This window comes from Helianthus annuus, chromosome 3 (assembly GCF_002127325.2).
Source record: "Helianthus annuus cultivar XRQ/B chromosome 3, HanXRQr2.0-SUNRISE, whole genome shotgun sequence".
Taxonomy (NCBI): Eukaryota; Viridiplantae; Streptophyta; class Magnoliopsida; order Asterales; family Asteraceae; genus Helianthus; species Helianthus annuus.
In genome coordinates, this window is record NC_035435.2 from 117,211,538 (window position 1) to 117,283,626 (window position 72,089).

General features: G+C 37.3%; 1 protein-coding gene and 2 long non-coding RNA genes across 3 annotated transcripts; all 3 read right to left on the reverse strand.

The window, feature by feature from the left end:
• Nucleotides 1-19,867: 19,867 nt before the first annotated feature.
• Nucleotides 19,868-23,303, reverse strand: LOC110929554. The gene is made up of 6 exons (XR_002587243.2): nucleotides 23,191-23,303; nucleotides 23,033-23,057; nucleotides 22,596-22,682; nucleotides 22,064-22,117; nucleotides 21,101-21,969; nucleotides 19,868-20,354 (listed from the first exon to the last, which is right to left on the reverse strand). It is a non-coding gene; the product is annotated as an uncharacterized LOC110929554 (long non-coding RNA).
• Nucleotides 23,304-39,609: 16,306 nt separating this feature from the next.
• On the reverse strand, nucleotides 39,610-45,193 carry LOC110929553. The gene is made up of 8 exons (XM_035988134.1): nucleotides 45,117-45,193; nucleotides 44,935-45,024; nucleotides 44,774-44,863; nucleotides 44,528-44,620; nucleotides 43,717-43,800; nucleotides 43,443-43,587; nucleotides 39,908-43,337; nucleotides 39,610-39,627 (listed from the first exon to the last, which is right to left on the reverse strand). The coding sequence occupies exons 7-8, from the start codon at nucleotides 41,489-41,491 to the stop codon at nucleotides 39,610-39,612; spliced, it is 1,602 nt and encodes a 533-aa protein (XP_035844027.1). The 5' UTR covers nucleotides 41,492-43,337; nucleotides 43,443-43,587; nucleotides 43,717-43,800; nucleotides 44,528-44,620; nucleotides 44,774-44,863; nucleotides 44,935-45,024; nucleotides 45,117-45,193.
• Nucleotides 45,194-56,349: 11,156 nt separating this feature from the next.
• On the reverse strand, nucleotides 56,350-57,490 carry LOC110929555. The gene is made up of 3 exons (XR_002587245.2): nucleotides 57,246-57,490; nucleotides 57,081-57,154; nucleotides 56,350-56,927 (listed from the first exon to the last, which is right to left on the reverse strand). It is a non-coding gene; the product is annotated as an uncharacterized LOC110929555 (long non-coding RNA).
• Nucleotides 57,491-72,089: the final 14,599 nt, after the last annotated feature.

The window sequence follows — 72,089 nt, forward strand, 5'->3', positions numbered from 1 at the left end:
TATACAATGAACTACATTTAATGTTTTATAACGTTTACGTTACTAAATGCAAGTTTTATTTGAAATGTTATTATGAGTTCAATGTGATTGGTGGCTAGATCCTGGTACGTCACACGCCCCGCGGTGTTTCCGCAAGTGGTATTTTGGGGGTGTGACAGTTTGGTATCAGAGCCACTGGTTATAGTGAATTTGGTTTTAAAACGTTTTTATAAAACCAGACTATAACCGAACTGATCCGAAAACGACCATGACACTCAGCTCCAGACTGCAAGGTTCGTCTCTTGTTTACTACTGCACCTTGTTTCTAGTATTTGCTATTGGATAACATTACATGTGAATGCACACTTGGCACAACAATATGAACTTATATAATAATAACCCACATTACGTGTTCTAAGAGTGCAACTATTCTTGAACTTTCATAATCTGTGTTGTGGTGTCACCTACTGTATTGCTTGAATTCGGGGAACCTTTCTAACATGAATTGAGTGGAGCTGAGATGAACATGCAAATTGGATTATTATTGTGGGTGCACACATAATAATAATGTGGGGTGCATGTGAGTCCCAGTGAGCCTTAACAAGTGAAAAAGGGGTCCTGTCCTGTTAATTAATCAATGAGAGACGTAACAAACCTATAGGAGTCATAGCAGTGATTGTCTCCTATTCAAACGTGATCTTCTCACTCCTCTCTGAATCCTTACGAATCTTGATGCTATCGAGTATTACCTGAACACCCATCTGAACGCCTAGCGGACCGTGTAGAATGTTAGGTGCTTGCACGAACGTCCCTGAGCTGAATGTCGCAGCGTCGAACGATTGGTCGATACCTTTCTCACTCCACTTCATTGGCTGGAAACTCAATGTATTGACGTCGTAGCTCCCGAAGATCGATCACTTCTGCAACACTCTCGCAACATACCGTGTATTACTCAATCAACTTGCTAGATCGATGGGCAAGAGGATGAGCGTAGTACTCTACTGACCTCAGTAATGGGACGACCCTGATTACCGGCAACTAACACCAGCAAATCGACTTCAATCGAATCCTTAACCCTAGCCAGCGACTTATGGGAGTCAGCTCCTACGAATCAATCGGGAAATAAGCTATGACAATCGACGACAGTGTGGAATGTGTAGTTGCCAGCACAATGAGTAGCGTCTTAGGGCGTGACACGGAATGTGAAAAGATGGACCCTGTTAGTGAAAGATCGTAGGGCTCCGTTTCAAGCAACGGCACTGGAGGCAACAGTCACGGCAACATCAAGATACTCGTAATCGTAGCCTACCATATGGAAAAAAAAGGTAATCTCGGCAAGGATTGACTGTTATTAAGTCAAAATGTCAACAACCAAGGGAACGATGACAGTATTGGGAAATCCACGTGATTGCAACAACACTGGTAGTGGTGCTTGTGGAAGGGTATTTAGGATTGGTGTAGGCGATGCCAGGCATAATAACAACATGGTAGCTTGCATGGGTAGCTAACCTCTTCGACCCTGATGCTTCTCGAAACCAAACCTGTTATGGAACCGGCTGATGGCAAGTTAATTGAAGCCTTGTATGTTCATTGGGATGCAAACTCGACCTGGTGGGACAAGTGTTCGACATCGACCTTCCTTTTTGCTATCCTTGATGGTCTCGATGCGGTAGTACTGTAGATTGGTTATCTGGATATCGCGTAAATATACCTTGTGGGAAGGAAATTTTGCGTCACCTTATACTTTGAAGTGTCAGACTGGTGTAAAGGTTAGCATCATATCAGCAATGAAGGCCCAGAAGTGTCTACGGAGGGATTATCCCGTAACATTAGCAACCGTTACTGATATTAAGGCTAAGGAAAAGAGGTTCGAAGATCCACCAATTGTTCGCGACTACACTCAGCGTGCTACCCGAGGAACTTTCAGGTTTACTTCCACCGCTGATAGGCAGAATCTCAGTTCGATCTAACGTCAGAGGCAGCCCTGATTATTCGTACTCCTTACCGTTTTGCACCAGGAGGGTTGCAAGAACTGTCTAGTTAGTTGTAGGAACTGTTGGACAAGAGTTTTGTCGAATCTAGTTTTCGCTTTAGGTTTATATCCGTGAAGATAAGCCTTTTCGTGTGTGTACTGACTATCGAGAACTAAGCGAGATGACAGTCAAGAACCGTTCGCCTCGACCATGTATTGACAACCTGTTGACCAGCTGCAGGGTCAAGCTCCTGTTCTGAGATTGATTAACGAACGAACTAACATCAGATGGAAGTCCAAGGGGTTCCTAAAACGACACATCAAACGCGATGCGGCCATTTCCACTTTGTATTCCATGACCTTTGGGTTAATCAACACACCAGCAGCTTTATGGACCACATGAACCGACCGTGTTTATTGATGACGTTTGGGATCATTTCCAGGAGAAAGGAACACCATGAATGGCACTGGTATTTTGTCCGAGAGCTCCTTTGGGAGGAGAAACTCCACACGAAGTCTACCTAAGTGTGACTTCAGGATTTAGGAGGTACGCTTTCTTGGTCACGTAGTCAACGAAGTGGGGATACAGGCAGATCTCGCTAAAGATCCATTTCATTAGATAGTGACCGGCACCAAACAGCCCATCGGAGATACAGTAACTTCTTGGTCCAGCTAGATACCATTGTAGACTTATCACAGGATTTTCGGGAATTTCGCAGCTTTAATCATTTTAGCACAGCAGGGTGCTGTGTATTCGTGGGAAACAAACGGGAGAACGTCTTTTCAGCTTTCGAAACCCAACACTACAATGCACTGAGCATTGTCTTTACCCGAGGGTACGGGTGATCTAGTGGTATATCATGACGAATCGAAGCAGAGACCCAGTTACACGCCAATGCGGCACGAGAAGGTGATGGTTTACGTAGTGGATTTACAGGAAGAATTTCCCGAGTCATAACTTGCGGTAGAAGCCATGGTCCTTGGAACTAAGATGGAGGCATTACTTGGACGGTACCAATTGCGCTATTTAGACCGATCACAAGGGCCTCCGTGTACCCTTGTTTTCAAAGAGCTAAACGTGTGATGGCAACGCTGGATGGAAATTTTGAATGATTTCGACTATGGAACCTAAACGCGTATGAGCCCATCAGCTCATCATCGACTCTAGCCTACACGATCAAATTTGCCCTGTCCAAATCGAAGCACTGAAGGAAGAGAATTTTCAGGTAGGGTTCATGCGGGGCATGGAGGAGCAACTTTTGGCAAGGCGGATGATATTCGTTACTTCATGAAACGAGTGTGAACACCACTATATGACAACCGCACGGAATTTGTATTGAGCAGAGCACACCAGCCTGGTTATTCTAGTCGTCCAGATTTTGATAGGAGATAGCACACCACTATAAACCTGGTACTGACATCCGGACATGAAGGTCCGTACGATGGAGTATGTGAACGATGTTTGACTTGTGCGAAAGTCAAGGTGGAATATCAGAAACTTTCTGGTTTGTGCCCGCAACCAGAAACCCTCATTTGGAAATGAGAACAGACTGCCACGGATTTTGTCACTGGTCTACCTAAAACTCAGAACGAAAACAGTATCACATGGATGATCGTTGATTTTCTCAGGCAACCACTACACTCTCTTGCACTCCAGGAAACTGACGAGTCTTCTCCGCTTGTGAATAATCCTCTGGGAGAGACGACTTTTAGACACGAGGTGCCGACTCCTGATACCTTGATTTTGAGCTATACTTGATGGATGACAGGCAATACACAACACCCTTGGCCCACATCTAGACTTGAGCATTACTTATCACTATAGGACGACCGGACAGAGTAACGAACCATCCTGACACAGGAAGACATGCTGCTAGCATGTGCGTGAATGACTTTAGTAAACATTTGTGAAGGACACTTATCTTTGGGTGAGCTCTACTGCAGCCGTTACCGTATTAGTATGCATAGAGCTCTGTTTGAGGCATTGCATAGATGATAATGCCAATCTCCTTGTGGACTGAGGTGGACAACAACCTTACCACGGGTCCAGGACTCGCACTTGAAACTCTTGGGAAGATTATTTAGATTGGAAATCGTGTGGCGACACCGTGAGATCGCCAGGAAACAAGATAACTTAGGAAGCACCGGGAGTTCGCTGCAGGCGAACAGGTCACAATCGAAAGTCTCACCCAGGGAGGGTGCGGTACACTATGGAAAACGTGGCAAGCTTAGTTTACGGCACATTGGGACATTTGGATTTCTGGAACGAATTGGTCACGTGGCCTACAAAATCGAGTTACCTGACGGATTGGGTAACGTGCACTATGACATTTATGTTTTAAATCTAAAGCAGTGCTTGTCTGATGAAAGATTTATGACACCTTTATTAGACAAGTTGCCATTCGCAAGGAGTCTATCAAAAAAAAACATGGACAAGGGAGTTAAGGTTCATTAACATAGTCGATTTTCAATCGTGAGAGTTCGTCGGAACTCAAGACGTGGACCAGAGTTCACGAGAGAATTCAATGATCGGAGGAAGCACTAGTATCCTCGGTTGCAAAAAAAAAAATTGTTGAATCAACATCCGTTATCGTTGGCGAATTTCGGGACGAAATTCCCTTTCAAGTTGGGGATGATGTGGTACCCGCGGAAAATCCACAGTCATTCTAAGTTAACATCTTGTCATTTTGGAATACTTATCAAATTTCGGGACGAAATTTCTTTCAAGTTGGGGATGATGTGACAAACCGAACTTTCAAGGTTAGCATCGAGTAATCTTGTATTTATGATTTTCACTGTTAAAAGTCCGTGTTCAAGACCGTGCTAAACTTGTTTTACGTAAACGTGCTTGTGTATGCTTGTGTTTGTAGTCTAGTCTATGTTGGGCCATAATTGTGCTGCAAGAGTGTTAGGCAACTCACACACGCACTTCATTCTTTTATCATTCCAATCCCAAATCAACTCGGCCCACTATGTTCTGGTTTAAATTGTTTGTAGCTGGCCCAGTATCCTAGGAGCCTAATCGAGAATTAAACAAAACACATTCCAAGTGGGTTCGGCCCACTATGTCCGATTATGTATGGGATTTGTCCCATACACTTGTTGAATATTAGTATTAGTTAAGCAAACCCTAATACCCTCACCCTCCGTTGTTCGCGAAGGCATCAGACGCACCCCCTCCCTTATTCGAAACCCTTTTCATTAAAGCTTATCTCTGTGCTTGATTTTATACACCACTCGGTTAGTTTTTTTTATTCATGCAAAGATATATATGTGTTGTTTATGTTTTGAGAACTATCTTGATTAATATTCGATTTGTTTTGAGTCACACATATGATAAGAATCTTGTGTGTATAAAACTGTTGGAAGTAAGGATGATGAGTTAATATTGATGTGATGTGTTTTGTGAACATACTTGCTCATAGATTTAGGAAGATGGCAAGTTAGAACAAATTAACTATCATGATGCTGTGACTGTGATAAATACACTGTTTCATTTGTAAGTGATTTTCAATAGTCATGTGTGAGAATAATGAATCAATAAAAAAAAACGAAAATAAAATAGAAAGGATGATGATGTCAAACTGAGGTTCACCACTATTTCTTTAAATCACCTGAATGATGTGTGTATAGGAAAGTAGAGTTTGTGAATAGAATCTGGGTTTTTCTTTTGAATGTTCTTGGTGGGTACAAGTTGTGTATGCACATGGTACAACTGATTAATGCAGAATACTTATTAGATATTGAAGTGTCATTTGTTTGATTGAATATTGGAGAATAGGATGATGATAAATACCTCTTATTTAGCAGCTGTAGTAAATAAAGAACCTGGGTTTTCTTATTTAAAAGCTTTGTTATGTGCTTTAATGGTGTGTACAAGTATGTAAGCCCAAGGTACATGTTAGCAATGCAAGACTAAATAATTGGAAATGATGAAATCTCACGTGATGGGTTTAAATGTTCACACACTTATAGCTTGGTCCCACCACTTGTTTTGCAATTTTGAACATGAATCACACAAGGTATAAGCCCAGTCGTACAGTATTAGAGAAGGGCTGACATTACTTGGGTCGTGTGTCTGAGCAGGGCCGCACACATACATATAGACAATAGTTGGGCCAAACCATGTAAAGAGAGCAGTTAGGTAGTCATATGCATGAAAGCTTGAGGCATGGATTAGATATGCTTAACCAAAAATCTATTTTGGCGTATTAGTAGAAATTAAATGATAACTAACTAGAGTTGATATGATATGATATAATATTAGGATTATTTTTATATGACAATTTAATCTCAAGTTGTTTGCAATTAGGATAATATAAACCCCTCGAATAAAAGTGACAGTATATCAATACGGACAAGGCTACTTACGTAAGGACCGCACACTCGAGCATGACCGCACACTTGTTAAGCAGGCCGCACGCTCCAAGTGTGGGCCGCACACTCACTTTAATTGCTTGTTAGTCCACACACCATGCGTTGAATTTTGGGCTAACTGCATTACTGTTTAACTATGTGACCGTATGTGTACTTGTGTGAAATGTAATGCTTTGCATGCTAGTTGAGTTGTAAGGTGTATTGATACGTGAAATACTTGTATACAAAACCTGACTAGTATTGGTAACCATAATAGGGTGTGGTTGACCAACATAACACAAGTAATTTATCTGCCGAGCAAAACAAAGGTGAGTTCACTGCACTTTTCTAAGCATGCGTCCCGGTGGTTTGGGACACCTGGTAAACGTTTCTAAAGGGAATACTGGGTAAAATGTTTATTTGGGATGTTGGTTATTGAACACAGTATAAATCATGTAAGACCCCATACATCTACCGTGTTGCTGAAGAAGCAACGAGGTATTTAGTTGATAGCGCTATTAGGTTTGGCACCCTCACACCGGGCCGAAAGGACGGGCGTGAACTAATTACCTGGACTTCATGACCAATGCCTAGTTAGAGGCATTGGGGTTGGGCATTCACATCGTGTACATATAAGACCCCTTACATCTATTCAAGGTTGTTTGATACCTTGACATCATGATCAATGCCTAAATGGAGGCATTGGGGTTGGGCATTCACATCTAGTCGCCACATACGGTAATCGAGTTAATAACAACATCAAATCAAATTATTGGACTATTGAATCGTTGAACTGTTTTATACACATACTTGGTAACTAAACGTGTTAACAAAACTTTGAACTCACCAGCGTCGTCTGACACACTTGTCTGCATGCTTGCCGGTCTATAGGTTTGCATCATTTGTAACTTGCTGTCTGGGAGGCTAGAGTGGTCATGGGTCGATATACATGAAATCGCAGGACGAGACTAATAGTTTACACGCATTTGATTTATGAAACACTTAACAAATGATTAATGCTTCCGCTGTATACAATGAACTACATTTAATGTTTTATAACGTTTACGTTACTAAATGCAAGTTTTATTTGAAATGTTATTATGAGTTCAATGTGATTGGTGGCTAGATCCTGGTACGTCACACGCCCCGCGGTGTTTCCGCAAGTGGTATTTTGGGGGTGTGACACCACAGATGATATCTGTAAGGGGTTAAATGCGAAACCGTGAGAGCTCAGGTCAGAACTTCTGTTCAGCAGAGAGATGACGGTTCGACTTTCAGTGTGTCCCCTTTAGAGGATCTTTTGTTTCAACAGCAATGACTATCAATTTTATTGTTTCATCAATTTGCTGAGGGTGGCGCTATGTTTCAAGCAATGCAGAAAGTATTATTCGGGGAGTAGGTCAAAACTTCCATTTAGCAGATGTCCCGGAATAATACCCCAGATATCACTGAGTATAAAGACCTAGTATTTCAGAAAGAGGGACCTTTCAAACGAGATTTCAGGGGTTACCTATATATCCAAGTAGTGTTCCCCACGAAATAAGCTAGTTTGAATTTTATGTTTATATCCCGATCAAACCTACTAAATGTGCAAAAACCTATCGACACATCATCAGTGGGACTATTTAACGCTTTTAATCTTTACAAATCTTTAGCGTACCGTAACTGTCAAACTTATGTACTATCATTTTCCCTTTTTACACAAGCTCTTTTTCAGTTTTCTATTGTTTTTGGATTTTATGAAATTTTATCATATTTTTTAATTTTTTACTGTTTTTGTATTTTCTAAAAAAAATATTTACTCCCCCTAAATACCAAAACAAGTAAAAAATCGACAAACCATTGCAGATTGTTTCTCATGGTCATCTACAACAGTACCTTCATCAACGTCAATAATGCCATCCAACACCGAGAAAAGCATCATACCGTTCAGTTTTAAAAGATATTTAAAACGTGTTTTATCAAAAGCTTTGGTATGTAAATCTGCTTTCTGATTGTTAGTGTGGATTTTCTCAATTCGTATCAACTTCTTCTCGAAGCAATCTCGGATGAAGTGATGTCGAATTTCTATATGTTTAGTTTTAGCGTGATGTACTGGATTTTTCGTTATATTTATTGCGGCCTCATTATCAACAAAGAGAGGTGTGTTAAGAAACTGCAAACCGTAGTCGCGCATCTGTTGCTGTATCCACAAGATCTGAGAGTAGCAACTACTAGCAGACACATACTCCGCTTCACATGTGGATAGCGCCACAGACGTTTGTTTCTTGCACTGCCAGGTAACCAAACGAGGTCCAAAGAACTGGCATCCTGATGTTGTTGATTTTGCATTGACTTTGCAGCATCCGAAATCTGAGTCGGAATACCCTTCGAGCATAAAGTACCCTTTTGTAGGATACAACCCCAATGGAGGAGTTCCTTTCAGGTAGCGTAATATCCTCTTCACAATAACCATATGCGAAGCTCTCGGGTTAGATTGAAATCTTGCTGCGAGGCACGTTGGGTACATGATATCAGGTCTCGAAGCAGTTAAGTACATCAATGAACCGATTATGGAACGATAAAGCGTCTCATCTACCCTGTCTCCGGTGAGATCTGGGTGTCCCATGATTCGTCGCTAATGGGGTAGCAGCTGGAGTAGAACTTGACATTCCAAATTTCTCTAGAATATCATGAACGTACTTCGTTTGGTGAATGAAAATTCCCTCAGGTAGTTGATCAACTTGCAATCCCAAGAAAAATTTCAGCTCCCCCATTGATGACATTTTGAATTTCTGCTTCATTACTGATTCAAAATCTTTGCACAAATTCTCATTTGTTGACCCAAATATTATGTCATCCACATATATCTAAACTATCAGAAGATGTCCGTCGACCTCTTTAGTGAAGAGAGTGGCATCCACTTTCCCTCGGATAAAGCTGTTGGCTAGTAGGTGTTGAGACAAAGTCTCATACCAAGCTCTCGGGGCCTGGTGTAAACCATACAGCGCTTTATCTAGCAAGTAGACCTTGTTTTTGTGGATTGGATCGGTAAAGCCCGGCGGCTGTCCGACATATACCTCCTCTTTAACCTTCCCATAAAGAAACACTGATTTTACATCTAGCTGATATACTTTAAAGTTTTTCCATGATGCAAATGCCAGGAAGATTCTGATCGCTTCTAGTCGAGCTACAGGAGTATACACCTCAGTTAAATCTATCCCCTCCTGTTGACTAATATCCCCTCCTGTTGACTAAAGCCCTGAACAACGAGTCGAGCTTTGTTTCGTACAACAACTCCTCTATCGTCTCTCTTACACTTAAACACCCATTTTGTGTTGATTTTCCTGTGACCATCCGGCAAATCCACTAGCTTCCACACTCCCAACTTTTCAAATTGACTTAACTCTTTTTGTATTGCATTGACCCAAGAATCTTCAGTAAGTGCCTCTTTGTAAGTTCTCGGTTCAATCTGCGAAATAAAACAACTCAATGAAAATTCAGTTTGTAAAGGTGCTACTATAGAATAAAAGCATGTAACTCCTTGGTCAATTTGACGTCTCGTGCGAACGCCGGATTGCAATTCTCCAATGATCAGCTCCTCTGGATGGTATGAAAGAGTTCTTGGCATTACTTCACTAGGAACATCTACATCGCCTTCCAGATTAGTAACATTCTGATTTGCATCTTGTTCACTGACTGGGTTTGTTGACTTGAAATCTGAATCTGCTCCCCCTCAGAATCTGAATCACCATGATCAAATACTGGCATGTTCTCAGATTCTTGATTATCATTCTCAACCGTCTGATTATCATGAGCAACTTCATTTTGTTGGACATCATCATGTTCACCAGCATTGCTTGGACCTGCTTCATCGTCATTTGAAGTTTGTCGTGGTCGCATTGAATACTCAACTGGGAACCTTTCCTGCGATGACTCATACTCCCTCAGAATATCCAACTCGTCAAAGAAATCTTCTTCTTCTTCTGGTTCTTCCCTCATGTCAAACGAATCCCATAAAGTGTCATAATGATAACGCTATGAATACCCAAGATTCTGCGGTGGCATTGTATTACTTTGACATTCAACATTTGGAGCTTTAATAATCCGCTTTTCACTTGGAATGAAGACACGTCGTAAAGGACTTGCATAACCAACAAATATACCCTCAATGCACTTCGGACCAAACTTTCCAAAAGGTTCTAGAATAGTACAGGGTGACCCGAATGGTTCAAGATACTTCAAATTAGGTTGCAGTTATTGATTAACTCAAAGCATGTTTTGTTGAATTTCTTGACTGTGAAAACTCTGTTGAGCGTATAGCATGCAGCTGCAACGGCTTCTGCCCAAAAATTTATCGGAAGCTTTGAATCTTCGAGCATTATTCTAGCCGTTTCGATTAGTGTCTTGTTTTTGCGTTCTGCGACTCCATTCTGCTGTGGAGTGTATGGAGCACTAAACTCATGTAATATACCTCTTTCATCACAAAATTCTTCCATCTTGTTGTTCTTGAATTCAGTACCATTGTCACTTCTAATTCTTTTGATACGCCTTTGGTACAGATTTTCAATCTTTTTGAACAATGCCATCAAACTGTCAAATGTTTCATCTTTCGACTTCAAGAATGAAACCCACGAAAATCTGGAATAATCATCAGTGACCACAAGATAATAAAGATCCCTTGTAATACTTTTGACATTCACATGACCAAAAAGATCCATGTGAAGTCTCTCCAGAGATCTTGAAACTGAATTGACTTGCTTTTTAGGGTGAGACTTCTTCTTCTGCTTGCCTTTGATGCAGCTAATGCACTCCCCTTCCAAATGAAAACCTTTTACATGAACTCCTGTAACCAAATCATTGTGCACCAAGTGATTCATTTTTCTTAGATGTATATGACCCATCTTGCGGTGCCACAATCTCGATTCTTTCTCTGTTGCTCTAGACACAAAACAATGAGCCTGACTCGTGGTTGTAGTAGCTACGCTCATGTCCAACACGTACAGATCATTAACTCTTGGTGCCCTCATGATAATCCATTCTTCAGGAATAACAAATCCTGGCTTCAAGATCAAACATTCTTTGTCAGTAAAGTGAGTGGTATACAACCTGTCACAGATCTGCGAGATACTCAGCAGATTATTCTCCAGCTCAGCAATGTAATTAACTCTTTCAAACGTCACAATCCCATTGGATAACGTTCCTTCACCAACAATTCTAGCACCTTGATTGCCTGCGAATCCTACATAACCTCCATTGAAATTCCTAACATCGTACAACAAAGCTGTCTTCCCCGTCATGCGCCGAGAAGCTCCACTATCCATAATCCATCTTGAAACGGATCTCGGAAGCTCCTGCACAAACCACAAACACTTTAGTTCGATTTGGAAGCTACCCAAGCCTGTTTTGACTCAGGTAACTCAGCTTTGATGTGAGATTTTGTAGTGTAAAGTGGCAGAAAATTTTTGTCATTCATTTTTAGGCTTTCTTCAGTCCCAACCTCAACCTTTTTATAAAAGAAAAACTCGTCTTTTTGAGGTTGACCAGAAGGTTGGTCTTTCTTTTGAACATTTTTCTTTTCAGAATTTTGCATTTCTTTCTCAAGTTTCACATAATAATCCAAAGGAACATTCATCTTTACCGGTGTGGTAGAAGATGATTGTTTTTCCATCTCGGAAACCTTTGATTTTGGAACACTTGTTTTCTTTTCCACAACTTTCGGCTTCCATGTTTGTTGAGGTGATGCAACCCGCTTGTAAAACTTGTCATTTTTAGTTACCATATTTTTAGCAGGTTCAGTTTTGATTTTGTTTTCATTTTTCAAAATCTTTTTCTCAACAACCAATTGTGCTTTTCCTTTTGCATCATCTTTCTTTTTCTGAATCTTCACAAGTTCAGTCTTAGGCTTCAAGTTGGTACACTTTCGTGTAATATGTCCAACTTGATTACATCTGAAGCATGTTCGAGTGTCAGCTACCCGACTTGTGCCTTCAGACAAAGGCTGTGAAGCTTTCTTCCCAAAGAACTCTTCATTTGATTTTGAAAAGATTTTCAACTCTTCATCAGACAGTGAACTTGAACTGTTCACAAACACTTTCTTTTCAACAAACCTTTTGTTTTGAACATTCTTTTTCTGATAAGACTTACCACCCTGATATCCACCCGACCATTTGTTTCGATTGTTGTTGTAAAAACGTGGTGGAACAACTGGTTTCTTGTAGTAAGCTTTATCTTTTTCAAAATTCATTTGTCTTTTTGTTTGATTTAAACTGTTCACTTCTGACAGATCAACTTCAATCAATTTGAAAACATTTGTCAATTTGTTCACATTAACATTCTCTAGTGGAAACTCAGAATCCGAAAACAACTTATCCGAACCCAACATCTTGTACATGACAACATTTGGTCCTTCATTTAAGTTGTTTTTGGACTTTGGTTTTGGAATGTATTTGTCCAAGAAACATTCATCTTCCTCAGTAGTGTCACTTTCAGGTTTTAAAACATTCTCAACCACACTTTTCCCTACTTCAGTTTGGACACTATCCTCATCGGAAGATGTAGTGAATGTGACATCAATTGTGTCTGGAAGTTTCACTTCATTCTCATCTTCAAGATTAACCAACCCAGATTGCTTTTTCGAATAATTGTCTAGAACTGGTGCTGGAACTTGATGATAACCCACCCCGTTTCCATCCGAAAAGACATCTTCGCCAGCTTTGTTTTTGCCTATGGGTTTTGGAACAATGTGTTGCAGAACAAAGCTTGCGGAGTTGTAACTTTTTAGCTTCAACTGGATTCGCTCATTTTCAATTTCAGCTTCTTGAAATTTAAGCTTCAACTTTGCAATTTCATCCAGTTGTTTATTGATTAATTCTTCTTTTACCCGAAGCACTCCCGATAGATGAACATTTTCCTTATATGTCTTACCATTTCTATCATCATTATCTTTAACTGTGCGTTTAAGCTTCTCAAATTTTTCAGTGATCTGACGATTTTCAAGAACTAACTTCTCGTTTTCTTTCCTAACTTTTTCTTGATCAATTTTATCATTTTCAATTTTGTTGGTTAATTCTTTTAATCTGTCAGTTGAAGCTTTCAACATTTTATCACGGTCAAGGATCTGATCCTCAACACCTTTGACTCTTGCAGTCAGATCATCAATCTTCTTACCATTGAGATAGGTGATTGTACTACAAACTTTGCATTCTTTGATGCAATTTTTGCAGTCAACATCACCATTAACTTTCTTACCTGACTCAGTCGTTGACGCGTTTGAACTGACCTGGCTTTTAGACTCAGAAACAGATTTAGTGTCTACCTCAAGTGCCTTAGCAGCAACACCTTGTCAGCCATCTTTCCCATGTTTTCAGCATTCAACTCTTGAGTTATGTCAATGATTCCATTATCAACCTTCTTTGACTTCTCTTCTTTCTCTTCTCCGCTTCCCCACCATTTTCTTTGCCAATACTCATCTTCTTCAGCCATTTCTTTAATTATGGTTTCCAGATCAAGAGTATTATGGTCAATAACAATGTTTCCCATGGGGTCAAGATAACTTTCTCTGTCTGGAACCCATCTCCTTGCTCTTTTTGCTTCAAGATAGATACTAGATAATGTGATCATTTTGTTCTGAGCTATCATCTTTCTGTAACCATACTTCTATTCTTCAGTTCTGTTGTCTTTAAAAGGAACAGGTTCAGCAGATTTTGCCATGAAAGCATATCCAACCGCATCCTCCTCAGGTAACAACTCGTTCCAGTCGAAACCTTCATCGTCATGAATCACGGCAAGAGCTCTAGATTTCTCTTTGTTATCCTCAAGCTGATTCATTCTTGGCGGCTCCGATTTATTCTGATGATAAATCGCTTTCTTGTAGTAATCTTCTCTGAACGGGTTTTCAGACTCATCAGCATAAGCATTTCAGCATTCACGCTTAAAATGACCTTTCTGTTTGCACTTAAAGCATGTCACTTTAGACTTGTCAAAGCCTAACTTGGTAGAAGGTCCACCAATAGACTTCCTTCCCGTGATCTCCATGAAACGCTGCGCCCGACGAACTGCACTGGCCATACACCACCTTATGTCGATCAATTCCATCTCCTCAGGATCTATCTGATCGTAGTCTTCTTTTGTCAAGTTGGTGTTGCCTATCTTGCCTGCCACAAGGCTTTCATACGATTCTAGCACAGACGCTAAGAAAACCATTTGTTGCTTTGCCGATTCCTCGCTGAAGTTTTGAGCGTTCTTTAAATCCACAGCGATGTTGCATTGAAATAGGTTCTTTGCATCTGATTGGCTTGAATATGAAGAAGAACCACTGTGAAAACCACTGCTTTGACTCTCTTTGCATGAAGTGTTGGAATTTTCAGCAGAAAAAGCTGTCTTGGGAGATGTATTCTTTGGCATCATGCTTTTTGGATAGTACAATCCAAGTTCTGCTGGTATGATGAGTGATTGACTTTGTGTGTTTTCCTTAATTCCAGCTCTTGACTCTCTAGTCTCTCAATCAACAAATCCACTGTGAGCTGTTCAGACTTGATTGTATTCTTCAACATCAACGCATAATATTGCCAATCCATCTCATCTGGCAACGAGTCAAACAATTTATCGACTAGCTCTTCTTGAGAATAGAAAATTTCATGTCTCACCAGCTCCAGCTTTAGGTGCCCAAACCTCTCAATCATTTTACAAACTGATTCATTCTTTAAACAACCAAATAAATCAAACTCTTTTCTAAGCAAATTCTTTTTATTTTTCACTATTTCTGCACTTCCCAAACATTTAACTTTCAACTTTTGCCAGAGATCTGTAGAATTCTTGTACTTGATCAAGGATATTATATCTTCTCGGACAGATTGAAATAGCAATGCGATGCATTTTTGCTCAGCAACAAACGATTCTATTTCATCAGATGATGTTAAGCTTTCACCAGTTTTGCCCCCATCAATGTATCCATTCTTTAGACTCTTCCAGCTGAGATAAGCAAAGGCCTTCAACCATTCTTCAAACTTCTTGGCCCACCGGCTGTACTCTTCGATAGCCATCAACTTCGGGGGTTTGTTATATGTTCCAAAAGTACTTTCGACTCCCAAGGCATTCGATAAGCTTTTCTTCGAACTTGGCATGTTCTCATTGGTGTTGTTAGAAGAAGTATCGTCTCCAGAATTTCCAGCAAAGGCATACATATCGCTAAACGGATTCATGAATAGATCATCTATCTTACACGTACCTGAAAAATCAGCAAACACATAGAAAAATTTTAAGTTTTTGAAAAACAACCAATTCAAGCAAAATCAGTTTGAAGCAAAATCAACTTCAAGCGGAATCACTAGAATTTTTCAAGCGAGATCAAACAATTCAAGCGAAATCTGATATTGATCTAATTTCTCTTGAAATTACACAGAATTTCAAGCAGAATAAGACTTTCGAGCAAAATCACACGTAATGTTCAAGCGGAATAAGGATTGATCTGATTTCGCTTGAAATTACACAGAATTTCAAGCGGAATAAGACTTTTAAAGGGGTTTCGCTTGAAATGTTTCAAGCGGAATCTGATGACATCAGCATTTTCGAACCGGTTTTCAAGCGAAATATCAAGTTTTTGAATGAATTAGATCGATTTAAGGTCCAATTTTCTCAGGGATTAGTTAACACTATGATTCGCTTGTTATATGTCAAATTCAGAACATTTCAACCGCTGAAATATATTCAAATCAGAAAAGAAAGGGTAGAAGTGAGTAGAAATGAGAAAATCCAGTAGAATCAAGCTGAATTGGTATGAACTCCTCGTCCTGAGCTCTGATACCACTTGTTGGATCGGTTCCGTGACCCTAAACAGTTAGTAAAGGCAGTTCATCATCATTTACTACGGCGGAATCAAAGTAAACAACGTCACACAACTTGCTTCCTTTAACTTTCTTTCTATTACTGCTTTCCGAGTCTTTACACGTATTTCTAAATTTTGGCAGCACCTCGACTCTTACACAATGACCTGATTCCGCTCCAACTGTTACAAATGACAACACAACACACCAATATATACTAGTTGTGATTCCGCTTGAAACACACTCAAGCGGGTACCTGATTCCGCTTCAACCAGTTGAAGCGAAATACCTAGGTTACATTCAAGCGGAATAACATGATACTCTCGAGCGGAATTACATGGAACCTAATTTCTCTTGAAATGACATGTTTGTCATTTCAAGCGGAATTACATCGAACAACCCACTTTTCTTGTTTTCCAACTCTAAACTCCTATCTAGACCTAAGACTCGATTAAGACATAGTTAACAGACATTCACTGCACCAACAATGGACGTAAATGCCGATCACCTCTTTGCTGGGCAGAAGTGGGTGATAGCCAAATCACGGGTCCAGAACTTGTAGTAGACACAATCGAAAGGATTGCTCAGATACGACAGCGAATGGCAGCAGCTCGTGACCGTCAGAAAAGCTACGCTGATAAGCGCAGGAAACCACTCGAGTTCCAGGTTGGGAATCGAGTGCTACTCAAAGTCTCACCTTGGAAAGGTGTAGTTCGTTTTGGCAAATGAGGCAAACTCAATCCGCGTTATGTCGGACCGTTTGAAATCATTGAGAAAATTGGTAAAGTCGCTTACAAGTTGAACCTACCCGCAGAACTCAATGGAATTCACAACCTATTCCACGTGTCAAATCTGAAGAAGTGTCTGTCAGATGAGACCCTCATATTTCCTTTGAAGGAGCTCACAATCGACGATCTGTTGCGATTCATCGAGGAACCAGTTGAAATCATAGATCGAGACGTTAAGATTCTCAAGCGCACCAGAATACCCCTTGTTCGAGTTCGTTGGAACTCCCGTCGTGGCCCAGAGTTCACCTGGGAACGAGAAGACCAAATGAAACTCAAGTATCCCCAGTTGTTCGAGAGCAGTGCAACCACTACTGAGGTTGAAGCTACTGCGGAATTTCGGGATGAAATTCCAAACCAACGGGGGAATGATGTGACACCCCAGGAAAACCAGGAAACAACAGAACACAACCAGCTTCCTCAGTAACCACGTGCTAAATTTCGGGATGAAATTTCTTTCAAGTTGGATATAATGTGACAACCCGAGTTTTCAAGGTCTCTACTCGACTTAACTTAGTACTTATTTGCAAAGTGTGTTTTTATATATTGATGTGCAATATAAGTGTGTTTGTTGATATACGTTTGGTATGAATAGAATGTGGTATACTTAATAAGATATGGGAGCCTTGGCCGAAAACACCCCCCACCCGAAAACACCCTCCCCACGAAAACACTCCTGGACGAAAACACCTTAGTGTGTTCGTCAGGAGGCAAGCCGACGAAAACCAAGGGTTTTTTCCACAACCCTCTAGACGAAATCACCTGATTTCGTCGGCCCGTGTCTTCGCCGAAGCCAATTCAGGGCCCAACATGTTATAACTTTCTTTGATAACTCAGTAGGTCGTGTAGACGATCAGTTTAGCAACCCTAAGGTCTCTCTCCCTCTCCCCTGTGCGACGCTAGTTCTTAGCTTTTTGGGAACCTTTGCTAGTCCCGTATCTGGTTAGTATACCATCTCTGCGATTAATTGTTGTTATGCACTGGATGATTGTTATTTATGTATAGTCTGCAAACAGTCATGTATATTGGATGAGGTGCACATGTAAGTAGATCGACTGCTATGTGATGTTGTTTGTGATTTGAATTGATTTGTTTGTGAGGGATCCGTATAATCTGATGATATGATCGATTGTGCGTGCCTGTCAATGAATGATCTGCTGATTGATTGATGATCTTGATCTCACAATGATTTGGTAATTTATATGTTTACATGGATTGATCTGGTTGAATAATTGTGTTGATGATTGATCTTATAACTGTTAGAGGATTTCTGGGATTATGGGATTTTGCGTAACTTTTGTTGATGATGAAAACCCTACCTCACGAAATCCCTACCCAGACGAAAACACTGAAGACTAGGCGAAAACACAGGGACCAACGAAAACAGAAGGATAGTGTTTTCGTCTCACCTTATGTTCGACGAAAACCCAAGGGTTTTCGCCACTAGGGATTTCGCCCAAAAGGGGTTTTCGTCCATAGTGATTTCGCCCAAAATGTGATTTCGTCACATGTGTTTTCGTCAAGTGTTCTAGACAGTAACACTGTTAGTTTATTACTCCTGTTGGTTATTAACTCTGTTAGTTATTAAACCTGTTAGTTTATTTACTCTGCTAGTTTATTAACTTGGTTAAGTTTATTAATTTTGTTAAGTCTGTTAACTTTGGTAAGTATGTAACTCTGTTAAGCCTGTTAACTATGTCAAGTATGTTAATGGACAACCATGTTAGAATAAACTGTGAAAGGCATTTACGTGAAGCATGAATGGTATGAATTTGATTAAATGTTTACGTGATACATAACGTTAACTGCCAAGCACACTTTGTGACATAAATTGCATGTGAATCGTTATGAACTTAAACTGATTGGGTATACGTGCATACTATAGGACTTGACTGATTACTTGTGAGCACATAGTTTAGCATACCGAGCAAACCAAGGTGAGTTCACACTTTTCCACAAGGCATGGGATTCCCAAGCGTTGGGAATGGGTAAAGGATTGAAACTGAAACTGCGTGATCTCCTGGTTTGGGACACGTACACACCCTCTTTATTGAAGGGTGACAACACGTGATAAAAAGATAATCGGAACCTGCGTAATCTCCTGTTTTGGGGATTACGTACACACCCTCTTCACTGAAGGGTGACAACACGGATACTAGACCAAAACTTTCTATCATGAAGTCCCTCCTCTTTATATCGACTTACTCGCAAGGCCAATGGCGAGCGGGTCATTAGTTTGATAGCGCTACTTAGGTTTGACAAGCCTCACACCGTACCGCAGAGGACGGGCGTGAACTAATGGATCTGGGCACTAGTCAATGATGATAGACATTGACGTCAGGGCACCAACTTACTTTAGTCAGTGGTCGATATGGTAAACGGGTCTAGTGGTTCACTTGGGGAAGCCCCCACTGGTTACAAACGAACTCATGGTTTTTGAAACAACCTAACAAAGAACACCAACTGTGAACTCGCTCAACTTTGTTGTTGACTCGTTGTTACATGCCTTGCAGGTCATTAGATACTTATAGAGCTTGCACGAGGAGGACAGGTCGTTGTAGGATATGAACTGTTATGTCCTATGCTTAACATTTGAACTTTAAACTATGTGTTAGTTATTTAAACATTACTATGCTTCCGCTGATTTCTTAAACATGTTTTGTTTATTTTGAAACACCAATTATATTGGGTTTGGTTTTATTTATTTAATGGTATTGTTCAATATGATTGGTGGCTTGATCCTGGTCAGTCACGTCTCCAAGCGGTGATACTCCGCGAGTGGATTTTGGGGGTGTGACAAATATGGCAAGTGATTTCAACAAATAGGAAAATATAGTGCGGAACTAGAAATCAAACTTTCAAGAAACAAGTTATAGAATTTTTCAATTGTATTAAATGACTTTTCAAAAACAAAGTTATTGAATATTACAAAACGAATACTCAAAGAATTCTAAGTGAAAGGCAATGGAGTTTGTAGTGTGTGTATTGAATGCTAAGCACAACTCATTTATCCTCCGGGATTTGACATCTCTATTTATAGAAATTCCAGATCTGAATAAACAACTTGCTCTGCACAAAGGGACTTTTTGGCATATTCATTGAATCGGTTATTGCCAACTTGCTCCTTTTTGGGTTTGTGTCAGGCCTTATCTCGAAGACAAGTGGGTCTACGAGAATTTCTGGTGACTACTGATGAACTCGATCACTAGATTTCTGTTGATTAGACTTTACCAGATTGTGATGATAAATACCAGATTTATCATCAGACTTCATTAGAAAGGTTTTATCTGATTGTCTTCTTTGTTTTGATCTTCTCCTGATGCTTAGTTGAAGATGTATCTTTCTTTTCTTCTTGTTAAGATATCATGTAGGCACCTTTTTAGCAATACTCCTTGACTGTATCTTCATCTTAAGATCAGGATGATCATCTTTTTCTTCAATACTTATACTTAAAGTTTCCTAACAGATGATGTTGTAGACTCATAAGTGTCTGTGACAAAAAAAAAAAAAAAAAAAAAACTCACAGATGCTTTTGACCAAAAACAAACAAGTGCTAATGACCAAAAACAAACAAGTGCTGATGAACAAATATAAGAAACAGGTGCGGATAAGAGTAATCTTAAATCATAAGTGCTGAAGAACAATCTTAGAAACAAGTGTGGATGAGTAATCTTAAATCACAAGTACTGATGTGCAATCTTAGAAACAAGTGCAGATGAGTAATCTTAAATCACAAGTGCAGATGAACAAACTTAAATCACAAGTGCTGATGAACAATCTTAAATCTCAAGTGTGCACAGACCTAAGAAACAAGTGCGGATGAATGTTTATCAAATCACAAATGCGCAGAGACCTTTATCACAAGTGCATATAAATAACTTATGATTTTTACAAGTGCTGACAAGTGAAAACCACAAGTACCGACTCTGAATTTATTTCCCAAGTGTGACTGCACACGAGATCATCAATAACTACACAGAGTTAGAAACCCAGAGAATTTGAAGAAAACTTTAGATCTGACACAATCTGAGCAAAATCTCAACAATCAAATCAAGCACAAAAACTCACAACTAAACCCTAATCACCATGCATGATGAAAAATAAAGAAACACATGAAGAATCCACGAATGACATGAGAAAAGTAGGAGAAAAATCCTATAAAGTTGAAAACCCACTAGAATAAACAAAACCGATTGAAATCTAACCTCCAACACGAAGTCTACAGGGGTAAGAGCCCTCTGTATATAGAGCCTACTCCCTGCTCTAATACCACTTGTAAGGTTGTCTTCCTTCAACAAACACACGAACCGGACAGATCGAACACACACACGATGTGCAAAAACCACCGCGTGCCTCGTACCGCAACGTAGAGCTCGTACATAAGGTGTAGAAGATGAGAGAATCGTGAGTACACAGAGTATTCACAATCAACAATCACATAGATTAAATAAAGAACACAAAGCTAGGGTTTGTTTACACAAGAAGTTTTCTCCAAAATATCATTGTTTCATTGAATGTCTAATGATTGCATACATCACAAAGCTTATATACAATCATATGTTCGGACATCATAGACCTAACAATAAAGCTTCATTATTTAACAAATAAGTACTCACCACTAACTAGACAACACAAGCTCGCACCTTTTAGAGAACCACAAGTACTCACCATATAAAAGATTGCAAGTACTGACACTCTAAACCCACAAGTTCTCATATGTATAAGAACCCTTGTCCAAACTTGTGACACTTTCAAACTTTGGTGCACTTACAGACTCCCCCTTGATATATGCGGGATCTGCAAATCTTCATCGAGTCTTCGAGAAGCCGCTTCCCGCATTTATCATCATGAGGTGCATTTACATATTCCAATATTAGCATAGTCGAATTACTAAGGGAAACTCATTTGCTATAAGATAATGAGAATATAATAAAATAAAATAACAACTAGCACACTTTTGCTAGTAGTTAAATACTATGAAAAAAAGGTGCAGTATTAACCTCATAGTGCTTTGTCATTTCTCTATTGTCATTTCAATTATTTTCCTTTCCTTTGCTACATAGTTTCACCCATTCTGCAGAGTGAAAACCAACAAAAAAAAAATATTTGATGCTTACATAATTTCAGGAGAAGGAATATATACACAAAATTAACCTTCTAACACTAACCTTCCCATCGGTTCGAACAACACCAGCCATCTTCATTTGCTTTTCTACATTCGCCTACCATGAGTACAAAATAGTCGTTAATATACTTTAACTAGATGGAAGACATAACATATACCAATAAACATAAAGTGTGTCAATGATCCCCTTCAATTCAACTTGCAACCGATCCTGAACCTGTAATGAAATATTTATATAGATAAAATATTCCAAGTGTTGTATTTTTTTAGACCGGAACTGATTATATTGACCTCTAGGGTTTCAATCGGTGTCTTTTCGAGTACATCACTAGGAAAGACAGCGTGCTCTCAAACTTTCGAGCGTTTGGATGTTAACGGCCATACATATGTGACCATTATAAGACCTTTTGAAACATGGTGGAGGGTGAAATAATTAGAAATTTCCTATAATTTCATCATTACGAATTGTATGCTTAAATCATAACATGTGTTCACTTGAGTGATGCCTAAAATTAACCAGCCCTGACCCGAAAGAAGAAAAAATAAACACTAAATATAAGAAAGAAAATAAAAACCTTTCATTGAATTTGTCAATGAGATCTGAACAACTTAACAGATTCTCCACCGGTTCCTAAGTGTTGGTTTTCTGAGGCCATCCAAACCTAAGCATATAAGATCTAATTAATAACAAGTCAAATATCCCAATTCGTTATAAATACATCATAACCATGAAAGGATTTCAAATTAACATAGCAATCGAGTCATGAATTCGGAATCAAAAACCCTCAATATATCACATTAACTAGATTTGATTCAGTAGACAATCCCAATGTTCACTATTCAAATCTAAACATCTTAGATCAATTATTTCATGTTCATAAGATCAATTAATACTACTTGAACTAGTTCTTCGATTACAATGATCCAGAAACATGACACAATTAATTTTGCTAGTTATAATTACCAATTACTTGTTTATAAATCAAAACCCGAATTGAATTAGGGCACTTACCATTTCACCAAGTACTGCACTTTCCCTTTTTTTCCACAAGCAAAGATCGTCAGATACACAAAAAATAACCAAGTAAGATCAAGAGATTGAAACTAACTGATAATTAAAATGAATAATAATTAGCAAACAAACGAATTGAGGAAGAAACAATAATCGACCTTGTAACATCTTTTCTTTCTGATGGCTTCAACTTGGTAGAATTCATCAGCTAACTTGGGACGACTGTTGTCATCTTCTTGAACTCCGTTCATTCTGCGATGACTTCTTGAACTTTTATTTTCTTTTCGCTAAAAGACATGAATAAAATAAAACATAGTTAATTTAGCTTATAAGGACCACATGTTTGATGTGGTCTCTACATTGAATAATTTTTTATATTTAATTATTTATTAATAAAGAATAAAAAATAAAACAAAATTATTTTTACCTATAGGGCGTCTCTATAGGTTAATTTGGCATATAGGTACGACATGTCGTCTCTACACGTGAATATTTTTTATATTTAACTATTTATTAATAAAGAACAATAAACAAAAGAAAATTATTTTTCCATATAGGGATGACATGTCCTCTCTATTTGTTAGATGTTTTTTTCAAATTTTTGTGGAATGGTAGGAAATTTTGCCCCCTAACTGATCTTTTTTAACAGTCAAACATTTTAGAGACGACATGCCGTCCCTATAGGTTTAAACATATATATATATATACATATATATATATACATATATATATATATATATATTTCTTTGTTTTTAGGCAAAAAAAACAATAACAAATTAATTAATTTAATTAGTCTTATAGGGACAACATGTCGTCTCTATATATGAATATTTTTTTGTATTTTTAATTATTTATTAATCAAATCTAAAAAAAAACCAAATAAATTATTTTTACAAGTGTGTTTTTTAATTATTTATTAATTTAGAATAAAAAAACAATTCAAAGTTATTTCCCCTATAGTCGTCCCTATATGTTAGATTATTTCTTTTTAATTTTTTTATCGGGTGGTTGGAAATTTTACCACCTAAGTGAAAATTCATTTTGACCAGAAAACCAACTAACGGAGAAGTATATATAAGGGATGAGATTTTACCATATAGGCTTTATTTTCCGAGACCACCAATTCCAACGATGGGTTCTTTTCTACGTTAAATCTGAGAAAGAAAGGACACAATAAGAAAAGGCAACAATCAACTGAAACTACAATAAGAAAAGACGACAATAAGAAAAGACGACAATCAGTATCTATTCCTAAACTAGAATATTCCAGTTCTTAATTAAAATATATCAGCCCCATTACAATAATAACTCCCATAATTATCCAAACCTCCATAATAATTTACTTAAATTTATTAATTTAATTTTTCATAAAAAGACGATGGCCGATGTTACTTTATGTAATTTAAGGAAAAGAAACACAAGAACCCAAACAACTAATGAATGTAAGAATAAAAAAACACATAAAAATAACAAATATTATATTGTTTGAAAAAAAAGCTTTTATTTCAAATATTTATTATTATAATCGAAAATAATAAATTCCATTACAAAAATAAATAGACATATATTTAGGTACTAGTTCTTAACGTCATATGCTTATACATAAACACTTATCTTTTATTTTCACAAATAGTTGTTATTTTATTCACAATTTAACGTATCAAAATTAATCAAAATGTGAATGCTAAGAAATGCAACCCCCACACATTTCTCAATTAATTTGAGTATTAAAATATGTGTGCGTGTATATATATCTATGTGTATATATATATATATATATCAAATAATTATACTAAAGATAAGACTATGATGAAATTGAACAAGTACCTATAACCTAATAAATGATACATCCTTGGATTTCCACAGTAACAACGGCATGTGCTTACTTCTTCCCCAAATCAAATAAAGTATTCTGCAAAACATAAAATAGCATCAAGAGCAACTTTCTATGTAATCAAACAACCGTTATGTCGTTAATTATCAATTCACTTTGGTGTTAAGAAGATAGAATCAAACACAAACATACTAGAGTGAGGACAATTATGCTAAACAATCATATTCAGAAACACATCAAAATTTTAAAGTAGCAAACTTTTCATCCATAATAAGTAACCAAAAGACTATTCTAAACAAATTAAGAAACTATACATAAACATATATGGACTTATATAAACACTCATGTACCTTGTTTAGCAACAGAAAGGCTTTTCTATGTGCAATAGCTAATAAAGCAAGTGTATGCACCGCTCTAGTCTTGCAAACAGTAGAAGGATCACTTTGATAAACCTAAAAAAGGAGGAAGACCCTAAGCTTGTATTTATAATGAGCAGGGTTGGTTGGTGGGTGAGGGAGGGAGGAGAGATGCTACAGCTAGTGACAGGCTGTGAGACTAAAAGGTTGTCTAATCATATCTATGTGTTAGTCATATCGTATATTGGTAATGTGTATCATATTATGAAAATACCATTACAATAGTTCACGCCTTTAAGGTGGTTTTGCTTAAGAGGTGTTAAAACAAATATACGGGATTCATCTTTAATATTCTACATTATAATTAAAATAATTTGCTTTATATTTAGATGCCCGTCTTATATCATTTATTAAAAATCTCAATGATTCTTATTTTTTTTTGAACGGCCAACAAACCCAATCCCGAGCACTCTCGGGGCACCCACTGGACAAACGGAGTACTCCGAGAGTAACCCGAGTCCACCACCAATTCCGGGGAAAACCCGGTAACCAACCCGCCCGTAGGCACAACGGCATTGATCATTATGTTCGGATCAATAAAATCATTTTGAATATTTAAATATACTGTTTATATCATTTTACATACATCTACTTATGCTCTTTAATCATTTTACATACTTACTAAAAATTCTTTGTTATAATAAAATCATATACTTAAACGTGCTTAACTAAAAATTCTAGTTTCATCTTTAATATTCTTTGTTATAATTAAATTAATGTGTTTTAGATTTATATGTCCATCGTATGTCATCTATTAAGAATCTTGTTGATTCTTATTTTTAACAACTATTTTTTACACACACGTCAGCCACCTAATTAACCTACACTTCTAAAGATTTGAGTGTGTATATATAGGGGAGGGATAGAAAAAAAAACCATATTTGTTAAGAAAACCAAGAAACTCAAATGAATGGATCTCCTTTTGCCACATGTTACACTTTTTTGTAGACTGTGTTACGTGTAACAACTAGAGACTGTATGTTACGTGTAACAACTTTTGCAGACTTTTAGCTTTTTATGAAAAAGTAAGATTTGTTACATAACACGTGACAGCCTTTAGTTATTACATGTAAAACGTCTACAAAAAGGTGTGACACGTGGCAAAAAGAGAACCTTTCATTTAGGTTTCTTGGTTTTCTTACTAATAAGAGATTTATTCCTATAATTTCCGTATATATGTATATATATATAGGGTGGGGCTTCAAAAGTGAACAATGGTGTATTTGTGAACTAAGTTGTAGGATCGTGTTTCGACCCAAACGAGTCGTTCAGAGGAGTTTTGATCAAATACAGATGCGGAAAATAAGTATTTGACTTAGGAACAGCTAGGAAATCAGTTTAAACACCTCTTTGCATTGATTTATGACAGTTTACATCCAAATCTCGAACCGGCAGCACTTCGGTACGAGTTACAAGGTCTGTATGTCAGGTTTCGCTCAAATGACACTTATTTATAGGCCTGGAGGTTTCGCTCCAGCGTACATGCCGAATGAGCGGAACCTTTAGCTGACATATAAGCGAAACTAATTGAAACCATATAAGCGAAACTACTTGGTTATGACCCTATGAGCGAAACCTTTCACTAACACACATACAATATCATATTTTCTCGTATAACGTGCCCTGATCTAGCACTCTAAGTTTAAGACTCGATCCAAGACGAAGTCGACAGATGTAGTGCACCAACAAACTCCCCCTCAGATGTTGATGAGTCGTTCATCGAGTCTTTGACAATGACATGTCTTTGCACCTTCAGTCTTGATCAGTCTCTGATCACCAACAAACTTTTTCTTTTGAATGTTGACATCTTTAACGTTCCTCATCACCAATATGCACTCCCCCTCACATGTTGACTCTTCCTGCATAAAACTCTACCACAAACATAAGTTTTATGATAAACATTTAAGCATACAAACAACAAATGAAACTTATCACAAACAAATACATCAATTCATTTCTGATGAACCATTTTCAACCTATATCATATTTCTTATCAAACCAACACACTCTCCTAAACCATCTGTTCATCATGTTTAGCACTTAGAATTTTGAAAATCAGCATTTCAATATCAGTTGTCGAAAATCTTTTTGACTTTTCAAAATTTATGCTAAAACACACCAAAAATCTTTTTGAATTTTCCGAAAGAAAATAATTGCAGAAATGAACTATTTACATACATTATTTTTGTGAGTTTGTGTAAGAGGATCATATCAGTTTTGAGACAAATCACTAGCACCGTTAAGCTTTAAACATTCTCAGTTCTAAATAATTTACCTAGATTGTCAGTATATTGATCCATTTTAAATTTTCACACAAATTTCAATCGATTCGAGATACAATATTAATGTTTTAGAAACTTAAACTTAATTGTGTATCACTCCACTCGAATATACTCCTGTATCCAGATCCCAATGTTCAGTCTTACAGGCGAGTATACCACAGATGATATTTGAAAAGGGGGTTATGTGCGAGGGCCGTGAGAGCTCAGGTCGATACTTCCGTATACGCAAAGAGATGACGGCTTCGACTTTACGGTGTGTCCCCTTTAGAGGATCTTTTGATTACAACAGCAGCGACTATCAATTTTATTGTTTCTTCAGCTTGCTGAGGGCGATGCTATATTTGAAGCATTTGCAGAAAGCATTATCCGGGGACTAGGTCAGTATTTCCATACAGCAGAAGTCCCCGGATAATACCCCAGATATCACTGAGTATAAAGACCTAGTATCTCAGAAAGAGGGACCTATCAAACAAGATTTCGGGGGGTTACCCATATATCCAAGAATAGTTACCCACGAATTAAGCAAGTTTAAATTTAGGTTTATATCTCATTTCAATTTACTAAATGTGCAAAAACCTACTGACACATCCGCAGTAAGATCGTTTATCACTTTTAACACTTCATATCTTTAGCATGTTGTGATAGTCCACCGATGTACTATCATTTCCTCTTTTCACAACAAAACATGAAATGTAACACAAACTGTACAACACTTGACAACCGATATCAAATCACATCAAATCGCCATTCTTTTGGAATAAACAATCAGAACTCCCCCTATCAACAAACTATTTTCCCATTAAGATTTCAAAACACTTAAGTTTATTTCAATTAAAATGGTTTTTCCGAAAAATAAGTTTGATTTATTTTATCACTTGTAGAATTATCAATAATAGATTCGAGGATGTGGTTTATCATATTCTCTCTCAACAACTTGTAGGAAAATACAAGTACAACTTAATGACCTTGATTTACCATATAAAAGAATGCGCAATCAAATCTTCAAACTTCTTGTAAACAAATACAAACAAACCTTTTTACCGTTTGAATGATAGACGTTACCGAATAAATCTCAAGACAGATGCCGATTCATGCTCCACGCTTACCAACCTGGGAGCTCCGGCAAGTCAGGTTTTTAGTCGAAGAAAATATCCACCCAAGCCTGACCAGCCTTGGGTTTTACCGAGTCACCATCACTCGGTTTCTTACCTTTCGTCTTCTTCTCATAAAATTCTTTAACCCCTTTGACTTTTCGATCAATCATCTTACCAAAAATATGCTTTACCTTGGGGTTAAAGATCTTCTCAGCATCAAATTCCTGTTTATCATTATAAAATTGGTTAGAAATTTCGATTTTACCAATTTTCTTCTTGTAATTCTCAGCCCGAAGTGATGGAAAATCCTCATCATTCATAATCGGAACTGATTTTTCATCTTTTAAAACAGCTTCACATTTTGAAACAATTTCTGGCTCATCTGACTTTTTGGAGTCAGATTCATCGCCCGAAGATAGCTCCTCTGATTTTGACCTATCAGAATCATCGCTAGAGCTTTCAGCAGCTTTCTTAACAACCCATTTCTGGTTGTCAGATTTAGCTCTCTTCTTGTAAAATTTGTTTGAACATTCACCAATTTCAAATGTAGAATCTTTAAACAATTTTGCTCTATCAATTGGTGATTCAAACTCAACCACTTGTTCTTTGAGTTTACGAGATACTCCCTGTTTTGATTGTATTGCCTTAGAACAATCTTTGGCAATATGTCCAACATTGTTGCATTTGAAACAGGTTCTCGTGTCCCTTTTCTGCTCAGCCATCTTCTTCATTTCATCTTGCTTCTTTGCAAGGAACTCTTTGTTTGACTGTCTCCAGAAAACTTTCTTTTCTTCTTCATCTGCTGACGTTCCTGAAACAAATGTCATTTTGAATTTAAAATCACGAATATATTTTTCATTTTTCTGTTTTTCTGTTGGAATAAAACCTAACCCTTTCTTTTTGAAATTACCGTTATGGTTTGATTTCTTTTGGAAACCAGGACCAGAACTGTAACTCTTTTTCTTATTTAATCTTTGTTGTACTCTTTAGGTGTATTTTTTAGGTTTTACATTCAGACATAAGTCTTTTATTTCAGAAATATTAATTTCTGTGAGTTTGAAAACCTTGTTTATCAATTTAGTTTTGACACCTCTTATTGGAAATTCCTCATCAGAATATAATTTGTCAGAATCATTCAAAGTATAAGCAACTTTAAACAATCCATCATCCAAATTAGATATTGATAACATAAATTTTCTATCATAAATTATTTTGTCCCGTTTTTCTGTTTGACAAAGAGTGCTTGACCCAGACTGTAACACCCCCAAAATTCCACCTGCGGAAACCCCGCGAGGCGTGATACGCATCAGAGTTCGAGCCACCAATCACATTGAACCAATGATAAATATTTAAATAAGTCATGACATTAATTACTAAAATAAGATGTCAACATGATATCAATTCTCAAAAGTTGTGTAGCGGAAGCATGTAATCGTTTAGCAATCGTTTCATAATAATATTCAAAATCAATGTATTGTTTATAAGTGAATCCAAGAGTCTCGATCCATGACCACCCCAGCACTCCCAGATAGCAAGTCCATGTTCCAAGGTTAACGACCTACAAGCATGCAAACAAGTGTGTCAGACTACGCTGGTGAGTTCAAGGTTTTGTTAACGTGTTTCGTTACCAGATGTATGTTAACGCGATTTAGTGTTGTGATACGATGCCGTTCACGTTAGATACCCTAGGGAGTGTGCCCATATGTATCCGGGGAGTGTGTACCCCTTAACGACCGATTTGATTATTGTACCGTATGCAGCGTCAATGATGGGAATGCCTAACCCCAATGCCCATAACCAGGCATTGGTCAAAGTCAAGGTATCAAACAACCTTGACAAGCTGTAGGAGGTCTTATATCCGCGTTGTATTCACAAGTTGTCCCAGTAATTAGTTCACGCCCGTCCTTACGGCCCGGTGTGAGGGTGCCAAACCTAATAGCGCTATCAACTAATTACCCCATTGCCTTACAGGCAATCCGGTAGATGATTGTTTCTATGTTCCAGTTGTTTACCCCAAGTTTCCCTTCCAAATGTTTACCAGTTGTCCCAAAACCACCGGGACGCATGCTTGAGAAAATGCAATGAACTCACCTTGGATTTGCTCGGTTAGATTGTTTCTCTCGTTTTAACTAATCAAGCTGACCACGCCCTATATTATAATTCCGTTTAACATTAGGCTCGTTATCCAAGTATGATCACTTTCACAATCATATAACACATAGCAGCTAGAAGTCGTGTGTTACCACTACGTATTTAAATGTTGTCAATCTAGCACATGAGTCATTATACACATCAAACACACTATATTCTACAAGTAGCACCGATATAATGCCATACCATTTATCACAGATTACTAATCTATACATGCATCATGTAGTGACTTGCTTACCTAGAACATGAATCATTAACAATCTATATACACACTATGTGTTACTCGGCCCAGCTAGCCTTGACCATGCAGTCCACTAGTCATCGGCCCAACAACTGTGTCGATACCTGGCCCACTACACAAGCATGTATTTGTCATTCCTGCTAACTAGACCCATACACATAAAATAACATCGGCCCACTAGTCATTGCTACACATATCTCCGGTATTCTTAACCCACTGTTGATTGAGATTAGTACATGGCATAATCATTAAATCCTGAAGTGTATGATATTATCCGGCAACTTTCATTAATCAGTAAATAGTTGCTTTCATGCGTTGATTAAGAAACGACAATCATATGTCCTATTTACTAATAATTCGTGAATGAGCAGTCCTAACTTAATGATTTTATTCATGCAACCCAACCTATCTAATAGAGAATCACATCCCAAATCAGTGTATATGCAAGGCCCATGTTCCTTTCATTAATCATCATGGTACACCCTCTAACTTGCCAGCACATAACACATTCTACATACAAACAAAACACTTATCCCTAGACTCAAACACATCATTCAACTCATATAGTATTGATGTCCATGACTTCCCTGACAACACAATTAATATGTTCACATGGTATTGATTTGATCAAAGTTACAATCCACATGGGCCGCCACTTGGTTATCAAAATTATCAACCACCTATTTCAATTCTATTATTATCAAAATTATTGACCACATGGGCCTTTGACTACTGTTACATCAAGATCCATACTATCTACTTATTCACTATTACATAAATAAAAAAAATCAATAGATGAGCATCACTAACAAGAATCTTGGCGAATCACTGTGCTATTTCGATCAGAAGGGGAGGGGTAGGTTCTCCCGTCGCAATATGTTGAGAGGGTAGGGTTTTATTATGTGATGCTTTCTTGTGTTGTAATTTCTGGGATATACGTATTTTTAGTTATAGTACCAATCAACTCACAAGTGGGCCGATCACATAATTGTTATCTAATACACAAGTGGGCCAAATAAAATAACACATACACTCAACATAATGGACCGGTCATATGTTTTGCTACTGGTGCATGAGTGGCCAAGTCATGTGGGCCGGATCAGGTCACATGTTTCTAGAGCGTGTTTGCTGCCCATAGTGTGCGTGGCCCATCACGACAACTTATCGGCAATAAAAGGTTCCATGACACACTAAAATATGCTTTTCGTTTAACCGGTTTAACATAGAAAAGAACATGAAAGAGTAATAGCGCAGAATCAAGATCACAAACTAACCTCAGAAGTTCGGGTTGTCACATCATCCCCAACTTGAAAGAAATTTCGTCCCGAAATTTGGTAAGTGAACCAAAAGTGACACGGTAAACCAAAAGTAATACAAAGCGGCAAAGTGTTAGATTAGGATGACTGTGGATTTTCCTCGGGTGCCACATCATCCCCAACTTGAAAGGAATTTTGTCCCGAAATTTTCCAGTGACATCAGGAGTTGTTTCAACCGCTTGAACAACTAAGGATATTAAAGCTTACTCCGATTATTGCGTCCCCACGTGAACTTCGGTTCACGTCTTGAGTTCCAACGAATCATCACGACTGGATTTCAACTATGCTAATAAATCTTGACGCCCTAGTCCATGGTTTCAGTAGATTCCTCAACGATTGCAACTTGTCGTTAACTTAAGGCTCTAGTAAGGGTATCACAAGCGTTTCATCCGACAAACACTGCCTTAGATTCGTGACATAAATGGTATCTTACACGTTACCCAATTCGTCGGGTAACTCGAGTTTGTAGGCGGCGTGACTGATTCTTTCCAGAATTAGGCTTGTCACGCTTCCTAAGCGTACCACACCCTCCCAGGGTGGGATTTTCAACATGATACGACCGCCTACCACGAACTCCCAGTGTTTCCTAAGCCTAACACCTTTCCTGACAGTCACTCATTGCCGCCCGACGATTTCTGATCCAAGCAATCCTCCCAAGAGTTTCGAGTATCAGTCCAGGACCAGTAATTAAGTTGTCAACCATTGCAGTCTCACAAGAAGTTTGGCATTATTGTCTATGTAATGCCCCAACAGAGCTGTCTGGTTACCAAGATGATAATTGTCGTAATAGTACCCAACCATAGGTAATAGTCCTTCAAATTTGCAACAAAGCCAGTCACACACATGCTCGCAGTATGTCTTCGAGTGCCAGGAGAGTTCATTTACTCTGACCGTTTGTCCAACGACGATAAGCGATGCTCGGGTCCTGACGTGAGCCAAGGGTGTTGTGTATTGCCTGACATAAATCATGCATAGATCAAATTCAGAGGTAACGGGAGTTGGCACCTCGTGCCTAAAAGCCACCTCTCTCAGAGGAACATTCACAGCTGTGAAGACTTGCCAGTTTTCTTGATTGCAAGAAAGTGTGCTGGTAACGTGAGTCCATTGACGGTGATCCCGGTGATAATGTTTCCGTTTCGAGTTGTAAGTAGACCAGTGACAAAATCCATGGTAGTCTGTTCTCGTTCCCATATGGGTGTTTCTGGTTGCTGATATCCCACCTTGACTTTCCCACAAGTCAAACATTGTTCCCATGCGTTGCTATGTGGGCCTTCAGGTTTCAATACATCCTAACAAAACTCAGATGAATAGGATATCGTGACCCGTGTGCTTAGCCTGCACCAGTTCTCTAAGGTTTCTGTATGGTGAGGTTCATATTCGTTCCATGAAGTAGCAAATATCGTCCGACCTGCCAAAGGTTGCTTCCCCATGCCTCGCATGGGTCAATCTTGAGAACTCTCTTCCTTCAGTTCTTCAGTTTGAAATAGGCGAGTTTGATCAAGTATGTTAGAGTCGATAGCGAGCTGCAAAGCTCGTGCACGTCCAGGTTTCACTTTCATATCCATTCAAAGGTTCCATTCAGCGTTGCCATCACATGTTTAGCTCACACGAGAGGCCCTTGTGATCGGTCTAAGTAACGCATTTGGTACCGTCCAAGTAATGCCTCCGTGTAACTCCAAAGACCACGGTTTCCACCACCAGTTATGTCATGCAGTTCTTCTTGTAGGTCTATTACGTAAGCTATCACCTTCTCTTGTTGCATCAGCGTGTAACATGGACTTTGATTCGAACCATCATAATATACCACTAAATCACCCGCTCCCTCGGGTAGAGACGGTGCTCAGTGTATTGCAGAGTTGGGATTCGAAAGCTGAAAAGACGTCCTCCTGTTTTGTCTCCCACGAACACAGCACCCTGCTGTGCTAAAGAGATTTAAACTGTGCAACCTTCGAATATCTGGTGAGTAAGCTGCGATAGTATCTAGCAAGGCCAAGGAGTTGCTGCATCCCTGAAGGAACCTTTGGTGTCGGTCAGTTTCTAACAGGATGCATCTTGGCGAGATTCACGTGCATTCCCACATCGTTGGTTGTATGACCCAAAAAGGGTACATCTCACATTCAGAAGTTACTTTTATCAAGACTTTGCGCGGTGTGGCTCCTCCCTCAGGAGCTCTCAAATAAGATACAAAGTTATCCATGATGTTCTTTTCTCCTGAAAAGGGTTCAAAATGTCACCCACTAGCATGGTCGGTTCGCATGATCCATGAGGCTGCTGGTGTGATGATCACTCTAAAGGTCATGGAGTACAAAGTTGTATGGCCGAATTGCGTCTGGTAAGCTTCTTTAAGAACTTTCTTCCCTTGGATTTCCATAGCCGCGGCAAACGGTTCTCAAGTGTCGTCTCGATGGGTGCTCGATAATTGGTACGTACACACAAAAAGGCTTATCTTCACGGATATAACTGGGGCTTCCCAAAGCGAGAATTAGGTCCAACAAACTCTTGTGCAACAATTCTCGTAGTAGATTACACCGTTCTTGCAACCCTCCTGGTGTAAGACGGTAAGAGTATGAGTATTCGGAGCTCCCTCTAATCGTGAGATCACTGAGTTTCTGACTAATAGTTGCGGTAGTAGGCCTGAAAGTTCCTTGAATTGCACGTTGAGATGAGTCACAACAATTGGTGGATCCTCGATCCTATCTTACTTAGTCTGATCATTAGATATAGTTGCTAATACAGTGAGGTCCTCCTTCCATAGGCGCTTTCGAGGCTGTCATTACTGACATGATGCTAATCTTTTCACCACTCTGGTACTTTAGAGCATATAGTGACGCTAAATTTCTTCTCACAGGGTACGTCCGGGCGATATGTCCTAATAACACACCAACACTAACTATTGCGCCATAACTGCCAAGGATAGCAGAGGTAACACCGGTGTCGAATGTCTGTCCCCCGCAATATCGAGTTTGCATCCCAACTAACATATGCGGTTTCCGCTGACCTGCCATCAGCCGGTTTCATAACAGGTTTGGTTTCAAGAAGCATCAGGGTTAAACGGAATCGAGCCGAAGCGATTTGCTATCCATCCAAACTACCATGTTGTTATTGTCCTGTCGTCGCTCACGTCAATCCTAAATATCCTTTCGCGAGCACCACTGCCGGTGTTATTGTTACAATCACACGGATTTCTACCATACTGTCATAGCTCCCTTGGTTGTTGTCGTCTTGAATTATCAACTGCCATTACATGCCGTAGGCACCTTCATTTCCATACTGTAAGCTACTATTAAAGTACCTTGATGTCACGATAGTTGCTTCTAATGTTGTTGCTCGAAACAGGACTCTACGATCCTTCACCAACGATATCCATCTCTTCATATTTCGGGCTAAGTTCCAAGATGCTACTCGTTGTGTTGGAAGTTACACAGTCCACATCCTGGTCGATTGTCATCGTTTACGTTTCGATTGATTCATAAAAGTCGGCTCCCATAAGTTGCTGACTAGAATTAAGGATTCGTTTGGAGTCAAATCGTTGATGTTCATTGTCAATAATTGGGGTCGTTCAAATGTTGAAGTCGGTAGAGTACTAAATTTACCCTTATGCCCATCGTTCTTACAAGTTGACTGGGTAAAACACGGTATGTTTCCAGAGTGTTGCAGGTGTGACCGCCCTTCAGGGTCTGAGATGTGAGTATATTGAGTTCCAACAACAAAGAGGAATGAGGGGGAAATAAAAGGGGTATATACCAATCATGGACGCTGCAACATCCACTCAGGGACGTTCGTACAAGCACCTAGCATTCTACTTAGTTCGCTAGGCGTTCAAAGGGACGTTCAAGTAATACTCGATAGCATTGCGATTTCAAAAGGATTCAAGGAGAGGTGAGAAAGTCATATTTGAGTAGGAGACGATCACTGTTATGACTCCTATTAGTTTGTTACGTTTCACACTGATCAATTAACAGAGCGGAACCCCTCCTTCACTTGTTAAGCCTCACTGGGACTCGCATGCACCCCACATTATTATTATGTGTGCACCCACAATAATATTGTGATTTGCATGCTCATCTCAGCTCCTCCTAACTCATGTCGAATGGTTCCCCCAACTCGAATAGTAAACAAATAGCATCACATAAGATAAGTCACGAATGTTTAGGGAATTACCACCATATCAGTCATATAACACATGCAAGGGATACGTAAGTTCATACTATCGTGTTTAACGTGCACCAGCATGCAATATCATATGTAAGTGTCCACTAGTTACGTAGTACAATGAGTATACGAAAGACGAACCTTGCAATCTGGAGCTGAGTGTCATGATCGATTTTCGAAGGTGTTCGGTTATAGTCTGGTTTTACAAAAACGTTTTAAAACCTAGTTCACTATAACCAGTGGCTCTGATACCAACTGTAACACCCCCAAAATTCCACCTGCGGAAACCCCGCGAGGCGTGATACGCATCAGAGTTCGAGCCACCAATCACATTGAACCAATGATAAATATTTAAATAAGTCATGACATTAATTACTAAAATAAGATGTCAACATGATATCAATTCTCAAAAGTTGTGTAGCGGAAGCATGTAATCGTTTAGCAATCGTTTCATAATAATAATCAAAATCAATGTATTGTTTATAAGTGAATCCAAGAGTCTCGATCCATGACCACCCCAGCACTCCCAGATAGCAAGTCTATGTTCCAAGGTTAACGACCTACAAGCATGCAAACAAGTGTGTCAGACTACGCTGGTGAGTTCAAGGTTTTGTTAACGTGTTTCGTTACCAGATGTATGTTAACGCGATTTAGTGTTGTGATACGATGTCGTTCACGTTAGATACCCTAGGGAGTGTGCCCATATGTATCCGGGGAGTGTGTACCCATTAACGACCGATTTGATTATTGTACCGTATGCAGCGTCAATGATTGGAATGCCTAACCCCAATGCCCATAACCAGGCATTGGTCAAAGTCAAGGTATCAAACAACCTTGACAAGCTGTAGGAGGTCTTATATCCGCGTTGTATTCACAAGTTGTCCCAGTAATTAGTTCACGCCCGTCCTTACGGCCCGGTGTGAGGGTGCCAAACCTAATAGCGCTATCAACTAATTACCCCATTGCCTTACAGGCAATCCGGTAGATGATTGTTTCTATGTTCCAGTTGTTTACCCCAAGTTTCCCTTCCAAATGTTTACCAGTTGTCCCAAAACCACCGGGACGCATGCTTGAGAAAATGCAATGAACTCACCTTGGTTTTGCTCGGTTAGATTGTTTCTCTCGTTTTAACTAATCAAGCCGACCACGCCCTATATTATAATTCCGTTTAACATTAGGCTCGTTATCCAAGTATGATCACTTTCACAATCATATAACACATAGCAGCTAGAAGTCGTGTGTTACCACTACGTATTTAAATGTTGTCAATCTAGCACATGAGTCATTATACACATCAAACACACTATATTCTACAAGTAGCACCGATATAGTGCCATACCATTTATCACAGATTACTAATCTATACATGCATCATGTAGTGACTTGCTTACCTAGAACATGAATCATTAACAATCTATATACACACTATGTGTTACTCGGCCCAGCTAGCCTTGACCATGCAGTCCACTAGTCATCGGCCCAACAACTGTGTCGATACCTGGCCCACTACACAAGCATCTATTTGTCATTCCTGCTAACTAGACCCATACACATAAAATAACATCGGCCCACTAGTCATTGCTACACATATCTCCGGTATTCTTAACCCACTGTTGATTGAGATTAGTATATGGCATAATCATTAAATCCTGAAGTGTATGATATTATCCGGCAACTTTCATTAATCAGTAAATAGTTGCTTTCATGCGTTGATTAAGAAACGACAATCATATGTCCTATTTACTAATAATTCGTGAATGAGCAGTCCTAACTTATTGATTTTATTCATGCAACCCAACCTATCAAATAGAGAATCACATCCCAAATCAGTGTATATGCAAGGCCCATGTTCCTTTCATTAATCATCATGGTACACCCTCTAACTTGCCAGCACATAACACATTCTACATACAAACAAAACACTTATCCCTAGACTCAAACACATCATTCAACTCATATAGTATTGATGTCCATGACTTCCCTGACAACACAATTAATATGTTCACATGGTATTGATTTGATCAAAGTTACAATCCACATGGGCCGCCACTTGGTTATCAAAATTATCAACCACCTATTTCAATTCTATTATTATCAAAATTATTGACCACATGGGCCTTTGACTACTGTTACATCAAGATCCATGCTATCTACTTATTCACTATTACATAAATAAAAGAAATCAATAGATGAGCATCACTAACCAGAATCTTGGCGAATCACTGTGCTATTTCGATCAGAAGGGGAGGGGTAGGTTCTGTCGTCGCAATATGTTGAGAGGGTAGGGTTTTATTATGTGATGCTTTCTTGTGTTGTAATTTGTGGGATATACGTATTTTTAGTTATAGTACCAAACAACTCACAAGTGGGCCGATCACATAATTGTTATCTAATACACAAGTGGGCCAAATAAAATAACACATACACTCAACATAATGGACCGGTCATATGTTTTGCTACTGGTGCATGAGTGGCCAAGTCATGTGGGCCGGATCAGGTCACATGTTTCTAGAGCGTGTTTGCTGCCCATAGTGTGCGTGGCCCATCACGACAACTTATCGGCAATAAAAGGTTCCATGACACACTAAAATATGCTTTTCGTTTAACCGGTTTAACATAGAAAAGAACATGAAAGAGTAATAGCGCAGAATCAAGATCACAAACTAACCTCAGAAGTTCGGGTTGTCACACAGACTGTGACTCTGACACGGACTCCGACTTTGACTCTTCTGTTTCATCATTTTCTAACACATGATCCACCACTATCTTCATCAATTGAGACTGTTGATCAGTGTCAAACGATGTATAAACGACAGCAATACTTTCTGGTAGATTGACTGACGACTCCGACTCCCACTGTAAGTTTGTTGCCTTTTTGACTCTTTCATCATTTGGATTTCTAGCCAAATATCCATTTTCCAGAGGAGGTGGACACTTGTTGTAACTGACACCTTGTTTCTTACCCAGATGGCATCTTTTCAGTGTGTCTTTCTTCTTTTTAGTCTTTTTCACTGGAGTCTTTTCTTCAATCTTTTCTTCTGAAACTTTCTTATCTTCAGTTACATCATTGTCCTCAAATGCCTTCAAACTTTTAGCCGTCGGATAAATCCTGTCAGTGACATAAGATGAACATGAGTAACTTTTCAATAAACGATTAACTCTTTCAGTTTCAATTCTCTGAAGTTCAAGCTTCTGTTCAAGCTCAGCACACTTCTCGATATATTGTTTACAACTTTTTGCTTGACCATGAAAGCTCCCTGAAGTGTTTTCGTTGCTGTAGCCTGCTCTTCACTTGTGTCATTGTACATATTCATTGCCCTGTTCAACACATCATATGATTCTCTTAATCTGTTCATGTTATGAATCAATGAACTGTTCTGTTTCTATACAGCTTCACAATTTTCACAAGTTATTGGACTTTTCTTTGCAATGGCTTCTTCGTGAATCTCGAACTTTGGAATTACTTTCACCTTTCTTCTCAATACTGGTACTGTCTCATCATCGCTGCTAACCGGTGTCTTTATCTTCTTCTTTTTCTTCTTTGCCTTCTCGTCTTCACTGTCACTTTCTGCCATCATCTTCAAATGCTTTTCCATTTGTCTGGCATAATACTCAGTATCATCATCACTTTCATCTTCAACTTTGGCAACAAAAGCAGTGTAAGCTGTAGCTTGATCAGGAATATAGTTATCCCAAGAGAAATTTTCCCAGCTAAAACCCTCGGGTAACTTTTCATCATCTTGATCAATTAAACAAGCTTTTCCATCAACTAAAACGTATTTATCCCAGTTGAACGACTTCTTTTCTTCCTGATTAACCATGCAGGCTCTCTTTCTAGAATCTTCAATTATGGGTCTACCATGTGCGGTTTGTGCTTGATGTTGATGCTGTTGAGATGGTTGTTGAGCAACCTGATGGTAGATGGCTTTTCGATAGTAATCACTGTTGTTGTTGAAAGGATTCTGAGCTCCACTTGCTTCACGGTTGGTGCACTCCCTCTTGAAGTGACCTTTTTCCCTGCAACGAAAACAAGTGACTTTAGATTTGTCAAAACCTAAAGTAGAAACATTAGCCTCACCAAGATCATCTCTCCTCGTGATTTGCTTGAATTTCTCAGCTCTCAGTAATACACTAGCCAAACACCACTTTATGTCCATCAGCTCCATCTCTTCAGCATCTATCTGGTCGTAATCTTCCTTTGTTAGCATTGGATTTCCGATACGACCTGCAACAAAACAACTATAAGACTCTAAAACCATTCCTAATAAAGACATTTGACTTTTAGCAACTTCCTCAGAATAATCTTGATCACTTTCAAGATTTAATACAATATTGCATTGAAGTTTTCTTCCATTTTTAGTTGCTGAAATGTTCGGATCAAAAGATGGAAATGATGTGAAACTTGTTTTGCTGTTTGATCCTGATGATGGACTTCCAGGAGAATTCTTGGTACTGTAAGCAGTTTCTATTTTCGGAGATAGATTTGTAGACTTTTCATTCACCCCTACTTTGTAATACAACCCAATATCCTGTTCACCATCAAAATCTTTCATCCGAACGATCTTTCTTTGTTCCATTTCTTGAGCTTCTAATTTCTCAATGAATTTGCTCAAGGTTAGCGTACTGAAACCCTTTTTATTCCTGAGCATCATCAGATATGTTCCCCAAGTCTCATGCGGTAAAGCATCAGCAAGCTTTTCAATTAACTCTTCATTGTCTTTGTTGATGCTTAATCTCTTCATGTTCACTAACAAGTTACAATATCTCTCAATGATTTGTTTTGTGCTTTCATTCTTCAATACTCTAAAAAAATCAAACTCCTTTTTCAAAAGCGACTTCTTATTTTTCACCATTTCTTGACTACCAACAAACTTTGATCGCAAAGCTTTCCAGATTGAATATGAACTTTCGTTGTGTTGTAGCAGAACCATAATATCTTCCTTCACAGCTTGTTGTAGCAGGCTTAACATCATTTTCTCATTTTATACTTCTTTTTGTCATCGGCACTCATGTCTTTTATCGCGACTTCCTCTTCATCATCGTTTAATGGTCTCACATACTTGGTTTCCACACACTCCCATGCATCTAAGTAGTTAGCTTGTACCCAGTTCTCAAAACGACCCTCCCATCCTTTATATTCTTCAATGTTCAATAGTTTGGGTGGTTTTTGCTTTGTTCCCGTTTCGTTTTCGAGCATTGTGGTTTGTGCAACAGTGATTGGGGTAACCGGAGTAGCAAATGCGTAGTAAAATTCCTCGTCCATTTTCAAATTTTAACAATTAATCCAACTGTTCTTAAAAGCGAAACCAGAATGTTGTGGTGTTCAAAAAAGCGAAACAAAAGTTGTTCAAAGAGCGAAACCACAAGGTACAAATGAGCGAAACAACTTGATGTTCACTGGAACGAAACTAGAATTTTCCAATAAGCGAAACCATACTTTGACACTGGAGCGAAAGTACTTAAAACATGGAGCGGAACCTCTGATTTGATGACATAAGAGGGAAAGTCATTGTTCTTTGGAGCGGAACCTCTGAATATGTGTAGCTATGAGCGAGACTAGCACTATCACAGGAGCGAAACTATGGAATGTCCGTAAAAGCGGAACCTACTCGGAAGTAATTTTGACCCATGTTTAGTTCGAATTTCAACACCAAACTTTCCAGGGTTTGTCTATATCCTATTATGCACAATCCGTGAAATTTTGATCCAATTTTAACCGGTAAAACTTCCTGAACTGATGAAAGAAGGTGTAGAAGAAAGAAATTTCGATGAATTCCCGCTATTCTCTGCAGAACTCCTCCTCCTGAAGCTCTGATACCACTTGTAGGATCGTGTTTCGACCCGAACGAGTCGTTCAGAGGAGTTTTGATCAAATACAGATGCGGAAAATAAGTATTTGACTTAGGAACAGCTAGGAAATCACTTTAAACACCTCTTTGCATTGATTTATGACAATTTACATCCAAATCTCGAACCGGCAGCACTTCGGTACGAGTTACAAGGTCTGTATGTCAGGTTTCGCTCAAATGACACTTATTTATAGGCCTGGAGGTTTCGCTCCAGCGTACATGCCGAATGAGCGGAACCTTTAGCTGACATATAAGCGAAACTAATTGAAACCATATAAGCGAAACTACTTGGTTATGACCCTATGAGCGAAACCTTTCACTAACACACACACAATATCATATTTTCTCGTATAACGTGCCCTGATCTAACACTCTAAGTCTAAGACTCGATCCAAGACGAAGTCGACAGATGTAGTGCACCAACATAAGTGAACAAATCCTAGCAATTGAATTATAATTAGAAAAACAACATTATTACAGTAAGTAAATAAGTAAGAATCTGAATGTTTAAAAAACGATTTAGAAGGTTGTACACATTAGAAACAAACTTGGGACAAATTTGAACCCTTTGACTCGTTCCCTTCAAGCTATACTTTTTACCTGACCCATTAGACAATTTTAGATATGCGATAAACCATACCGACCCATTCGCAATAACTGAACATACTCATTTGTTCATTGGCCAAGAGTGATACGCGATTCTTATTCTAATACGCAAAGGCAAAACGTAAAAAAAGGCAAACCTGATGGAGTCAACGGCAGTTCCCAAGCGTACTTGTTCATGGTAGCATGAGCTTATACACATCAGCAAAAGATCAAATCCCATGACTCTAGTCGAGACATGGTTTGGTTCTTATTACCCAATTGGGCAGTTCCGTACGTCCCCATGACTCTAGTCGAGATATGGCTCTTATCACCGATCGGTCCATCCTTGGCTAGCCCCGAAATCTGATAGCTTTGCGTTGTAGTCCTACATGTTCATACGTAAGGGTAAAAACGTCATTTTAACTAAAGTTAAGATTTTGCACTTTATTTTGTGCAATTTTCTATAAAATTTCATAGCAACACAACATACCGAATCTAGCAACACATTAGAAGTCTTGCAATCGCGATAAATCACTTTTGCTTTCGCACCATGAAGAAAAGCAAGTCCTTTAGCAGCTCCTAGAGAGCAACCTTTAACCGAAGACTCCACAATAATGGTTGAAAATAAGATCCTCCTAAATATTAATCATACAAAAATATGATAAGTTTGTGTTGTTTGTAAGTAGATCCAGAGATATTGAAATATAACAAACTCAGTCCTAAATAAGTGACTTTCCAAGCTCCCACAAGGCATAAATTCGTACACTAAAAGCCGTTGTTTGTCCTCCAAACCGGATCAATTGTATGAGATTCGGGTGCAAAAGTTGCCCGAGATAATTCACTTCTGCCTGCAAAAACCGATTGCAAAAGTACATATGTTGATGAACCAAGAAATCTTGAAATGGGAAAATAGGCAGGTATGTGGGTTGGATGATGACGGGTCAAAATGGGTCGGGTTTTACCCAAGAGGCGTTTTGTCAGATAATTCAACTTTCTTGTTCATATAGGTAGTATGACAAAGGTTATATTATTTCAATAATAATCTAAAAACCTACATATTTTATACATTTGAAAAAGCATTTCAGCTTCTTTTTAAGTGAAAGAACATTCGACCCGTTTGTTTTTTTTAAGTGAAAAAGCATTCGACCCATATCTTTTTAATCGAAAAAGCAATCGACCCATATCTTTTTAATCAAAAAAGCATTTGACCTGCTTCTTTTTAAGCGAAAAAGCATTCGACCCGCTTCTTTATAAGCGAAAAGGCATTCGACCTGTTTCTTTTTAAGCAAGAAAGCAGTCGACCCGCTTCTTCTTAAGCGAAAAAAGCATTCGACCGGTTTCTTTTTAAGCAAAAAAGGTTTCTACCCGCTTCTTTTTTAGCGGTAAAGCATTTGACCCGTTTCTTTTTAAGCGAAAAAGTATTCGACCCGCTTCTTTTTAAGTGAAAAGGCATTCGACCTGCTTCTTTTTAACTGAAACCTCTATTAATTCAAGCCGGTCATGCAACACATTAATTAAACTCTCTAGAAAACCTCCTTTTACAGTAACATATGCTATTTAGATATGAGATTCTACCTCTTTTTAGGCAGGACACAAGAGACAAAGCTTCCCCTTGTTTTATCTTGTATGAAATTTGTTTTTATGTATATCACCCAACTTCAACATAACCTGAAACCACAAGCCATAAACTTAAGTCAATACTTATCACAAAGCTAGTGGAAAATAACAACAGTTTGAATGGTGTATTGCAAAGCAGTTCATTGTGCAACTATGGTATTATTAATCATGGGAAAACGGAATTAATGTAGAAATGTGTATCACCTTAGGCCTAAAATATTCATGAACCTGAAACGTTGTCACTGGGCAGAATCCATATTTATGTCCAGTAGCTCTGACAAATTATAGAAACCCCTAAAAATAAAGAACACAAACGATGAATTAAATATGTGTCTGAAACAAAATATGATATGAATGATTAACACCTTTGCACATGATAAACCCATGACCAATTGTGTGAGTTTTCATTAATCCTGATCTCAATTTCTCAATCTCCCATAAATTATCAACATCTCCTGTAAAAATAACAAACATAAATGTCTTACTTTCCAAGGCCAGACTCATTTGCCCATAGAAACGGTGTTAATTACACTTTTAAACATCAAACCTTGTACAGTTGGGGCCTAGTAGCACCTCCGCCTTCTACTTCTGAAAAAAAACAGCAACCAAAGTCCCCTATTTACCTGAAATTGAAGAAAATAAATGATTTACTGGTGTTGGTTCTTACCTTGTTATTATAGAAAGCTTGTTTATGCCATATATCTCCGGAATCTCTACTTACCAAACCCTTATTTTCCTAAACTTGAGCACGCAGTCGCGAATTCCAACCAAAACCTCATCAATAATCTAGTCATCGCCACCAGAATATGAAATCCAGCGGTAACCATCTCTGTTTTTGTCGGAACCCTAGATCTTAACACCCTAATTGTCACTGCCGCTGTTCAACCTTGTAACCAAAACCAAAAAGAGAAAGCTAGTGATAAATTGTAAGATTAATCTTAACAAAGAATCAAAATTGGATGAAACTGTACCGAAAGTGAAATTTGAGAGGAGGTGACGGTGCCCAAAGTGCCACGTGCGAGAACAAACATGCAAATCGGTGGGGATTTCTTCAAATCAGTGTTCATAGCTGCGAATCGAATGGGATTTCTTCAAATCATCGGTGTTCAACACAAAGAGGGAAAAGCCTGAGATTTAGGAGAAAAGAGGAAAACGCAAGAGAAAAGGAGAGAGAGGCGTGTAGATTAGATAAAGAAAAGATAGATCTGACAACGGGTGTTTGAATTTTGAAATCCCGCCCACAAATTACATATCCCGCCCAACAGAGTTCTGCATGTGTTGAAAAGGTACTTTCAACACATTTGTGCTTAAGATGTTTGTACAATGTGCTTTAAATGCTTGTACAATGGCAAATGACCATTCTTGCCCTTCCTATATGCTTATTAAAGTAGTATATATATATATATATATATATATATATATATATATATATATATATATATATATATATATATAGGGGACCGCTAAAACTACACACAACATTATTTTTTGAATTTTTTTTACAAATGAGTTCATAATACACGCATCTACCTATATGAAAAAAAATTGGTCCACCTCGCCCCGGATCAAAAAGTTCTCACGGTTCTTACAACTCGAGGTGGTTCTTATTTTAGCGCAATTCTATATATATGTATATATGTGTGTGTGTGTGTGTGTGTGTGTGTGTATATATATATAGGAGAGTTCATTGGGGAACACAGTGACAACCCGTGATTCCAGGTTAATACTTTAACCTAACCACAGTTAAGGGTGTTTAGGGTTAGTATTGAAACTCTTGTAAATCCACTGCAACCCTAAACATTCCCATAACCATCATTGTACCACAATTTCTCTCTAATCATTTCTAGCTACACCAATCTCACACATAATCATTTGCAATTCTGATCTTTCAATCCATCAATTCATCAAGAACAAACTCTAGATCAAATCTACGGTAATGTTTTATGTTATACATTGATATCTCTGCTCACTTGATTTCCTGCAAGCCCTAGACATCCAAACAATTGCTCTGTGTTTAGTTGATCACATCTGATTGAACCTGCAATGGTTTATGAATGAATGTGTAATTGTTTGCCTGATGTTAGGATGCTATTGACATGTTTAAATTGCTAAAATGTTGTTTTTATTCGTAACATTGTTGATTAGGGTTTTGATCGTAGAACTGCAAACTGTAATTGTTACATTGATATCTCCTTATTTTGTGATAGTGTGCGATGGTTAGTCGGGAGATAATTGTCAGACTTTGTGAAGTCACAAAGTCCGAAATTAACACGTCCGAGTTTCTTAATAGTTTTATAATGAATCCGGGTTTTCCACTTGTACGACCTTGTATGTATAAATTCTGGATTTATATAATTATTCTAAGTTTACAAGATTGTTCCGAATTTATACATATATTCCAAGTTTGTTTAAAAATTAAAAAGGGGTCCAGGTTTATTTAAAAAGCTTTCGAATTTATGTGTGTTTTTATAATTGTCCGGATTTAATATAAATGAAACAAGGGATCTGAGTTTCTATGATAAAGTTCGGACTGTATATATGTAGATGTGATCGGATCCGAGTTTAAGAGGAAATAAAAGGGAGGATCCGAGTTTGTTACATGTTTCCGACGTTATATGGTTCAAAGGGCAGTCTGAACTACTTAAATACTTCCAAGTTAGTTAAATGAATTTAAGTTACCGAGTTTGTTAAATGAATACAAGGATTCCGAGTTCTTAAATTTGTCCGACTTTACAAGTATGGTCTGAATGTCCGAGTTCTTAATAGATGTTGATGAGAATCTGAGTTTATGTTGGTTCACGTCGTCCGAGTTTCATTTGGTTAATGCTTGACTGAGTTTACTTGTGTACCTGATGCTAGTCTGAGTTTCTTTGTGTATATGTAACTCACAAGTTTAAGAATAAAACAATTAGGATTCCGAATTTAATTAAGTTTAACGCATGTTAGCTATCAGAGTTTATATATGTGTAGCTTGTTTCGAGGTTATTTGATATGTATATTCCGAGTTATTAGTTAAACAATATATCTGAGTTTCTCAATATTGCACAACATGTCACCAACTAGAAAACCACTGTATGTTAACTTGATAACCTGATCACATTTAAACACTTGGTTGTTTGGACAAATAGGGTATAGCAAACCCTACTCGTATACTTACTTACACGATATTGTACACTAGGTCACGTGTAACAGATCTAACATCTTATTAATGCATTAAAGGCACGTTAACACATACCGAGCAAACTAAGGTGAGTTCACTACTCTTTCACAAGCATGCATCCCGGGGGGACAAACTAATATTCTTGGGAGGAATACTTTTTAAAAGTTGTAGTTTAATTTTAGTGTTGATTAATAAACTCAATCTCTATCACGACTTACTACCGAGCTAGTTGCCTGGGAGGCAACCAGGTATTACTTGATAGCGCTATTACGTTTGATAAACCTCACTCCGTGTTGGGAGCCAGGCATGAACTAAGGATCTTAAACACTTTGATCAATGCTGATTGACATTGATGAGACAACAAATATAACATTCATATCGGTACCTAGTTTATTATTCATGAGATGTCTTTAAAGCTAAACATTTACATGATTTACGTTGAACAAAACTGTGAACTCACCAACTTCATGTTGACACACTTTTCTGCATGCTTGTAGGTCGTTAGGTACATCATGCTTGGGAACTTGCAGTCCGGGGAGCTGGAAGAGTCATGGGGCGTGCTAATTAATGCGAACGATTAGTATTATGCATTTTAAAACAACTTGGTTTGGATTGTTTTGAAACAATTACATTTGCTTCCGCTGAACACATGCTTTGTTTGAAATGTTATTTGGAATTTCACTTTTCATGTTGGACATGACGTTTGTGTTTAATAATATTTACTATTAGTTCGATATGATTAGTGGCTAGATCCCGATACGTCACACGCCTCACGAAGAAAACCGCACGTGGTATTTTGGGGTGTGACAGTTTGGTATCTGACGTGTCAGAGCGTGTACGGATTTTTAGTACCTTTTTACCCTTTATTCAAGCTTTAAATTTATTAAACATGATATAAAAGTATCACTCTCTACAACACGCTAGGGAATGTGCACGCATCGTTGGCGTAGTATAGTGATGGTAAGATAACGAGGTCGTCTAAGGACAAAAAAGCTTTTAAAATCGGAATATTGCCACGTCTAATCTATCCAAATATAGAGTTAACTTTTTTAATAAATGAAAATAAAGATACAAAATAGATAAAACAGATATTAAAGATAGAATCACTTGGATCCGACTTGTCATTTATGAATCATTTGATGATTTCCTCGCTTTTGGTTTTTTAAGAGATTATCTTAATTATTGTGACATATCCCTCTTTTAGAGACAACGCTACACTCAGCCATATTGATCTGACTCAGCAGGGATATAGTCCCGCAAGGCCGGATTATTGAAAGACAATTAATTAAGTTATTAATGCAAAAAGTGGCATGTTTATCTTTTGGAGGCAATGCTACCCTCGGCGATATTGGTCTGAGTCAGCAGGGATACAGTCCCGCAAGGCCGGTTTAAAGTTTTAGTAGTAGTTAATTTTTAAGGGATTACAAGCCATTTTTACTTCCCCTGATTTGATTCTATCTGCCTCAAGTGAAGTCCTATTAAGCTTGAATCATGTCCTCGCAGAATCTATACAATAAACAAGGCAAGAACTTTACCCAACCACACTTCTAACCCCCTTCTAGATAGTTAACGCGCGTTATATAGACCGTAAAGACACGAATGAGTGAATCAACAAAACTTGAAGAAATTGTTAAGTAAAGTTCACCTTCAATATAAAAAACTAGTTATTAAAGTCATTAATACAAACCCAAATAAAAAGGAAAGAAAAAAATGAAAAATTAATAAGATATACAAATCAATGAGAAATGATGATTGCAATTGGACTTTTATGCATGCATGTGAAAAGATAAAGAAAATATGATAACTTATGTTCTATCAGAAATTTTGTTGACTTAGTCAACTTCTGGTGATTTACCAGATTTTCTTTTCTGGCAGATTTTGAATTTTCTGATGGATTATCAGAATTTTCAACAGAAATCTAATCAGACATATGTGTATCAGATTTTTCTTTATTTGGTGACTCAGTTCCCTTTTTGTTCAATTTCCATGTTCAATTTTCATCTAATGGTTCAGTGAAAATATCAGCAAATTGTTTTTATGTTGGAACAAAATACATTTCTATGTTACCTTTTTCAACATGATCTTTTATGAAGTAATATCTGATATCTATGTGTTTGGTTCTAGAGTGATGCACAGGATTTGAGGTTATTGCAATTGCACTCACAGAATCACACAAAATTGGAATTTTTTTCAGATTTACTCAATAATCTTTTAGTTGAGATTGCATCCACAGAACTTGTGAGCAACAGCTTGCTCCTGCTACATATTCTGATTCTGTTGTGGATGTGGCAACACAATTTTGCTTTTTGCTTGCCCAACAGGCTAATTTTTCTCCCAACATTTGACAGGCACTAGATGTGCTTATTCTGTCAAGTTTGCATCCTGCATGGTCTGCATCTGTGTATGCAATTAGTTCTAAATTTGTGTTCTTAGGATACCATAGGCCAAGATTTGAAGTTCCTTTTAGATATTTGAAAACTCTTTTAACATCTTTCATGTGGGATTCTTTAGGATTACATTGATACCTTGCCAGAAAACAGAAAACAAGTAGAAAACATTATGTCTAATCTACTGGCAGTTAGGTATAGTAGTGATCCTATCATTTCCATATAAGTTTTTATATCTACAGGTTTTCCTTTAGGATCAGAATCTAGTTTGTTTCAAGTGGCCATGAGAGTTTTTGAAGATGAGCAGTTTTCTAATGAATACTTTTTCAAAATAGTTCTGACATACTTTTTCAAAATAGTTCTGACATACTTTTAGAAAGAGAGTTGTGTCAATTGTACCTTTGGTGAAGCAAGAATTGATTAAGAAGTTGGATAGTGTTTCATAACAGGCTTTTGGAGCTTGCTTCAATCCACACAAGGCTTTGTTTAGTTTGTAGACATGATTTGGACATTGAGGATTAACAAAGCGTTCTGGTTGATGCACATATACTTCTTCTTCAATTTCACCATTTAAGAAAGCAGACTTTACATCCATCTGATAAACTTTGATATTGTTTGAGGCAGCATAAGCCAGGAATTTTCTCACAGCTTCAAGCCTGGCAACTGGTGCAAAGGTTTCATCATAGTCAATTCCTTCTTGTTGACAATAACCTTTGACCACTAGCCTTGCTTTGTTCCTTGTTATGATGCCTTGTTCATCAGACTTGTTTCTGAATACCCATTTGGAACCAATTATAGACTTGTTGTTTGGTTTGGGTACCAGATCCCACACATGACTCTTTTCAAATTGGTCAAGCTCTTCTTGCATTGCTTGGACCCAATCTGAGTCATTTAGTGCTTCTTTGATAGATTTTGGCTCGATTATGCTTAAGAATCCAGCATAAAGACATTCATGAGCCGTTGCAGATCTTGTGTTAACACCTACTTCAGGGTCACCTATGATGTCAACAAGTGAGTGTCCCCTAATCCATCTCAAGTTGTTATGAGAACTTGTACTTGGTGATGGATTTGAAGCTTCCCCCTGATCCGTGACCTCAATGTTGTCAAGAGGATTAGAATTCTGTTGGTCAATAACATTTTCTAGTGAAATATCATAATTTTGTTCATTTTGGACAATTTCTGGTGGAGGTTCCAAATCATCTGCAGGGTTAGTACATGACATATTTTTGTTTGAAATGTTCAGCATATGGTCATCTTCTAATAGTTCTCCTGTTAGCTTGATAAGAAAACTTTCATAATTATGAGGTTGTTTTAACAAGCTAATATCCTTTCCTAATTTCATCAGAAATTTTGGTTTCTGATGAGTCATCAAAAGACACATATAAACTTTCTCTTATTGTCCTTGTGTTTAAAAGAAAAATCCTATCAGCTTTTGAGGACAATGAATAACCAAGAAATATTTCTTTTTCTGCTTTTCTGTCAAAATTTTCCACACTATCAAAATCATTAAAGACAAAACAATTGCAACCAAAGGGGTGTAAAAATTTGATACTTAGGACCCTATGGTTGATAATATGATATGGGGTTTTCTCATGTCTTTCGTTAATGATAGATCTGTTTTGTGTAAAGCGTGCATTTGATATAGCTTCAGCCCAAAAGTAAGTGGGCAATCTGGTATAAGCAAGCATGGTTCTTGCTTCTTCCACCAGAGTCCTATTTCTCCTTTCTACGACTCCATTTTGTTGTGGAGTTCTTGGAGCAGAAAAGTCATGAAGATATTCCTTCACTTACACGGAAAGTCTCAAGTTTTGCATTCTTAAATTATGTTCCATTATCAGATCTGATCCTTCTCACAGGTAATTTCAACAGATTTTCAGTTTTTCTTTCTGATGAAATTAATGATCAGATCTGGGGTTTCACTTTTCTTTCTTAAAAATACAACCCATGTGTACCTTGAATAGTCATCTACAATGACCAAAATATATTTCTTACCAGAAAAGCTGGCGGTTTGTACAGGTCCACAAAGGTTCATGTGCAAAAGTTACAAGTTTTCAGAAATTGAAGATTCTGAAACTGTTTTATGTGAGCCTCTCTTTGATTTGCCAAGCTCACATGCTTCACATATCTTGTCCTTTTTGGATGATATGTATGGTAACCCCTTTACCATATTTTTATTTGCTAGTTGGTTGATTATTTTAAAATTTAAGTGGGCAAGCCTTTTATGTCATAACCAACTATTACCTTTTTTTCAGTAAAAAATAAGCACAATTGTGGATGCTTAATTTCTTCTCTGAAATCAAAGTAGTAGATGGAGTTTCTAATCCTTTTCCCACTTAAATATATTTTGTTATCATCCAAACCAACTAACAGACATTTTTCTTACCCGGAAGCCTTTGTCACAAAATTGCCCACATCTAAATAGATTGTATTTTAAACCTTCTACATAGGCAACCTTTACAATTGTTAAAGCTCCATATTGTATTGTATGGTGCCATATCCCATTATTCTTCGATTTAACCCATGTCCAAAATTTACAAATTTACCCAGTTTTTCTTGATAATTACTGAGTAAGCTCCTATCCTCAGTCATGTGCTTGGAGCTTCCAGAATCGCAATACCAGATCTACTGCACATGATGGTCCTGAAATTATGAGGTTAGAGATTTTTTTAGTACCCAAACTTGTTTGGGTACTTTTTCTAATGAAAATGTGCTAGAGATTTCTTCAACAGAGGAGAAATTCTCATCAGATTGTCTGCTTAATGCTGAGCCATTAGCAGGATGATTTGCTTTAAAGAGATGTTGTTGAATTAGCTTCAGTATTTCAACACACATACAGTCTGATTTGTCTAATTTTCTAGACAATGATGTTTGTGATGGAATGATTTTGCCTTTGTGAAATTTAGGATGATTTTTTGGGTTTTCATTAATTTTGAAGGTTTCATCCCTTTTCAAACAAATTTTGGGTGACAAAAACAGTTTATCAGAAATACCAGATCTGCATGATTCAGCATCAGAATCTGTATCTCAGCCCCTCACCTTTGTTCCTTGGTGTTGCTTCAATAATTTGTATAAACTCTTTTGCTTGTTGAAAACCCTTCACATTGATTTCATTATCTTGAATTTTCTTGTAAAGATTTTTTCTTTCTTTCTCATAAAATTCAATTTTTGAATCTTTATCAAAATTCAATTTTTTGAATCTTTATCAAAATTTGGTTTTCAGCTTTGGTTTTAATGAGCAACTTTTGCAGATCATCAGATTTTGTGCTTTCTGATGAGGTTTTGTTTTGTAAAAGCACAAAATCCTGCATAAGTTTGTTCAGTTATTTTTCCAAATCAAGATTGTCTGAACTTACTTTTTGTTGTGATGATGTTGAGCAATCACCAGAAGTTGTGGCCATCAAACAGAAATTAGCCATTTCCTCCTCTTCTTCATCAGAAGAATCATCGGTTAACCAGGTATCAATACTTGCTATTAGGCTTACTTTCTGGTGTTGTTTCTTAGCTTCTTCAAGCTTCTTTTCATAGTATGCCACATCCTTCAGCTTCTTATTCTTGCACTCGGAAGCATAGTGCCCCTTTTGTCTGCACTTGTAACAAACAACTTCTGTCTTCCCCTTTTCCCTTGATTTTCCTTCCATCCTCCCCCTATCACTTTTCTGGAATTTACCACTTCCTCCTCTCAGCATTTGCTCAAATCTCTTTGTGAGAAAGGCTATCGCCTCATCAAAATCTGATGAAGCATCAGAAATTTCTGTATTGTGGCAATGAGGGGGTTGTGGATCTGAAACTTGTGGTTTTTGTGTGTGTTGGGTGTGCGAAACAAGAGCTATACGTCCCCCTCGTTGGTTTGAGTTCTCATAAATTTATTCCTCTCTAGGGACTAAGATGCTATAAAGATCATGTAAGTTCATATTCCCTAATTCAAGGGTTGATGACCTGGTCATAGTGAGACTACGCCACTCTCTTGGCAATGCATCTATGAACTTAAAAATCTTTTCATCTTGAGATTTCTCTATACCATACTTTTTAAGTTCATTTAAAAGCTTGGTGAACCTGTTATATGTCTCTGAAAGAGTCTTATTTTAGAGACTTTTAAATCTTTCATAAGAAGAGACACAATTTGTTCTCTTGATTCTCTTCATTCTTTCACCTCCTTCACATGAATTTTCTAGTTGATCCCATATTTCTTTAGCAGATGCACATGCATCTATTTGTGAAAATATGTCAATTGGAAGTGGAATAATCAGAAGTGATTTGGCCCTTGCATCAGCTACCACAAGATCCTTGTCTTCTTGACTCTAGTGAATTTCACTTTTTGGAACCAAGGAGGCAGGGATAGCGGGGTTCGCTCAATTTCTTGAACAACTGCTATATCAGTAGTTGGTATATGTGGACCCCTCACAATGGATGAAAACATAGCTCGATCATGTCCATTAAGGAAGTTGATCATCCTGATTTTCCATTATGGGTATTCCTCTCTGACCAAGGTTGGAGGATTAGACATAGAACCAATATTGAAAGCATTATTCCATGTTTGAAAGTTTGCCATATTTGGTTTAAGAGTTGGATATCAAGAAAAATAAGTAGATGATCTTTTGAAAATAATTTATTCAATATGCTCTGATACCAATTGTTGATCCCAGATAGAGATACCCAAACTTAATATGGCAAGTGATTTCAACAAATAGGAAAATATAGTGCGGAACTAGAAATCAAACTTTCAAGAAAAAAGTTATAGAATTTTTCAATTGTATTAAATGACTTTTCAAAAACAAAGTTATTGAATATTACAAAACGAATACTCAAAGAATTCTAAGTGAAAGGCAATGGAGTTTGTAGTGTGTGTGTTGAATGCTAAGCACAACTCATTTATCCTCCGGGATTTGACATCTCTATTTACACAAAGTCCAGGATCTGAATAAACAATTGTTTATTCACAACTTGCTCTGCACAAAGGGACTTTTTGGCATATTCATTGAATCGGTTATTGCCAACTTGCTCCTTTTTGGGTTTGTGTCAGGCCTTATCTCGAAGACAAGTGGGTCTACGACTACTTACCAGAATTAATTCTGATGAACTCGATCATCAGATTTCTGGTGATCAGACTTTACCAGATTGTGATGATAAATCAGACTTCATTAGAAAGGTTTTATCTGATTATCTTCTTTGTTTTGATCTTCTCCTGATGCTTAGTTGAAGATGTATTTTTCTTTTCTTCTTGTAAAGATATCATGTAGGCACCTTTTTAGCAATACTCCTTGACTGTATCTTCATCTTAAGATCAGGATGATCATCTTTTTCTTCAATACTTATACTTAAAGTTTCCTAACAGATGATGTTGTAGACTCACAAGTGTCTGTGACAAAAAACTCACAGGTGCTTATCACGAAAAACAAACAAGTGCTGATGACCAAAACAAACAAGTACTGATGAACAAATATAAGAAACAAGTGCGGATAAGAGTAATCTTAAATCATAAGTACTGAAGAACAATCTTAGAAACAAGTGCCGATGAGTAATCTTAAATCACAAGTACTGATGAGCAATCTTAGAAACAAGTGCAGATGAGTAATCTTAAATCACAAGTGCGGATGAACAAACTTAATCACAAGTGCTGATGAACAATCTTAAATCACAAGTGTGCACAGACCTAAGAAACAAGTGCGGATGAATGTTTATCAAATCACAAATGCGCAGAGACCTTTATCACAAGTGAGTATAAATAACTTATGATTTTCACAAGTGCTGACAAGTGAAAACCACAAGTACTGACTCTGAATTTACTTCCCAAGTGTGACTGCACACAAGATCATCAATAACTACAGAGAGTTAGAAACCCAAAGAATTTGAAGAAAACTTTAGATCTGACACAATCTGAGTAAAATCTCACCAATCAAATCAAGCACAAAAACTCACAACTAAACCCTAATCACCAAGCATGTTGAAAAATCAAGAAACACATGAAGAATTCATGAATGACATGAGAAAAGTAGGAGAAAAATCCTAGAAAGTTGAAAACCCACTAGAATGAACAAAACCGATTGAAATCTAACCTCCAACACGAAGTCTACAGGGGTAAGAGCACTCTGTATATAGAGCCTGCTCCCTGCTCTAATACCACTTGTAAGGTTGTCTTCCTTCAACAAACACACGAACCAGACAGATCGAACACACACACGATGTGCGAAAACCACCGCGTGCCTCGTACCGCAACGTAGAGCTCGTACATAAGGTGTAGAAGATGAGAGAATCGTGAGTACACAGAGTATTCACAATCAACAATCACATAGATTAAATAAAGAACACAAAGCTAGGGTTTGTTTACACAAGAAGTTTTCTCCAAAATATCATTGTTTCATTAAATGTCTAATGATTGCATACATCACAAAGCTTATATACAATCATATGTTCGGACATCATAGACCTAACAATAAAGCTTCAGTATTTAACAAATAAGTACTCACCACTAACTAGACAATACTAATTCGCACCATTTAAGAGAACCACAAGTACTCACCACTAACTAGACAATACAAGCTCGCACCTTTTAGAGAACCACAAGTACTCACCATATAAAAGATTGCAAGTACTGACATTCTAAACCCACAAGTTCTCATATGTATAAGAACCCTTGTCCAAACTTGACTTGTGACACTTTCACATAATTACAAGATTAGTCCTTCAATGTTGAAACTTCAGTAGTATCCAGCATTTATCAAACTTTGGTGCACTTACAGACTCCCCCTTAATATATGCGGGATCTGCAAATCTTCATCGATTCTTCGAGAAGCCGCTTCCCGCATTTATCATCCTGAGGTGCATTTACATATTCCAATATTAGCATAGTCGAATTACTAAGGGAAACTCATTTGCTATAAGATAATGAGAATATAATAAAATAAAATAACAACTAGCACACTTTTGCTAGTAGTTAAATACTATGAAAAAAAGGTGCAGTATTAACCTCATAATGCTTTGTCATTTCTCTATTGTCATTTCAATTATTTTCCTTTCCTTTGCTACATAGTTTCACCCATTCTGCAGAGTGAAAACCAACAAAAACATATTTGATGCTTACATAATTTCAGGAGAAGAAATATATACACAAAATTAACCTTCTAACACTAACCTTCCCATCGGTTCGAACAACACCAGCCATCTTCATTTGCTTTTCTACATTCGCCTACCATGAGTACAAAATAGTCGTTAATATACTTTAACTAGATGGAAGACATAACATATACCAATAAACATAAAGTGTGTCAATGATCGCCTTCAATTCAACTTGCAACCCATCCTGAACCTGTAATGAAATATTTATATAGATAAAATATTCCACGCGTTGTTGTATTTTTTTAGACCGGAACTGATTGTATTGAGCTCTAGGGTTTCAATGGGTGTCTTTTCGAGTACATCACTAGGAAAGACAACTTGCTCTCAAACTTTCGAGCATTTGGATGTTAACGGCCATACATATGTGACCATTATAAGACCATCCAAACCTAAGCATATAAGATCCAATTACTAACAAGTTAAATATCCCAATTCGTTATAAATACATCATTACCATGAAATGATTTCAAATTAACATAGCAATCGAGTCATGAATTCGGAATCAAAAACCCTCAATATATCACATTAACTAGATTTGATTCAGTAGACAATCCCAATGTTCACTATTCAAATCTAGACATCTTAGATCAATTATTTCATGTTCATAAGATCAATCAATACTACTTGAACTAGTTCTCGGATTACAATGATCCAGAAAACAAAACATGACACAATTAATTTTGCTAGTTATAATTACCAATTACTTGTTTATAAATCAAAACCCTAAAGAATTGAATTAGGGCACTTACCATTTCACCAAGTACTGCACTTTTCCCTTTTTTTCCACAAGCAAAGATCGTCAGATACACAAAAAATAACCAAGTAAGATCAAGAGATTGAAACTAACTAATGATTAAAATGAATAATAATTAGCAAACAAATGAATTGAAGAAGAAACAATAATCGACCTTGTAACATCTTTTCTTTCTGATCGCTTCAACTTGGTAACTTGGTAGAATTCATCAGCTAACTTGGGACGACTGTTGTCATCTTCTTGAACTCCGTTCATTCTGCGATGACTTCTTGAACTTTTATTTTTTTTTTCGCTAAAAAACATGAATAAAATAAAACATAGTTAATTTGGCCTATAAGGACCACATGTTTGATGTGGTCTCTACATTGAATAATTTTTTATATTTAATTATTTATTAATAAAGAATAAAAATAAAACAAAATTATTTTTACCTATAGGGCGTCTCTATAGGTTAATTTGGCATATAGGTACGACATGTCGTCTCTACACGTGAATATTTTTTATATTTAACTATTTATTAATAAAGAACAATAAACAAAAGAAAATTATTTTTCCATATAAGGATGACATGTCCTCTCTATTTGTTAGATGTTTTTTCAAATTTTTGTGGAATGGTAGGAAATTTTGCCCCCTAACTGATTATTTTTAACAATCAAACATTTTAGAGACGACATGTCGTCTCTATAGGTTTGAACATATATATATATATATTTCGTTGTTTTTAGGCAAAAAAAACAATAACAAATTAATTAATTTAATTAGTCTTATAGGGATAACATGTCGTCTCTATATATGAATATTTTTGGGGAATTAGCCTGTAATAATCCTACCTAGACTTTATTGGCCATTAATAATCCCACCTCAAAATATTCCCCCCACCAGTGCCACCTTTTACCTATTTTTCCTACAATGGTCCCCCGTTAAAAAAACTTAACAGAGTTAAGCTTTTTTTCCAAGTTACAAACATATTTTTTAGAGATTTTGATCAGAACGATGATACGAGTCCATTGATGTAAAATTTACTTGGAAATGGTGCTCCAAGTGACTTGATTTTGATTAATTGGAAATTTAAACACCCGAATTGAAGCGCCGTTTTCATTGTTTGGAGCACCGTTTTGAGGCAAGTTTTACATCAATGGACTCGTATCGTCGTTCTAATCAAAAGCCCTAAAAAATTTGTTTGTAATTTGGAAAAAAGCTTAACTCCGTTAAGTTTTTTTAACGGGGGACCATTGTAGGAAAAATAGGTGAAAGGTGGGACTGGTGGGGGGAATATTCTGAGGTGGGATTATTAATGGCGAATAAGGTCTAGGTGGGATTATTACAGACCAATTTCCCAATATTTTTTTGTATTTTTAATTATTTATTAATCAAATCTAAAAAAACCAAATAAATTATTTTTACAAGTGTGTTTTTTTAATTATTTATTAATTTAGAATAAAAAAACAATTCAAAGTTATTTCCCCTATAGTCGTCCCTATATGTTAGATTATTTCTTTTCAATTTTTTTATCGGGTGGTTGGAAATTTTGCCACCTAAATGAAAATTCATTTTGACCAGAAAACCAACTAACGAAGAAGTATATATAAGGGAAGAGATTTTACCATATAGGCTTTATTTTCCGAGACCACCAATTCCAAAGATGAGTTCTTTTCTACGTCAAATCTGAGAAAGAAAGGACACAATAAGAAAAGACAACAATCAACTGAAACTACAATAAGAAAAGACAACAATCAGTATATAGTCCCAAACTAGAATATTCCAGTTCTTAATTAAAATATATCAGCCCCATTACAATAATAACTCCCATAATTATCCAAACCTCCATAATAATTTACTTAAATTTATTAATTTAATTTTTCATAAAAAGACGATGGCCGATGTTACTTTATGTAATTTAAGGAAAATAAACACAAGAACCCAAAAAACTAATGAATGTAAGAATAAAAAAACACATAAAAATAACAAATATTATATTGTTTGAAAAAAAGCTTTTATTTCAAATATTTATTATTATAATCAAAAATAATAAATTCCATTACAAAAATAAATAGACATATATTTAGGTACTAGTTCTTAACGTCATATGCTTATACATAAACACTTACCTTTTATTTTCACAAATAGTTCTTATTTTATTCACAATCTTACGTATCAAAATTCATCAAAATGTGAATGCTAAGAAATGCAACCCCCACATATTTTTCAATTAATTTGAGTATTAAAATGTGTGTGCGTGTGTATATATATATATATATATATATATATATATGTATATTTATCAAATAACTATACTAAAGATAAGACTATGATGAAATTTAACAAGTACCTATAACCTAATAAATGATACATCCTTGGAATTCCACAATAACAACGGCATGTGCTTACTTCTTCCCAAATCAAATAAAGTATTCTGCAAAACATAAAATAGCATCAAGAGCAACTTTCTATGTAATCAAACAACCGTTATGTCCTTAATTATCAATTCACTTTGGTGTTAAGAAGATTGAATCAAACATAAACACACTAGAGTGAGGACAATTATGCTAAACAATCATATCCCGAAACAAATCAAAATTTTAAAGTAGCAAACTTTTCATCCATAATAAGTAACCAAAAGACTATTCTAAACAAATTAAGAAACTATACATAAACATATATGGACTTATATAAACACTCATGTACCTTGTTTAGCAACAGAAAGGCTTTTCTATGTGCAATAGCTAATAAAGCAAGTGTATGCACCGCTCTATTCTTGCAAACAGTAGAAGGATCACTTGGATAAACCTAAAAAAGGAGGAAGACCCTAAGCTTGTATTTATAATGAGCAGGGTTGGTTGGTGGGTGAGGGAGGGAGGAGAGATGCTACAGCTAGTGACAGGCTGTGAGACTAAAAGGTTGTCTAATCATATCCAAGTGTTAGTCATATCGTTTATTGGTAATGTGTATCATATTATGAAAATACCATTACAATAGTTTACGCCTTTAAGGTGGTTTTGCTTAAGAGGTGTTAAAACAAATATACGGGATTCATCTTTAATATTCTACGTTATAATTAAATTAATTTGCTTTATATTTAGATGCCCGTCTTATATCATTTATGAAAAATCTCAATGATTCTTATTTTTTTTTTGAACAACCAACAAACTCAATCTTGAGCACTCTCGGGGCACCCACTGGACAAACGGAGTACTCCGAGAGTAACCCGAGTCCACCACCAATTCCGGGGAAAACCCGGTAATCCACCCGCCCGTAGGCACAACGGCATTGATCATTACGTTCGGATCAATAAAATCATTTGGAATATTTAAATATACTGTTTATATCATTTTACATACATCTACTTATGCTCTTTAATCATTTTACATACTTACATATACTTAAACGTGCTTAACTAAAAATTCTAGTTTCATCTTTAATATTCTTTGTTATAATTAAATTAATGTGCTTTAGATTTATATATCCATCGTATGTCATCAATTAAGAATCTTGTTGATTCTTATTTTTAACAACTATTTTTCACACACACGTCAGCCACCTAATTAACCTACACTTGTAAAGATTTGAGTGTGTATATATAGGGGAGGGATAGAAAAAAAACCATATTTGTTAAGAAAACCAAGAAACTCAAATGAATGGATCTCCTTTTGCCACATGTTACACTTTTTTGTAGAATGTGTTACGTGTAACAACTAGAGACTGTATGTTACGTGTAACAACTTTTGCAGACTTTTAGCTTTTTATGAAAAAGTAAGATCTGTTACATAACACGTGACAGCCTCTAGTTATTACAGGTAAAACGTGTACAAAAAGGTGTAACACGTGGCAAAAAGAGAACCTTTCATCTAGGTTTCTTAGTTTTCATACTAATAAGAGAATTATTCCTATAATTTCCATATATATGTGTATATATATAGGGTGGGCTTCAAAAGTGAACAATGGTGTATTTGTGAACTAAGTGAACAAATCTTGGCAATTGAATTACATCATTAAATCGTAAAATACACTAGTGTATTTTCATCATCAAATCCTGATCAAATCATGGCCATTGATTTACACTTGTGTATTGATAATCAAGGGCTAGGATTAGTTCACACAGTTCACTATCAAGGGAGTTATTCACAAATGAGCCTAACCCTATATATATATATATATATATATATATATATATATATATATATATATATATATATAGGGGATGGTTCAAATGAAAACCACTTTTATTGTGAAAACTCGAAAACTAACTAAAAAAAGCCTAAAAAACACACAAAAAAATTTTTTTTTCAATTTTTTTTACAAAAATCGCTAGTTTTTATATATAAAAAAAAACTTTTTTTCAAAAAAAAAAATAATAAATAATTTTGTGTGCTGCACATGTGTAATAATACCCCTATATATATATATATATATATATATATATATATATATATATATATATATATATATATATATATATATATATATATATATATATAAGATTCGGTTCAAATGAAAACCACCACGTTGTGAGAACCGTGAGAAATTTTCGATCTCACGCGAGTTGGGCCAAATTTTTTGCACACACGTAGATGAAAGTATTATAAACACATCTATAAAAAAAAGTAAGAAAAATTGTTGAGGTTTTAGTGTTGACTGATGCAAGTTTTTTTACGCGCCGGCGTACAAATTTATTACACATAACAATTTTTTTATTAGGGCTTAAAAAAAACTTACATCAGTCAAAACTAATGACTCAACATTTTTTACTTTTTTTTCAGATGTGTTTATAATGTTTCCATCTACGTTTGTGAAAAAAAATGGCCCAACTCGTGCAGGATCAAAAAGTTCTCACGGTTCTCACAACTCGTAGTGGTTCTTATTTTAACCCATCCCTATATATATATATATATATATATATATATATATATATATATATATATATATATATATATATATATATATATATAGGGGACCGCTAAAATGAGAACCACCTGGAGTTGTAAGAACCGTGAGAACTACACCATACGGGGCGAGGTGGACCAAAAAATTTCATAAACGTAGATGCGTGTATTATAAACACATTTGTAAAAAAAATTAAAAAAAATGTCGTGTGTGTAGTTTTGAGCACCACAAGTTTGTGTTTACGAGTACCGTAAATCTTACCGGAAAATTTACAGTACCCGTAAACACAAACTTGTGGTGCTCAAAACTACACACACGACATTTTTTTTTTTTTGAATTTTTTTTATAAATTTGTTTATAATACACGCATCTACGTTTATCAAAAAAAATTGGTCCACCTCGCCCTGGATCAAAAAGTTCTCACGGTTCTTACAACTCGAGGTGGTTCTTATTTTAGCGCAATTCTATATATATATATATATATATATATATATATATATATATATATATATATATATATATATATATATATATATATATATATATATATATATATATATAGGAGAGTTCATTGGGGAACACAGTGATAACCCGTGATTCCAGGTTAATACTTTAACCTAACCACAGTTAAGGGTGTTTAGGGTTAGTATTGAAACTCTTGTTAATCCACTGCAACCCTAAACATTCCCATAATCATCGTACCACAATTTCTCTCTAATCATTTCTAGCTACACCAATCTCACACACAATCATTTGCAATTCTGGTCTTTCAATCCATCAGTTCGTCAAGAACAAACTCTAGATCAAATCTACGTTACTGTTTTATGTTATACATTGATATCTCTGCTCACTTGATTTCATGCAAGCCCTAGACCTCCAAACAATTGCTCTGTGTTTAGTTGATCACATCTGATTGAACCTGCAATGGTTTATGAATGAATGTGTAATTGTTCGCCTGATCTTAGGATGCTATTGACATGTTAAAATTGCTAAACTGTTGTTTTTATTCGTAACATTGTTCATTAGGGTTTTGATCGTAGAACTGCAAACTGTAATTGTTACATTGATATCTCCTTGTTTTGTGATAGTATGCGATAGTTAGTCCGGAGATAATTGTCAGACTTTGTGAAGTCACAAAGTCCGAAATTAACATGTCCGAGTTTCTTAATAGCTTTATAATGAATCCAGGTTTTCCATTTGTACGACCTTGTATGTATAAATTCCGGATTTATATAATTATTCTAAGTTTAGAAGATTGTTCCGAATTTATACATATATTCCAAGTTTGTTTAAAAATTAAAAAGGGGTCCGGGTTTATTTAAAAAGCTTTCGAATTTATGTGTGTTTTTATAATTGTCCGGATTTAATATAAATGAAACAAGGGATCCGAGTTTTTATTATAAAGTTCCGGCTTTATATATGTGGATGTGATCGGATCTGAGTTTAAGAGGAAACAAAAGGGAGGATCCGAGTTTGTTACATGTTTCCGAGGTTATATGGTTCAAAGGGCAGTCTGAACTACTTAAATACTTCCAAGTTAGTTAAATGAATTTAAGTTACCGAGTTTGTTAAATGAATAAAAGGATTCCGAGTTCTTAAATTTATCTGACTTTACAAGTATGGTCTCAATGTCCGAGTTTAATAGATGTTGATGAGAATCTGAGTTTATGTTGGTTTACGTCGTCCGAGTTTCATTTGGTTAATGCTTGACTGAGTTTACTTGTATACATGATGCTAGTCCGAGTTTCTTTGTGTATATGTAACTCACAAGTTTAAGAATAAAACAATCAGGATTCTGAATTTAATTAAGTCTAACGCATGTTATCTATCACAGTTTATATATGTGTAGCTGGTTTCGAGGTTATTTGATATGCATATTCCGAGTTATTAATTAAACAATATATCTGAGTTTCTCAATATTGCACAACATGTCACCAACTAGAAAACCACTGTATGTTAACTTGATAACCTGATCACATTTAAACACTTGGTTGTTTGGACAAATAGGGTATAGCAAACCCTACTCGTATACTTACTTACACGATATTGTACACTAGGTCACGTGTAACAGATCAAACATCTTATTAATGCATTAAAGGCACGTGATGCGTGTCAGTGTGTATATGTTTTTGGTTTATATTTTAAGCCCTTTTTACACTTTAGCCAAGTTTAAAATTTATAAAAACACGATATTCACTAACACTAAACACACATATGGGCAAGTGCACCCATCGTGGACGTAGTATAGTGTTGGTAAGATACCGAGGTCGTCCAAGGACACAAGAGCTTTTAGTACCGGTTTATCCTCAACGTCTAACCAAATCAAAATGTTAGAAAAGATTTTTTTAACAAAGAAAATAAAAACTAACTAAATGCTTGAAAAATAAAAATAAAAATAAAACAGATAGACAAGATGAATCACTTGGATCCGACTCGTGTATTAGTATAACCTTTGATTATTTTCGCACTTTTGCACTTGTTTAAGAGATTATCTTAGTTATTGTAGTAGGCCCCTCTTTTGAAGGCGACGTTACCCTCAACCCAGTAGTTTGAGTCAGCAAGGATACAATCCTAAAGGGTCGGATTATTGAAAGATAATGAATTAAGTTATTAATGCAAATTATGGTAGGCCCCTCTTTTGGAGGTGACGTTACCCTCGACTAAGTAGTCTGAGTCAGCAGGGATACAGTCCTAAATAGCCGGGTTATAGTATTAATAGTAGTTAACTTATGAGGGGGTCAAAGAGTTTGGATCCCCGCCATCAAGAACTCTTACGATCAATCTTGGATCCCGAGACGACTCACACACTCTCTATGATGGACAATGGATGATGGTGGTGGATGATGGTGTTGTGATGGTGGTGGGTGGTGGATGAAGTGTGAAAGAGGTGGTGTGCCAAGGGATGAGTTGCAATGAAACCAAGCACTCCTATTTATAGGCTGAACAGAAGGCTGGGCACGGCCCCGTGTCCGCTGCACATGGCCACATGCCCGTCTGACAATCTCTCTCTTCATTAATTGTAATTCGCAATTACAATTAATGCGCCTGCAGTACTTTCGCCACGCCCCCGTGTTCACTGGGCACGGCCCCGTGGTGGGCAATAAAAGCTTCTACTGGTTTGTCTTTTCTGCTGCTTCTTGGGCACGGCCCCGTGCTGGCTGAGCACGGGGCGTGTTCAGTCTTCTGCCTTCTCTATTTTGCTTGGGAGGATGCTGTCGAGGGGTCGGGCAATCCACTTATGTTCCTTTTCTTGTATTTATGTTAGATTTAGCCGTCTTTTTGCTTCTTTTATTAATTTGAGCTCATTTAATCCTGAAAATATAAAAGAAAGACAAAAACACTCTTTTTCCAACATTAGTACTTAAAAAGGGTTAGTTTTATGCCTCATTTGATGTAATTTATATGTTGCATTTTACACACATCAAAGACCCCCACAGTTGAATTTTTGCTTGTCCTCAAGCAAAACTCTTTAATATGTGGCTTACACTCCCAAATGGAATGGGTAGAAGAGAAGGTTTTGGCTTGTCATAGAGTGTCGGGAATCCAAGATCTTTATTGGGTTTTATTTTTATTTATTTACAATCCTATTCGTTATGATTTATTTGGAACGTTTCATAAGAGAAATTACTTATTTGGGCATAACATGCCTTTTTTAAATTTCCATTTATATACAAGTTCACATACCTCACGGGAGAAATCACTCACACTCGGCCGAAGGTGTATTTTTAGTGAATCACTCGAGAGCGGCATGGAACTTATTCCTACAATAGGCTTGCCAAGCAATCAATCCTCCTCCTTTTTAACTTTTTACCTTTGTAAATATCAAGAGGACTTTTTGGGTGAAGGATTGGGCTAAAGGTGGATAGTTGGGTTAGTGGTTAGTAGAAAAGGGCGAAAATCGTAAAAAGCGTCGGTTTTCATAAAACATTTTGTTTTAGTGAATTTTTATTCTTAATGAAGTATTTCTTCAAACAAGCTTTCATTTTAAGAGCTTTGTTTGTTTGTTTCTAACTTCATTGTTTTTTTTTAGTCACATGACACGAGCTTGTTACTAAAATAAAGGGAGAAAATAAAAAGGGTTTTTGGTGGGTAGAAAGGTTTTAGGGTGAGAAATGAAAAGGTTTAGGCTCAAAGGGGTTAACTAAGGGGAGTTTTTGGGTAGGTGAAAGGAAAAATAAAAATAATGGTTTTGAAAGAAAAAGGGGTTAGTCCTAATGCCTCCATCAGTTACTTACTTGGGTTTAAGTTGGTAAGGACCGGGAATGAATTGTCATGGCAAGTTCTAGAGTCGTAAGAACCAAGCGGCTATTCACACAAGAAACGAAAAATGAGCATTTAGCGTAAAGATGTATATTTGTATGCTCAATAAAGGCTCAAAGCTCACTTTTTGTGGGAATGGGTTTTTATATGTGATCGAGTATATATAATCGAATTTTAACTAAGCTTGTCATGCCGTTTCATAATTTTCTTATATCGGTTGTAAATTTGTAAAAATATAACCTTGTTAGTCTTAGAATTCCCAACTTAAACTTTAGACAAGTAAAAAAAATGAAAATTTTTGAAAAAAATTTGGGGTGATTAGCGGTTCCAATAGAGTTTTGTGTAAGGCTTGTTATTAGGACTTGCAAAATTCAAGGTTTTAGCATCCCCCCACACTTAAATTACACATTGTCCTTAATGTGTCCCAAAAAAAATTTTTAGGTTGATTGAATGTGTAACATGGTGTTAAAAGCAAAAAATTTATGTTGCTGGCAGTCTGGACACGGCCCCGTGGGGACTGGGCACGGCCCCGTGTTCAGGTGCCAGTAACGAAAATTAAAGAAAAGAAACAGAAGCCTGGACACGGGGGCGTGTCTGGTGAACACGGCCCGTGTCCAGTTACCTGAACTGGGCATTTGTCTGCAAGGGGTTCAGCACGGGGCCGTGTGCGCTGGGCACGGCCCGTGCTGAGCCTACTGTAATGGAGAAATTGTTGTCGGGTGGCCTTGTTCTTGTGCATGGGCCATGTTTCTCCTTTCCCTTATCATCCTTTACCACCATGAGTGTGTTTTATTTATTATGAACCATTCAAACCTTAAAACCATCATTCCATTAAAACCATACATAGATCTTACATAGTCCTAAATTTATATTAAGCTAGATAAGAAAACAAAGAAGTATTTAACCATGGAGTTCTAGCCTATACGTTATTTTAATTAGCAAAATTTCCAAGAAGCTAGTAGTCTTGGTTAGATATGGCCTTATAGAACTCCTTCTTCCGGGTGTGGCTTTCCTCATATGTCGGCGAGCCACTCCTCCACCTCCCTTGGAAGGAGAAAAGAGGGCTCATTAGCGTTAGTTTGAGGAGTTGCAATTTCCACCGGGATCTCTTGTTGGTGCTCCGTGGGAGGTTCCGCCGGAAAGTCGTCCCACCCGGTAGGGTTGTTAACTCCGAGTGCCAGGTTCCAATCTTGTTGAGGGAGGACTGGTTCCATCGGGGGTGCTAAAAGAATATTTAACCTCTGGAGCAAGAGGTTAATCTCTTGAAATCTATTCTCGAGTCCCGCCGTAAGATCATTAATACGGTCGATTAGGTCCTCCTCTACTGACGTCATTTCGTCGAGAGCCTCCCTTAATGCTATTACATAGTGCACAAGTGTAGCTTCAATGGAGGGCCTTCTTCCTCTTCGGTTGTCTGATGAATGCACGGAAGATGTTTCGCTGTTTTCACTTGACATTCTAAGAAAAATAAACTGAAAATAGTGTATTTGTTGAAACAGTAAACCGGACACGGCCCCATGCTCATTGAGCACGGCCCCGTGTTCATCTTTCTGCAGAGTTTTGAAGCAAGGAATCTTGAGGTTTTAAGTTATTTTCTGAACTTGTGGGGTCTTTTTAAACATTAATAACTTAAAACAATGTTATACAACATATTTTTACTAAGATTCCTTGAATAAAACTCATCAATCCCTACCACAAAGCTTGAAAAGTTCAAACTTTAATGGAGGTGCTTGGAGAAAGATGAAGAAGAAGGAAATCGCTAAAAGAGGAAAGGACAAGATGGGTTGTTGGAACCTTCTTTTAGAACTTACCTAGGATAGTTGAGAGAAGATTCCTTCAAATCTCTGTCCCAAGTTGGTCCAAATGTGCAGAATTCTTGGCTGTATTTATAGAAAACGACAGCATCCTGGACACGGCCCCGTGTTCAGTGGGCACGGCCCCGTGTGCAGATGGAATTCTGACACAGTTTGTCCGTATTCTGACGTAAGGATCAGAAGGGAATCTTTTGGTGGACACGGGGGCGTGTTGGCTGGACACGGCCCCGTGTCGAGAGACTGTTTTATGAAGTTTGTCTATTTTTTAAGGAACTTAATAGTATCGGGTGGCTCCTGACTGGTTGGAACAACCCCAAAGTGCCTAAGATACCTTAATTGTCCTAGACTAAGTCGAGAACGCAAGAGGTTGTCGGTGAGGGTAATTCCTATTTTCATTCTAGTTGGACAAGTCCAACCCTTTCCCGGGCTCTCGTTAAAGAAGGTATATGCCGAATCGCTCAGGTCTATGTATGCACCGAACAAAGTCGATGGAGAGTCCTTCACAGCACAATCGGCACAGGGACGACTATCGTCCAAGTCTTCGCTAGGTATGAAGGTATTTTCGGGAGCAACGAGGTTGTAGGAATGCGGTCCCAATATTTCTTCATGGTCATTGTCTTAGGGTGGATCAATGAAATCCTTCCTAAGCTCTTTTGACCAATTTAAAATTAGTTCTTCTAGTTGAAATAACTCGTCAAGAAGCATTTCTCCTAGAATATCTGGCTGGGCGCATTCGAGGGAGAGATAGTGATTATTTTTACTTTCGCCCCTCTTAAGGTTATAAGGAGTCGGTGGGTCTATATAGTGGGGCTTATAGTTTAGAAAGTAACATTCTAATTCTTTATGTTCGCTTCCACATAATTGACACCACGTACCATAAGTGTGTTGAAAGTAAAAAGAATTACCATCACTCATGTTTGTGTCAGAGATTACCAACCGTCGGGATCTAACGGTTCTGTTTTCAGTTAGTGAAACTTGGGCACGGGGGCGTGTTGAGTGAGCACGGCCCCGTGTTCAGCTTACTGTCTGACTTAAAAGAGGATTGCCAGTTCCAATGATTGAGCATGGGGGCGTGTTCAGCAGGCACGGCCCGTGCTGAGCTCTGCAGAAGCTGAAAAACTAAGAAAATCCTAAAAAAAAAAAGAAAAAATAAAAATATGATTAGGCCGTTGATTCCTAACTTTCTTAAAATCCTTGTGTCCCCGGCAACGGCGCCAAAAACTTGATGCGTGTCAGTGTGTATATGTTTTAGGTTTATATTTTAAGCCCTTTTTACACTTTAGCCAAGTTTTAAATTTATAAAAACACGATATTCACTAACACTAAACACACATATGGGCAAATGCACCCATCGTGGATGTAGTATAGTGTTGGTAAGATACCGAGGTCGTCCAAGGACACAAGAGCTTTTAGTACAGTTTATCCTCAACGTCTAACCAAATCAAAATGTTAGAAAATATTTTTTAACTAAGAAAATAAAAACTAACTAAATGCTTGAAAATAAAAATAAAAATAAAACAGATACACAAGATGAATCACTTGGATCCGACTCGTGTATTAGTATAACCTTTGATTATTTTCGCACTTTTGCACTTGTTTAAGTGATTATCTTAGTTATTGTAGTAGGCCCCTCTTTTGAAGGCGACGTTACCCTCAACCCAGTAGTTTGAGTCAGCAGGGATACAATCCTAAAGGGTCGGATTATTGAAAGATAATGAATTAAGTTATTAATGCAAATTATGGTAGGCCCCTCTTTTGGAGGTGACGTTACCCTCGACTAAGTAGTCTGAGTCAGCAGTGATACAGTCCTAAATAGCCGAGTTATAGTATTAATAGTAGTTAACTTATGAGGGGGTCAAAGAGTTTGGATCCCCGCCATCCAATACCTATGGGCATTGAAGGAGATCCTACTAAATTTGACCCAGGTCCCCCTTGCAGGACCTCTAAACGTTGAACAAGGGCAAGACCCTTACCAAACCGTTCCCTTAACCCCCGACCAGGTAGCCAACATACCTCCATATAGACCGTGGAGATATGAATGGTGAAAATCTTTTATTTTATATAGACAGTAAAATAATGCCAAGACACCACAGACAAACGATAAGGAAGAATCACCTTCAACATAAGTAACTAGTTATTAAAGTCATTAATACAAAACCAAATAAAAAGTGCAAAAGATTAAAAATAAAAAGTATTATACTAAACACTTGTCTTCACCAAGTGATGTAAGAGACTTAGGCAAACATGGCCTTGATTGTCAAGAACTCTTACGATCAATCTTAGATCCCGAGACGACTCACACACTCTATGATGGACAATGGATGATAGTGGTGGATGATGGTGTTGTGATGGTGGTGTGTGGTGGAGAAGTGTGAGAGAGGTGGTGTGCCAAGGGATGAGTTGCAATGAAACCAAGCACTCCTATTTATAGGCTGAACAGAAGGCTAGGCACGGCCCCGTGTCCGCTGCACACGGCCCCGTGCCCGTCTGACAATCTCTCTCTTCATTAATTGTAATTCGCAATTACAATTAATGCGCCTGCAATACTTTCGCCACGCCCCCGTGTTCACTGGGCACGGCCCCGTGGTGGGCAATAGAAGCTTCTACTGGTTTGTCTTTTCTGCTGCTTCTTGGGCACGGCCCCATGCTGGCTGAGCACGGGGCGTGTTCAGTCTTCTGCCTTCTCTATTTTGCTTGGGAGGATACTTTCGAGGGGTCGGGCAATCCACTTATGTTCCTTTTCTTGTATTTATGGTAGATTTAGCCGTCTTTTTTGCTTCTTTTGTTAATTTGAGCTCATTTAATCCTGAAAATACAAAAGAAAGACAAAAACACTCTTTTCCCAACATTAGTACTTAAAAAGGGTTAGTTTTATGCCTCATTTGATGTAATTTATATATTGCATTTTACACACATCAGCACGTTAACACATACCGAGCAAACTAAGGTGAGTTCACTACTCTTTCACAAGCATGCATCCCGGGGGGACAAACTAATATTCTTGGGAGGAATACTTTTTAAAAGTTGTAGTTTAATTTTAGTGTTGGTTAATAAACTCAATTTCTATCACGACTTACTACCGAGCTAGTTTCCTGGGAGGCAACGTGGTATTACTTGATAGCGCTATTACGTTTGATAAACCTCACACCGT

Excerpts from the sequence above, each read along its gene's own strand:
- LOC110929553 (XM_035988134.1), bottom strand. The coding sequence starts at position 41,491 with ATGATGTTAAGCCTGCTACAACAAGCTGTGAAGGAAGATATTATGGTT.